The sequence below is a fragment of the Euphorbia lathyris genome, chromosome 8 (assembly GCF_963576675.1).
Source record: "Euphorbia lathyris chromosome 8, ddEupLath1.1, whole genome shotgun sequence".
Classification (NCBI taxonomy): domain Eukaryota; kingdom Viridiplantae; phylum Streptophyta; class Magnoliopsida; order Malpighiales; family Euphorbiaceae; genus Euphorbia; species Euphorbia lathyris.
This window is the reverse complement of record NC_088917.1, coordinates 76,619,181-76,691,269: the sequence shown is the minus strand read 5'-3', so window position 1 is coordinate 76,691,269 and position 72,089 is coordinate 76,619,181. Positions and strand designations below refer to the sequence as shown.

At 36.4% G+C, this 72,089-nt stretch overlaps 4 protein-coding genes across 4 annotated transcripts in view; 2 read left to right on the top strand and 2 right to left on the bottom strand.

The window, feature by feature from the left end:
* The first annotated feature begins 25,842 nt into the window (after positions 1-25,842).
* Positions 25,843-28,918, top strand: LOC136203144 (probable disease resistance protein At4g27220). Its single transcript, XM_065994219.1, has 2 exons — positions 25,843-28,546; positions 28,779-28,918. Exons 1-2 carry the CDS (start codon positions 26,015-26,017, stop codon positions 28,791-28,793), a joined length of 2,547 nt encoding a protein of 848 aa, XP_065850291.1. The 5' UTR covers positions 25,843-26,014; the 3' UTR covers positions 28,794-28,918.
* Positions 28,919-30,026: 1,108 nt separating this feature from the next.
* LOC136203143 (probable disease resistance protein At4g27220) lies at positions 30,027-35,720 on the top strand. Its single transcript, XM_065994217.1, has 6 exons — positions 30,027-31,838; positions 31,926-32,288; positions 32,403-33,005; positions 34,182-34,967; positions 35,068-35,207; positions 35,437-35,720. The coding sequence occupies exons 1-4, from the start codon at positions 30,027-30,029 to the stop codon at positions 34,452-34,454; spliced, it is 3,051 nt and encodes a 1,016-aa protein (XP_065850289.1). The 3' UTR covers positions 34,455-34,967; positions 35,068-35,207; positions 35,437-35,720.
* A 13,909-nt stretch (positions 35,721-49,629) lies between these two features.
* LOC136203721 (cyclin-dependent kinase D-3) lies at positions 49,630-59,070 on the bottom strand. The gene is made up of 7 exons (XM_065994934.1): positions 58,585-59,070; positions 57,620-57,918; positions 57,430-57,538; positions 56,881-57,006; positions 51,571-51,806; positions 51,149-51,469; positions 49,630-49,979 (listed from the first exon to the last, which is right to left on the bottom strand). Exons 1-7 carry the CDS (start codon positions 58,687-58,689, stop codon positions 49,922-49,924), a joined length of 1,254 nt encoding a protein of 417 aa, XP_065851006.1. The 5' UTR covers positions 58,690-59,070; the 3' UTR covers positions 49,630-49,921.
* Positions 59,071-71,801: 12,731 nt separating this feature from the next.
* Positions 71,802-72,089, bottom strand: part of LOC136203809 (small ribosomal subunit protein bS16m/bS16c-like) — a 2,752-nt gene continuing 2,464 nt past the window's right edge. Inside the window, exon 3 of the mRNA XM_065995046.1 lies at positions 71,802-72,089. This exon is cut by the window's right edge and continues 431 nt beyond it. The gene's annotated coding sequence lies outside the window, so the exon portion shown is untranslated.

Genomic DNA, 72,089 nt, shown 5'->3' with positions numbered 1-72,089 from the left:
TTTTGAAAATACAAAGAAGGTAGAGAGGATTTGAGAAAATTCCAATTTCTTGTTTCAAAAAGTGAGGAGGGCAAATATGTCACAAATGGACGGTGGACCGGAATTTGGGGGCGATATATAGCAGCTCATATCTAAAATTTAACGGTCTAGGCGTCTTAAGAGGCCTAATTTTTTAATTATACAATATTTAATTAAAATATTTTTATTATATTTATTACGTCAAAAATCAAGTTAAAGTATTTGGTGTTTCATTTTGTAGAAACATTATTGTTATACAAAAATATTAATTTTTTTAATGAGTAGATCCTTAATTTTTTTATTTAGCACAAGGTTTCAAAAATATTTAAGACGGCCGTATTTGTATAGTCTTTTCTACGGCATAGGACATTATTCCTCTTTTGTCAAATTGTCAAAAGGACCAAAGCAATGCCTAGGGGTGCAAGCGAGCCTTGATAGTTCGCAAACTATTCGAGCTCGGCTCAGTGAAAGCTCGATCAAAGCTCGGCTCGATATGGCTCGACTCGAGTTTGGGATCGGCTCGAGCACTAACGAGCTGAGTCCGAGCTTTCTCAGGTTCGGCTCGAAAGCTCGCGAGCAGGTTCGATTGTTTTTAATTACTATACATATATTTCATTATATATATTTAATATATATTTCATTAGTTATTATTAGTTTTCATCACAATTCACAAATCAAATAAGATTTAACCCATACAAAAAATGACACAAAAAAAGCTTAGACCTTTGAGTCTTTAGCGAGACAATTAGGGTTTGATAAGGAATAAAATACATTACAAAGTTTAATATATATGTCATTGTTTGAAATTTTTCTCCGAGCTTGTGTTTTCCGATCACAAATACCATATACTGTTTTGGAATCTTGACAATAACATGATTGTTTTTCTTTGTAAATATTTTGAATTCATATGGAGTATGTTATAAGGCTTTTCTATTTTTTACGCTACTTATTCTATGCGTATATGATGAATTTGGTTAAAGCTCGTTAGAAGCTCGATAAAAGCTCGGCTCGGTCAAAGCTCGGTCAGATTCGGTCAAAGCTCAGCTCGGTCAAAGCTCGTCAAAGCTCGATTCGAGAGGGCTCGACTCGAAATATTAACGAGCCAATACTGAGCCTACCTAAGGTTCGGCTCGGTTGCACCCCTAGCAATGCCACACACATCTGAAGGAAGGCCGAACAAATCCCTTCAATCCCAACCGAATGCGATGGATGACACCGTTGATCCCTGAGTGGGATTTTTTTTTGCTGGGGCAATAATGGAAATACATATAGAGATCTAGGATTAATTTTTTTTTTTTTTTGAGAAAAATGCTTGTAATTTCATTAGATAAAAAATGAAGGAGTACAACAAGCAAAATGTAAGGAATAAAACCTCACATGATTATAGACTAAAGCAAATACAACATCCACAAAGGGATGAAAATGACTACAAATAGCAAAAAGAGCCCATAAAAGGCACAAAAAACACAAAACAACAATATATTCTTCGTTAATCCAAATCTGTAGAAAGACATCTGCAATCCAAACTCCATCTTTTAGACCATTCCGAATATTCGGATCTGAGTCCTTTTTTTTGTTGCAACCACGTAGATTTATTGATCTACGGATAAGATAAACCATTTCCGCTCTTGCTAAATCCGAAAAAAGTATAAACGACAGAATAATAGAGAGCAGATACAATCAGACGGATAAACAGTTTTGAAAAAATATATGAACACAGACTAAAAAAGCAATAAAAAAATTACAGAAATCTAACCCGGTGTGAGGAGGAAGAAGGAAGATCATTCGTCCTTCTCGAAGTAGATCAACAAAATAGGAAGATTGATAGAAAAAAGGCAATGAGAAAGGATGAAGAAAGAAGTTTTTTTTTTTCAGTTTCTGGAGAGGCTAAGTTCAAAAATGATAATTGTTCAACCATCAATATTAATTCAAGCCCACTAAATGTCGACCAACATTATCTCCTTATGATATTTGAGCCAGATCTAGGATTAATTAGTTAGGGGTTTTCCAATGTATTATGTATTATTTTTTGTAATTTGTAAAACCAGACGAAAATAGTGAAAAAAAAAGTGGGTGATGTGAAAATGATAAGGTGCAAAAATACCTCTAACGTTTATAGTAAAGAGTAATTTTACCTCTAACGTCTAAAATTGTGCAATTTTACTCCTAACGTTGGTAGTCAAGAGCAATTTTACCTCATTACGTTGATAAGTTGAGTCAATTTGAGAAATAATTTATCAAACTGTATTCTCGATCATTAATCTTGTTATCCACACTTCATATATGCGTTATTTTATCACCAATTAGTAATAAATCACAAACATATGATTAGGCGTGGAAAAAAAATTTAAAAAATATACTGTATTTTGTACGAGAATATTAATCTCTAATTCAATTATTAAATGTGAAAAAGTATGAATTTTCTGTTAAACAACGAATATGCAATTGGTATAGAATAAGAAACAAAATATGTGTATTGTATAAGTCTTATTTTCAGGACTTGTTTCAATGCTCTAATTCGTTCTCATTGGAGACTTTGGATAATATAGAATCCATTATTACTGAAGAACAGAATGGTGCGCTTCTTCGCACAGTGACACCGAAGGAGGTTAAGGAGGCGGTTTTTAGTATGCACCCTGACAAAGCTCCAGGGCCCGATGGGATGAATCCGGCTTTTTATCAGACGTTTTGGTCGATTATTGGGGCTGATGTGGTGCAATTTTGTCAAGATTTTATCAGTACGAGTCATTTACCCCCACATGTTAATATGACAAATATTGTTCTTATCCCAAAGAAGCAGCAGCCAGAAACAATGAAGGATTTTCGTCCGATATCATTGTGCAATGTATTGTACAGGATCCTTGCTAAGGTAATTGCCAACCGTTTGCATCCTTTATTGCAGTGTATGACATCTGAAGCGTAGAGTGCGTTTTGTCACGGATAACATCATTATTGCTTTTGAGGCAACACACTATTTGAATAGACAGACACAAGGGCTTGTTGGTATGGATGCGCTAAAAATCGATATGAGTAAGCCTTATGATCGCCTTGAATGGAGTTTCGTCCGGGCAATGCTGGCTCGATTTGGTTTTTCTGACGCATGGATAAACCTTATATTAACATGTGTTGGAACGGTTCAATATAATGTGCTTGCAGGGGGCCAGGAAATTGGGCCGATTCGGCCGTATCAAGGGGTGAGGCAAGGTGACCCCTTATCGCCCTACCTTTTCATCATTTGTGCGGAAGGGTTGAGTGGATTGATTCGGCAAAAGGAGAGTGAAGGGTTGTGGCATGGGTGTCGGATAACTAGACGTGCACCTGTGATTAGCCATCTGTTTTTTGCGGATGATTGCTACCTCTTTTTCAGAGCCTCGGTGGATGAGTGTGACATGGTACAGAATGTGTTGAATGAGTACCAGCTTGCCTCCGGACAGGTTGTCAATTTGAATAAATCGGCCATAATGTTTAGCAGGAATGTCGAGGTGGGGGTGCGTTCTGATATTTGCCATGTTTTGGGGGTTCCAGAGACGTCTAATCAAGGGCGATACTTGGGGCTCCCGTCGATGGTAGGGCGGAATAAATGTGAGGTGCTGTGTATCCAAAAATGGAATAACCAGATGCTATCTCGAGCCGACAAAGAGGTATTATTGAAAACTGTTTTACAGGCTATGCCAAACTATGCTATGAATGTTTTCCTCTTGCCCCTTGGTGCGTGTCGGGAGTTGGAACGAATGTGTAACATGTTTTGGTGGTGCAAAGGGCAATCTGGAATAAGGTGGATGTGCTGGGAGCGGCTTTGTGTCTCTAGAAAGGCGGGGGGGCTTGGGGTTTAAGCGGTTGCGCGAATTTAATTTAGCTATGCTTGGCAAGCAGGCTTGGCGGATTTTGACAAACCCCACTACCCCGGTATCACGTTTGTTGAAGGCGAAATACTTTCCTAATACTAGTTTCTGTCAGGCGCTGAAGGGTAGGAATCCAAGCTTCGTGTGGGGAAGTATTTGGGAGGCGGCTCAAGTGGTGTTCCGTGGATGTAGAAGGAGAGTGGGGAATGGGAATATGTTGATGATAGGAGAGGATGCGTGGATTCCAAAGAACCCGTATGGGCGACCAACGACGGTCTTGCTGGGTGATATTGCTCAAGCACTGGTTTCATCTTTATTTTTGATTAATCGACGTGCTTGGGGATCATGAGGTTATCATGGATATTTTTAATTTACAAGATGCTAATAACATTATTAGTATCCCATTATCCGCTACTAATGCCTCTCAGGATTGGTATTGGAACCAGGAGCCTAGTGGTAAGTTCTCGGTGAAGAGCTGTTACAATATGCTGGTAAATACAGCAAATGAATTTGGGCAGGGTGAGTGGCGGAGGCTATGGAAATTGAAGGTGCCGGCAAAGATGAAGAACTTAATTTGGCGAGCTTGTCGTGATGTTCTGCCTATAGCAGTAAATTTGGCTCGGCGGTACGTGGAGGTGCAACTTCTCTGTCGTTTCTGTGGTTTAGAAGAGGAAACGGGTATTCATATTTTCTGTCGATGCCCCTTTGCTCAAAAGGTGTGGGTGAGTTTTGCATGGGGGCGAGATGTTGGTATTGACAGCACCAATGTGTGGGATTGGATGCAGAGTTTGTTTGTTGTTTTCTTAATGGAAAAGTGTTGTCTATGGGTTGCAGGTGTATGGAGCATTTGGTGTAGTCGGAATCGTTTGATTTGGCAGGATGAAAATCAGGATGCCTTGAAAACTTACCAGATGGCGTGTTCGATGATATCGAATTGGAGGGCAGCTCAGACGCAACTGTCGAATATGTGTAGAGGGGTTGATCAGGGTCGGTGTTATGGAAAATGGACGAAACCACCAGCTAGTATGTCTAAATTGAATGTCGACGCTTCTGTCATCTATGGCTCGGGCATTATGGGTGTGGGGGTGGTCCTCCGGGATAGTTGATGCTCGTAAAATATATAGCATTTAATAGGACAAGTGTATCCTATCGCAACAAGTAATATTGTGCTAAGCACGAGATCGAACCACAAAGACTATTCGTTACAACTAGCAAATCTGCCTAGAATGATCTAATTGTTTATAGGGTTGGATAAAAGTTGGGTTTTTGAATAACTAATTAAAGCAATAAAGATAACAAAATAAAGTGAACAATTGACAGGGTAGAAGGTGAATTCATGGATGACACAACCTAGGCTGAGGAATCCTTTGATTAAATCCTATGTATGGGTTTAGGGAGTTCAGATTTGTGTTTTACCAGTGATTGAAGGTAATTGTCCTAAGTGAAAGACTAATATGATCAGTATTGTCCTTCCTATTCACATGCATTCGGGTGACGGCTTGATTAGGCATATACCCTAGGTCATGCAAAGCATTAGGTTTATTGACAATTAAGGCTAAAGCCGTAGTCCAGCCACAAAGCCTTATTACTAGTGGTCTCTAGCGAAGTCAGATTAATACAAATTCGGTATGGATGATTCCGTGGTCAGGTTCTCATCTATCTATAATCCTATTTAATGTCAGGGTAACAGGCATTAGGCACATTATATACATAAACAGGCTAGTTGATCATTATCAATGTTCATTCATGCATAAATCCTGTTCCTAACAATATCTAGGCATTAAGCATGCATAAACTGATCAATCAAAGGTCCGAGATCCCTAATCATACATATTCATACAACCAATTTCATCCCCATCCCAAATTGGATGGGGATTAACTCATAGACAAATTAATCATAGCAATAGGCATATAAGAATAATGGAAAAGGCTTCAATTAAATATAAAAGGAAAAGATAAGAGGGAGAGATAGAAATCCAAAACCCGCTTTGCTGATTCCAATTACAGAAATAGAAGATGAAGAACTTCTCCCATCAATTGTTCTTGAAAGAAATAACAGAACAGAAATAAACCTAATCTAGAAAGCAAGAAGATAAAACTAAAAATCTACATTACGACGGCTCCCTATTGAATCCGTCCCGAAGAACTGAGAGGAGCTCCCTATTTATAGAGATAGGGCGAAACCCTAGTGTCTCCGGGGGTACAATGGTCATTTTCTATATTAAAGGGGGCTTTTTGGGCATAATAATTCGATATTCCAGCAAGGGAGAGGCGTTTTTGCGCCTCTCCCGCCTCGTCTCGTCGAGACAGGCAGTGTCTCGTCGAGACAGGCCTTGTCTCGCCGAGATGCTTTTGTGTCTCGTCGAGACAAGTGCCAAAATGGGGCAGAACTCTGGTTTTTATCCGTTTTGGTCCTTGGGCTTCCAAAATATGCTCTAATGGTCCATGACGAGTCCCAAAAGTGCTCCGACGGTCCCTGAATTGTCCAGAATTGCTCCAAAAGGCTCGGTCTGGTTCGGGAATGCTCAAATAGTCCTAAAAACACCTGAAAATACAGAAAACGCCATAAATAATGGAAAATACGTAATTCGACTAAAAACTACCAAATTAACATCTAAATTAACTAAAGACTAAGCTAAAACAATCTAAATTAATCCTAAAAACCCTATATAAATGGGAGCTATCAATAGTGCAGGTTGTTTTCAGGGAGGGATAGCGAAGAAGATAAGGGGAAATTTTACACCGATGGAGGCGGAGGCGTTCGGAATTAAGGAAGCTCTGAGCTGGGCGCAGCACATGGGACTGGATCGACTGATTGTGGAAACCGATGCTATGAATGTGGTTGCATATATTGGACAGCCGCGGTTTCGGTCACCCTATGGAAGTATTATTGAGGATTGTAAGAATTTACTTGGTCTGTTTAATGACATAGTTGTCAATTTTATTAATCGTTTTGCGAATGAGGTTGCCAATGCACTTGCTCGTGCAAATCATTCTGTGTCTAAACTAACGGAGTGGGGTCCTGTCCCTCCGGATTATATTGCACATTTGTTGTATGCTGATTCTGTTTAATATATTCACTACTTTTGTTTCAAAAAAATATGTGTATTGTATAATGATGTTTGAAATTGACCCAACTTGGCAACGTTAGGAGTAAAATTGCTCTTGGCTGCAAAAATTAGGGATAAAATTATACTATTTTAGACGTTAGAGGTACAATTGCTTCTCGATGTGCACATTATCCCAAATAAAAGAAAGTTGTTTTAGATTGAATTAGCAAAAGAAATAAAGATGTTAAAACTTTTTTTTATATAATATATATTCAAAACTGTTCTTTTTTTTAAAACAAACTAGGGTAGAATAGGTTTTCAAAAGAAATAAAGATGTTAAAACTTTTTTTTATATAATATAACAGTTTTGATCACATATACCTTAATGAGTAAGTAGAATTTATATAATCAAAATTGTTTTTTTTTTTAAACAAAACTAGGGCAGAATAGGTTTTCAAAAAAAATTGTAATAAATTGTAAAATTATACGCGATTAGAATACAATTTTAGCTTAAAACAAGAGTTTTATTAACTAAATTTAAAGGCGTATAATATATAGAAGTACAAAAATAAATAAATAGCTGAATGTAAATAATTGGGTCGGCTAGAATAATTTCGGCCTATTGGGCTGAGTTAGGCCCGTTTGTCTGGATCCGATTCGAATTTGATGTGGACCCTGACCCTTTTGTATGTAGACTTTGATCTGTTTTTTATATGGTTCTTAATCCAAATTAAAAGGATCAAATACATTAATATCATAAATAACTATAAAATTACAATTAAATCATATTATGCATTATTTTCTATATATTATAAATAAAATATGATTTTACATTCTAATTTAAAAATTCTAGACCCAGTTTAAAAATTTTAAACCATAAAAAATATAACTTAGATATCTAGTTTATAAATTTTAGGAAAAAGTACAAAAATAAACCTTGTGGTTACATCTATTTTCGTTCGCAGTCCTGTGGTTTAAAAATTTACAAAATGATATCTTGGGGTTGATTCCGTTAGCAAACACATACCAAATTGACTAACGGTGTTAAAATTCAAAGGAAAAAGAGTTAATTTGGTCCTTATATTTATTTTATAAATGAACCCTCTTTATTATCTAATAACCACAAATAAACCCTAAAATAAAAATTAAATATCAATTACACCATCTTCTCCATCTCTCTAATTTCTTTTTTTTTTTCTTGTTCTCTTTCTCTCTTCTTTGTTAATTTTCCCCTCTCTAAAATAAAGTTGAAGTTTAAAACCTTATTATGAGTTAGACAATAACATATCAAATCCATTGTGCAATTCAAGATAGTATTTATTAATTCATCCAACTTTCTCAATCCATTGTTGCAGCTTCCAACTACCTGAAACTGGCCCTGTCAAAATCATGCACCATTTTATTCTTCTTGCTCGTCAACATACCAAATGACTCCTTCTGAATTTTCCAGAAACAATGAATTTTCCGGTGAAATTCCCTTTGAATTATCCAAACTCGTAAGACTACGAGTTCTGGATCTGTCTAACAATAAATTCTCAGGAATTTGAGTTTCTTGAAGCAATTCCCCCAATCTCGAACAGCTTTCTCTCGTGAACAATCACATCGTCCCGAAATCGTAGAGAAAAAAGATGGAATTGAGAATCTAGAACTCATTGAAGGGAGGGGTTAATTTTATTTTTTTATTTTGGGGTTTGTTTGTGACAATTAGATAATAAAAGGAGGTTAATTTATAAAATAAAAAATATAAGGATCAAATTAACTTTTTTTCCTTTGACTTTTAACACCGTTAGTCAATTTGGTATATGTGTTTGCTAACGGAATGAACCTCAAGGTACCAGTTTGTAAATTTTTAAACCACAAGGCTGCGAACGAAAACAGGTGTAACCATAAGGTTTATTTTTGTACTTTTCCCTAAATTTTAATCTTTAAAATATATTAAAAATACTGATTTTACTAGTTTGATAGTGTAATTTAAAATTATTATTTAATATAGTTATAAATAATTTTTTAAATATGAATTTATCTGTAAATTTCCCAAATTAAAATGGTTTTGGTTCGTTAGTAATTTGGTTTCGCTTTAGTTAATGGGTTTGATCCAAATTAAAATGATTGCTGACTACGCCCCTGAAAACCTTGAGTATCAGTTTGAAGAAAAAAAACCAAATTTTGCTTTTTTAACATTTCCCTAATAATTTGTTCAAAAAAAAAAAACATTTCCCTAATAATATAATGTGGACTTTGTTTTTTTTTTTTTTTGGTATATATATAAAAATAACTAGTTTTTGGCCCGTGTGATGCACGAATTCATCTTAATATATAAATATTAATAAAAAATACAATCTAATAATTACAATTAATGACATAAAGGTGCTATATAAATTAAATATTATTATTTTATTTTCACATTTACTTTAAATAATCTTTTTATAGATAAATATAATAATAGAAATAAAATTAATATATTATATTTTATATTATATTTTTTATCAGTAAAAAATGAGGAAATGACACCTCAGTTCCATCGTTACTATTTTATATTATATATAGATATGTAGAGAATTAGATATATTTTAGAGATTAATTTAAATTCTGTAGAACTTTTAGATATAGTACGGATAAAATAATCTTTTTATAGATAAATATAATAATATAATTAAAATTAATATATTAAATTTTTTATCACTAAAAAATGAGGAAATGACACGTCAGTTCCATCGTTGTTGTTTTATATTATATAATATATAGATTATGATTTTTTTTAGTCTTAAAGCACTTTTTGACCCTTGATCTATCCAAAATTTATGCATTTAGCTCCTGACCTATTATTTGATCATATTTGGCCCCTAACCTATCAAATTAGATAAAATCCAGCCCATATTAAATGAAAAATTAACTATGTTGGAAAATTAACAGCAGTAACCAATACAAAAATGACATATAACACATAAATAAAATTAATTTTCACTCTATCGGAACACTAGAAAAAGTTTTTAGGATTTTTTTACTGTATAAAATAGTTACCGTTGCCATCTCTAGTTGAAAATTAATTTTATTTATATGTCATGTGTGATTTTTGTATTGGTGACTGCTGTTAATTTTACAAGAAAGTTAATTTTTCATTCAATATGGGCTGAATTTTATCTAATTGGATAGGTTAGAGGCCAAATGTAACCAAATAATAGATCAGGGGCCAAATGCACAAATTTTGGATAGGTCAAGGGCCAAAAAGTGTTTTAAGCTTTTTTTTTATAAAGTAATGTAATGGGTCCCATTTTATATTTTTTAATTATAAACTAAATTTATGGGTAAATTACATTCATGGCCACTGAACTTTACCTATTTTATTGAACTTTACACTTTTTAACAACGGTGGCACCTCAATTTTAACTAACTTCTCAAAATGACCGTTAACGATCGATAACAACCTCAAAATGAAAATATTCAAGAATTAAAGTTGTTCAGAACGACATTTACCATGAAACCACATTTTTTATTTTCGAAAATCACATTTTTTGGAGCTTTCTCTCTCTAAAAATTCACTTTCTCTCTTCTAACCAAACAACACCCAAATGACTTCAAAACGAAAATTTTTCAGAATTAAACTTCCTTAGAATATCATTAACGTTTTGGATTTTTTATTTTTAGCCGTCAAAGCTCGTTTTGAGGCGTTAAGTGGCCACCGGTATTAAAAAGTGTAAAATTCAATAGCCATACCAGAAAGAAATGAAGTTCAGTAGTCATAATGTGAAAATTGATAAAGTTCAATGGCCATGGGTGTAATTTATCCCTAAATTAATATTTTTATAAGTATTTACGTGGGTCCTGATAACCAAATGAATTATGTCACCGTTAGATCTAGTCTGATTAAATATAAGTTTTAGGATGCTTTAAATCTCTATTTAAGTTTTAGGAGGCTTTGAATCTTCATCCCATGTTTTTTATCAGCCTAGATCTAACGGTAAATGACCATAATTTATTTAATCATCAGGGTCCATATGAACACTAATATATATCAACATATAAATGTATTTGATAAAAAGATGTTTTTAATTATCATCGAAACTTAATAATATAATTTTAAATATTTTATTTTATAAAAAATATATACCACATATCTTTATTTATAAATTTTAAACTACCGAACTCTATTTATAAATAGGCCAAATGATATATATATGTATAAGTAAAATTTGAACTATTGTCCAAATAATTCACTTCTTTTACAACATCTGCTGACATGTGCTTTATACCAACTCCATTTTAGTACCGTATAAATTTTTTTTTTTTATTGTAGATTACTAAACCTAACCACCATTTTCCACTTTTAGTCCCATAAAAAGACGAAACTGCTCTTGCAATAAATACTAATCCTCTCAAATTTTTAAATTCTCTCAAATTTCCAAATCCTCTAAAAAACTCAAAACTCTCTAAAATCTAATCCGGACTAATTTGGTAAAAAAAAAACATGGAAAATGACTAATGATACGTAATTTTATTCGAAAATATGTTTTATTTAGGGTTGTTTATAGTAAAATCGAATGATTTTTAAAATATTAATTTTTCGATGTCGGGACATATGAACAATATACTTCCACCACAGGTGGAGGCATATTGTTCATATGTCCCACCTGTGATGGATGTATATTGTTCATATGTCCCGATACCTGTGGTGGGGCATGATGTTCATATGTCCCACATGTGATGGAGGCATATTGTTCACATGTCCACATGTGAATTTTTTTTTCCAATTTCATATTTTAATTATTATTATTCTAAATAATTATATTTTTAAAAAAAAAAATTACGCACAATGCGCTTAGATTAAAGAAGAAAGAAAAATCCTCCCAGACCCGGATGTGATTCGAACCCATGATCTCCCTAATCATAGATAAGCTCTCTAAAAAATTCTAAATATTATAATTATTAACATTATAATTTGAATTACAATTATTATAATTAAATAATATATATGAAGTATCAAATATGTATTAAAATGTGTTAAAAACAATAAGTTCTAAAAAATTCTAAATATTAAAAAATTACAACAAGTCAATTCGTCTGATCCATGGAATACTAATAATTAAAATGTAAATTTGGAAAAAAAAATTCACACGTGAGCATGTGAACAGTCTTTCTTAAATCTATCACACACTGATTCATTGAGGAATGGAACCAGGCGAATTGACTTGTTGTAATTTTTTAATATTTAGAATTCTTTAAAACTTATTGTTTTTAACACATTTTAATACATATTTGATACTTCATGTATATTATTTAATTATAATGTTAATAATTATAATTTTTAGAATAAATATAATATTTATAATTATTTAGAATAATAATAATTAAAATGTAAAATTGAAAAAAAATCACACGTGGGCATGTGAACATCACACCTCACCACGTGGTGAGGCATGTGATAGCCACACGTCCGCGTTCCGTAGAGAGAATTTTTTTTTTTACAAAGACTAAAACAATAATGGCAGTTTCGTCATTTCACGGGGCTAGGGGTGGGAATTGGTGGGTAGGTATAACAACGAGAAATTTTACAGTACTCCTGGAGTAATACTCCCGGCCAATCAAAATCGTTTTTGAATCCCAGCACATGGACATGATTGGTGGAAAGAGAAATATATATACACATGTCATGGAATGATTGGTAGGAAGTATTACTTCAGGAGTACCCTAAAATTTTCCTATAACAACACCCTTTTTATTTGATGAAGTCAGTACGGAGCACAATATTTTATTATTCATTTTACAATATAATATACACGATAAAGCAATAAAAAAAACCTGTTACCCGTTTGACACTATAAAAATAACTAAGAAAATTCTAAGATTAAAGTTGTTCAGTACCACGTTTATTATGAAAGTAAATTTTTTATTTTCTAAAATCAATATTTTTGAAGTTTTGTCTCTCTAAAACATTAACGAACTCTCTCCCCATTAAAAAATACATAAATGAGCTCAAAATTAAAAAGTTGGAGAAGTATTTGAATTTTTCTATTTTGAAGGTCCCAATGTTCATTTTAATTTTGAGGTCATTGTTTTTAGTAAAATGAAAAACCTCAAACATATCCTAGTCGCAAATGAAAACCTCAGTTTCCGTTTGGACAATATTTTTACTTTTGTAAATTACACTCATGACCATTGAATTTTGCTTTTTTTTTTTTAACAGTGTGGCCACTAAACTCCAAAACTTAACATAAAAGTCACTCAATTTTAGGCTTTTTAACATATGTGGCCACTGAACTTTAACCAACTCCTCACAATAACCATTAATAATATTAAAATGAAAATATTCAAGAATCCAAATTCACCATTTTTTGAAGCTTTCTCTGTCTAAAAAATCACTCTCGCTCCTGACCAAACAATACATGAATTGTGTCAAAATGAAAAATTTTCAAGAACCAAAGTTGATTAGAATATCATTAATTCTTAGAATTTTATTTTTTTAAGGCCATCAACAGTTTTTTGAAATGTTAAAAAATATAAAGTTTGAATGATTTTTATATTAAATTTTAAAGTTTAATAACCATACCGTTAAAAAAAAAATCAAAGTTCAGTGGCCATGATGTAATTTACCCCTTCTTTTTTATATATATAAAAGATAAAGATACAATGGGTCCCATTAATCGAAGAAATTTGGATATAAATATCAATCAAATTACATTTTAACATGTCTGGATTCATTTCACATTTCATATTCAAAAGGCTCTATACTTAAAAGATAAAGAAGCATCAAATGTAATGGGTCCCATATATATATTATGGCCACTGAACTTCGTTTCTTTTCAGTATGGCCACTAAACTTTACACTTTTTAATATTAGTGGCCACTTAATTTTAACTAACTTCTCAAAATGAGTGTTACCCATCATTACCGATCTCAAAATGAAAATATTCAAGAATTAAAGTTGTTCATAACGACATTTACTATGAATCCACATTTTTTATTTTCAAAAATCACATTTTTTAGAGCTTTCCCTCTCTAAAAAGTCATTTTCTCTCTCCTAACCAAACAACATCTAAATGACCTCAAAACAAAAAATTTCAAGAATTAAAATTCCTTAGAATATTATTAACGCTTTGGATTTTTTATTTTTAGCCGTCAACGGTCGTTTTGATACGTTAAGTGGCCACCGATGTTAAAAAGTGTAAAGTTCAGTGGCTATAATATGAAAATAGATAAAGTTCAGTGACCATGGGTGTAATTTACCCAAATCACAAATGTAATAATAATCACAACCTAATTCTATTATAAAATTTTATTCTTAATACATCAAAATAATAATTTAATTCACTTCTTCGTCAACAGCTGCTATCGTGTCTTTCTCTGCCAACTCATTTCAGTATCGTATAATCTTTTTAATAAAGTTATTAAATAACACATTATTTATTTGTCCATTTTACAATATAATATACAGAACAAAGCAATAAAAAGATACGTTAACCGTTTAACATAATAAAAATAATCGAGAAAATTCTAAAATTAAAATTGTTTAGTACCATATTTATTATGAAAGTAAATTTTTTATTTTCTAAAATCAATATTTTTAAAGTTTTGACTCTCTAAAAAATTAATTTTCTTTCTCCACTTGAAAATACATAAATAAGCTCAAAATTAAAAAGTTACACAATTAAAATTGTTTAGAACATCATTAAGTATTTGAAAATTTCAATTTTAAAGCCGTCAATGCTAATGTTTTGAGGTCATTGTTTTTAATAAAACAAAAAACCTCAAACATACTCCGTTCCTGTTTGTATAATTTTTTTTACTTTTTTACATTACCCTAATATATAAAGATAAATTACACCCATGACCACTGAATTTTGCTTTTTTAATAGTGAGCCACTAAACTTCAAAACTTAACATAAAAGTCACTTAACTTTAGGTTTTTTAACACATGTGACGACTAAACTTTAACTAACTCATTACAATGTTAACGACCTCAAAATAAAAATATTTAAGGATCCAAATTCGCCATTTTTTGAAGTTTTCTCTCTCTAAAAAATCACTATCTCCTAACCAAATAATATTCAGCCTCAAAATGAAAATTTTCAAGAATTAAAGTTGATTAAAATGCCACTACTTTACTTCTTAGAATTTTTTATTTTGAGACCGTCAACGGTCGTTTTGAGGTGTTGATGGGAACAGGTGTTAAAAATGTAAAGTTAAGTGGCTTTTATATTAAGTTTTGAAGTTCAGTGATCATTACTGTTAGGAAAAAAGAAAAGTTTAGGGGCCATGGTGTAATTCTTTTTGTAATGGATCATTAATTAAAGAAATTTGGATGTGGAAACATCAATCAAATTACTTTTTGACATGTGTGGATTCATTTCACATTTCCAATCTTATATATATATATCTTGTCGGTTTATAATCATAAGGGTCGTCTGTACTTTTTTTACGTAATACACTGTTTAGTTCCTTATTTTGAAAAACACATTATAAGATCCTTATCTTTTATCAATATTAATCCTTTGATCCTTTTATCTTTTTTTTAGATTTTTAACCGAATATATTTTAGCTTTTAGTACAACCATAGTACAATACAAAATGACTATATTACTCTGTTATGTTATATCTATTTTTTTATGCTAAATATAACGGTTAAAAGTCTAAAAAAAGTAGACAAAAAGATCAAAGGGTTAATATTGATAAAAGATAAGGACTTTATAATGTATTTTTTAAAATATAAAGACTAAACCGTATATTAAGTAAAAAGTAGAGGACTAATAAATTATTCATCCTAATCATAATGCCATTTCATGTCATGCGGACGTGTTATGTGAGTCTCCTTTTTTGTATATATAAAAGATAAAGAGCATGAAGTGGAATTCCAAATCACATTTTGATAGACCGTCGTGCATAGGAATAGTAATGGGTATTGTACTTGTGGGTACCTGGCACTAACCGATCCTAATAGAACTATCTGTATTCTGTATAAAAGGGTATGGAACGGGTATGAGATCAAAACATTAATAAGACGGATATAGAAATACCCTCTAAGGGCCCCTTAATATTTTCTTTTTGCCTTCTCTGTTTCTGTCTCGATATCGACAAAATAGAAAGAGGAGAGAAAGAATATTTTTTTCTGCCGTATCTACTCCCTTTGAGAGTTCCTGTCGTGTTCATCACTTCCCCGCCGCCGCCCCCACCTGCTAGGGTTCCGGCATCTCCTCTCGGTCGACAGAAATCGCAATCCACCCGGACTTGGCTATCAGCACTCTGAGTTCGAACTCAACAATCTAAGCCCCTCGGCCTGACCATGGAATCGCAGCTGCAAAAACTCACCATAGTTGACGACGGGTTCGAGTTCGGAACTGAAGGTGAAGGTACGCCGGAAATTGAATATAAATTATGTTTGGTTGGCTCTTTGATCACGGATAGAAACTTCAATTTTGAGATATTTAAGCATCGGATGGATAGCCTGTGGAGACCGGGTAGAGGCCTCACGATCACTGATATTGGTGGTAGACTCATGCTATTTAGATTTTATCACGCATACGATCTGAAGTGGGTGATGGAGAACAGCCCTTGGACCTTTGATAACAATCTATTGATTCTGTATGAACTAAAGGAGGGGGAAATTCTGACCGAAACGTCACTAACTCACTCTTTTTTCTGGGTCCAAGCACATGGGCTCCCTAGGGGGCTCTTTTCTGAGGCAGTTGCGCAGGCACTGGGAAACATCGTGGGTAGCTTCATTGCCTACGATCAGAAGAACAAATGGTCACAAGAACAGAATTACATGAGGCTCAGAGTCTGTATTGACATTCGTCAGCCGCTACAGAGAGAAAAGAAAGTGAGAAGAGCTGGGGGAAGCTGGGAGACTATGAAGTTCAGATATGAAAAGCTTCCTACGTTTTGCTTTATCTGTGGGCTCATAGGGCATCTTGATAGGCACTGTGAGACTTACTTTCAAAGCAAGGAAGACGAGCTGGTCCGTCTTTGGGACGCCACGTTGAGAGCTCCGGCTAGGAGAATGGCTCTGATGGGAGGAGAGAAGTGGCTGAAGGAGACAGAGGTGAAAAATGTAGAAAGCAGCATCCAGACTGTTGAGCCAGTGATCGCCCAGGAAGGGGGCAAGAAGGGATCTGAGGGACAACACCATTCGCTGCGACATCTTGCAAAGAACTTCGGTACTAGTATCTTTGATCAGGGGGGCATGAAGAAGGAAGCAGTAGTGATAAACAACCGGAAGTGGGCCTAGAGGTTCTATCAATTCTTAAAAGGAGACGAGGCAGTGATGCCCCGAAAGCAAGCGGAACTGAGAATCTATTCAGGGAGATAAATGTCCAGGCTATGGAGGTCGACGGGACAGTTAGGTCGACGGAAGAAAAGAGTGGTCAAGCGGGGGCAGACAAGGAGCAGATCAACCCAAACATTCTCCAGGATATTACAACTAAATCCTCTAAATCGGTGGACGGTAGCATCTGCCCGCCAGCATGAAAATCATTAGCTGGAATTGCAGGGGCTTAGGCAACCCCAAGGCAATTCCTATCATGTCTGAGCTAATCAGAGCTCAGAGGCCTGACATTATCTTTCTATTCGAGACATTGGTTTGCCAATCGAGAGTGGAAGTCATCAGAAATAAAATTGGGTTCGAAGGGTGCTTCGCGGTTAATTGCGTGGGTCGGAGTGGTGGGATCTGTGTGTTTTGGAAGAGACAAAGTGACTGTTCTCTTCTCTCATACTCAATTAATCACATTGACCTCACGATTCACGATTTGAAGAAGGGTGAGTGGAGGATGACGGGGTTTTATGGGTGCCCGAAGAGAGCTAGACGAAAGGATTCCTGGAATTTTCTAAGGAACCTTGCTGCCGCCTCTCCTCTCCCATGGGCCATTATGGGAGACTTTAATGATCTGCTGGTGGACAGTGATAAGAAGGGAGTGCTGGGACACCCGGAGTGGTGTTTGAGGGGATTTAGAGACACTCTAACAGATTGTGGCTTGCAGGACATCCCGCTAAGTGGATACCCATTCACATGGATCAGACATAGGGGCAAAACAAATGAGGTGCAAGAGAAACTAGACCGTTGCCTGTGTTCCGAGTCATGGGCTATTTTATTTCCAGATTTCAGCAGTCAAAACACGTCCGCTCCAACATCTGATCACTCGCCTATTGCACTCTGCACGGAGCCAACCACATGCGTGAATAAATACATGTTTAGATTTGAACAGAAGTGGCTGAGGGAACCCGAGCTAAGAGAGGTGGTTGACGCGACGTGGTTTAGCGCTGATCATATTGCTGTTCAAGGAAAACTACAGCAAGTTCAGCGAGCTCTCGGTCAGTGGGATAAGAAGAGGAAAACAGAGAGCATGAGATCTATTAAAGAACTACAAACCCGACTAGAAGAGCTGCACCATGCTGTGGGGGAAAGAGCAGCGGATTTATATGAGGTAACTCGTACTGAACTGATCAGAACCATATTACAAGAGGAGGATCATTGGCGACAGAGGTCAAAGGTTCAGTGGATGCAGAAGGGCGACTGTAATACTCGATTCTACCACTCTTTTGCGAATGGAAGGAGAAAACAGAACCGGATTGTAAGATTGAGGAACCAGTCAGGGGAGTGGGTATATGATATGACAGACTTGGGTAGGCTGGCTCAATCCTATTTTAGCTTGTTGTTCTCTGAGAGCTCCGGAGAGTGGTCTGATGTAGTCCATTGCGTGAATCGGAGAGTGACAGAAAGGGATAACAGTCGGTTACTGAGGCCGTTTGTCAAGGAAGAGTTCAGAAAGGCGTTGTTTAAGATGCATCCGGAAAAGGCTCTAGGGCCGGATGGTTTCAACCCGGGCTTCTATCAACAATTCTGGAACCTGATAGGGGATGAGATATTCAAAGCAGGCTGTGAGTGGCTTGAGAAAGGTATGCTTCCTGACTGAATAAATAATACTATCATTACCTTAATCCCTAAATGTGACAATCCTGCTGATATGACTGAGCTTCGCCCTATAGCCCTGTGCAATGTTTTGTACAAAATTGTTGCCAAAGCTTTGGCAAATAGGCTCAAACCCTGTCTAGAGGCTATCATATCAGAGACGCAGTCTGCCTTTGTCAAGGGGCGGTCTATCCATGATAATATCTTGATTGCCTTTGAGTTAATTCACAGTATTAAATGCAATAGCAGTAAGAAAATGGGAAATGTGGCTTTGAAAGTTGACATGAGCAAGGCCTATGATAGGGTGGATTGGAACTACTTACAGGCTATGATGCTTCAATTGGGATTTGATGACAGATGGGTCAAATGGATTATGATGTGCGTATCCTCTGTCCAGTATATGGTCAGAATAAACGATAACTTGGTCGGCCCGATTAATCCGAAGAGGGGACTCAGACAAGGCGACCCCTTTCTCCTTACTTGTTTCTTATCTGTGCTGAAGGTCTTACGGCCTTACTAAACAATGCAGAAATGGGAGGGATAATCCATGGATGCAAGGTGGTCAAAGGAGCCTCATCAGTTTCTCACTTATTGTTTGCTGATGATGCGCTTCTGTTCTGTCAGGCTTCTATATCGGAAGCTCGTGCCTTAAAAGAGTTACTCCACAGATATGAGAAAGCATCAGGTCAGGCTGTGAACCTCAACAAGTCAGGAATTCTTTTCAGTAAAAATGTGGCGCAGGAACTGGCTACGGGAATTTCGTCCATCCTTGAAGTTGATAACCCCCTAAATACTAGAAGGTATCTCGGCTTACCGTCGCTAGTAGGCAGATCTAAGAAGGCCATTTTCGCTCACTTTAAAGATAGACTTTGGAATCGCCTCCAAAGGTGGTGTGGAAAGGGAATTTCAAAAGCTGGTAAAGCCACCCTAATCAGAGCGGCTAGCCAGGCAATCCCAATCTACTTTATGAGCGTTTTCCTTCTCCCTGTGTCCACGGCGGAGGAATTGCAGAGAATGTTAAACTCTTCCTGGTGGGGTAATAAGAAATCAGGTGAAAGAGGAGTAAACTGGATGGCTTGGGAAAGACTCTGTGCGCCTAAGCTATTTGGAGGCCTTGGCTTCAGAAACTTTACTGCCTTTAATCTTGCTATGCTGGGAAAACAGGGGTGGCGCCTGTACTCCAACTCGACTTCGCTTGTCAGCAGAATCTTCAAAGCTAAATACTATCCTAGAGGGGATTTCCTGGGAGCCAGATTAGGGCACTCACCCAGTTTCATATGGCGAAGCATCTGGAGTTCTCAGCTTGTGATTAAAGAAGGTATAAGATGGGTAATTAGAGATGGGGCTGATGTGCGAGTTTGGGAGGATCGATGGCTTCGTGATGAGGCTAATGGATGCATACAGACACCGAGAATTGAGGGCTTGGAAAACTTGAAGGTATGCGATCTTTTCATCCCTAACTCTACAGATTGGGATTTTGAACTCTTAGATGAACTGTTTACTAACAGAGATATACTAGAGATGAGGAAAATCCTACCAAACATATCAAATACAAAGGACAGAATTATATGGGCGGGACATGTCTCTGGAAAATATACAGTTAAAAGCGCATACAGACTGGCGATGACAATGGAAGGTGGAGAGAGGCATCATGTGGATGGGGCTTGGAATATTTTGTGGGCTACTGATGTACCGTTCAAAATCCGCTACTTTGCTTGGCAACTGGCTAGAGGATGTCTCCCTACTCGTGTTAATCTCCAAAGAAGAGGCATTCAAATACCGGTTAACTGTGTAGTGTGTAATGAGCCGTGGGAAGATGACTGGCACCTCTTTATTGAGTGCAGTATGGCGAGGAAGGTGTGGAACTTAGCGGGCTGGTTGACGCGGTTTAACAGTATGGCGGATGACGCCCTTAACACGGCTGACTGGTTCTGCAGAATTCTGTAGGTGCTAACAAAGGACGAAGTCGAACAGTTCCTAACCCGGTTGTGGAGCATCTGGAGAGCTAGGAACAGCAAATACTGGGATCATAAGACCTCAGAGGCGGACAGGATTGCTGCAGGCGCGGCTGATACACAGAGTGACTGGAAGAAGGCGCAGCAGTTGCGCAAAACAGCAATAGTATCGCCGGCTGCTGCAACTCGAAGGTGCTCGAAGTGGCACAACCCAACAATGGGGCGGGTCTCGTGCTGTTCGGACGCAGCGGTATTTGAATCGCAGGGAACCACAGGACTAGGAGCTGTTATGAGAGACGGTGATGGAAGGATTCTGTGCGGGCGTCAAGAAATCATTCAGGCCCTACCGCCAACTCGAGAAGCAGAGGCCAGAGCTCTAATCGCTGCTATGAAATGGGCGAAGGAAATGCAATTTCGTGAGGTTACATTCGAAACCGATGCTAAAACAGTAGCCGACGCCATCAATATGATCGCAGAGGATGATTCAGAGTTCGGAGACCTTATACGACTTTGCCACGATATTCTATCTCAAAACGACACTTACTCTGTCAAATGGATATACAGACAAGCTAACGGATTGGCTCACGCTATTGCCAGAGCATCTCGTTTCATTACTTGTCCTACTGTCTTTCATTCAATTCCAAGTTTTGTTACGTCTGATTTGTTGAACTATTGCCGATTAATGGCTCATTAATCTATTCATTCATTCTTTGGTTCAAAAAAAAAAAAGAAATACCCTCTAGGGTATCCGGTACTCACTACCTGTTATAACTCTTTTATATATTAAAAAAGATTATTATTTTTTAGACGTAAGATGTGAGATTTGAACTCCAACTTTTTGTTCTTCAATCATTGAATGATACCACTAAATTACTTTTTTTTTTTTTTTTGACAACTACCACTAAGTTACTTTATTCTTATTGATTAAGGTTAAATTTTTTAATTTTTAGATGAATAATTTATTAAATTTATACTATGTTAAATTTGTAATATTTTTTATTTAATTTCGTGATTCTTAACGGGTAAGGGTATCTGCGGGTACCCGTGAATTAAATAGGAAGGGTATGAGATGCAAAAAGAATACCCATTAAGGTAATAGGATGGGTACGGGTAATTTAAAAAATAAAAGGGTAAGGATTTGAAATTGATATTATCCACGAATACCCTACCCATTACCGTCCATAGTGGTACTCAAATCTAAAACATTACCTTTATTCATAACCATCTTGATAGATTTGAAGCTTTAATTTAAAACATTACCTTTATATAATGTGATCCTATTATCTTAGGCCTGTCAAGCCAATGTCTACAACATTACCTTTATATAATGTGATCCTGTTATCTTAGCTCTCCCTCAACCCCGTAAAAAGACGAAACCATCACTTTAGTAAAAATTCAAAATTTTTAAACTCTCTCAAACTCTCGTAAACTCTCCCAAACTCATTTCTTTCCGAAATCAAAGATTACATGTACAATGACGAACAATCCATTATCACATTCTATATCTAAAAAACAATAATATTTTTAATATATAAAAAATTTATGATGGGTAACGGGTACCAGGGGTATTCTCATACCCATCCCATTACCTTAACGGGTAATGGTTTTGATCTCATACCCTTTTATACATGGTACGGGTAGTCTCATTAGGGTCAGGTAGTGTCCGCATGTGGGGGAATGAATCGCGTATGTCTTCAATAACGAGAAGGGTTGAGATTCCTGAAGAGAGAATGATAGAGATCCATGTGGTGATTGTATCACTAATCCCATTATGTGAGGGATTGGTAATCCAGCAGTTGTCATCTTTGTCTCACCACACCAGAGGGACACTCATGCCAAAGCCAATATAGTACTTGTGAATAATCACAGAGAGTGTTTAGGATTTAGATCGTGTATCTTAGATTCCATAGAGTTGGAGTTTTTATACAGATTATTGTAACCTTTCGGCATTTAATGGATGTATAGTTGAACAATCATGCCTTCAATGTTCATTTAATGGCTATTGATTGCCATGTAACGGTTCTCAGCATCAAGGACGTTTGTTCAGTTTAATCCTTTGGTGTTCTTATAACAATCTAGGGATACGATGGCTGATTCTTTGGACGTATCTCCTTTTATGGAGCTTGGCTTATCTCCTACTTTGGTGAATCCTTACTTCACTACACGTGAGTGGTTATGATGCTGGGGGCTCCTTATTTCTTTGTATTATTGCACTTCTACCCCATGACTAATATTAGGATGTTATCAACATTAAATGGACCAGTGTTCTCTCCATCATTGTCTGTCCGAATGCACTTCAACTTTTTACCAGTTTGTCTCTCAACTTGGGCTACAAAATGCGTGAAAACATTTAATACTTGATCTTTTGTTTTTAGAGTACACACTATGTTTTTCTAGAATGGTCATTTATAAAGTTACAAAGTGATGAGCACCACCAAATGATTCAGGAAGCAACCCATATAGTCTAATAATTTTCCACTCTAGAAAGAGAGCAACTCTATTTTTTGGGTAAATTACACCCATGGCTACTAAACTTTACTAAATTTAAAATTGTGGCTATTGAACTTCAATTCTTAATGGTATAACCACTAAACTTTACACTTTTAAACATCGGTGGCCACTCAACTTTAACTAACTCTTCAAAATAACGGTTAACGACCTCAAAATATAAATATTCAAAAATTAAAGTTGTTCAAAATGACATTTACCATGAAGCCACATTTTTTATTTTAAAAATCACATTTTTTGGAGTTTTTTCTCTCTAAAGATTCACTAACTCTCTCTCTCCTAACTAAACAACACATAAATGATCTCAAAACGAAAATTTTCAAGAGTTAAAGTTATTTAGGATATAATTAAATGGGTTGAGTGGCCACCGGTGTTAAAATGGGTAAAGTTTAGTGCCCATGGTGTAATTTACCCTTCATTTTTGCATAAGAAAATATGACCATTATAGTCTTCGGCTGTGGTATGAGTTTATTAGGGATTGATGAAAATATGGTAGTGGATAGGACGGAGTGGAGGGAGAGAATTTATGTCACTGACACGACTTGATTTCACGGTTTTCTATGATGGTTCATGTTAACCGACCCCGAATCATTTCGGAATTAAGGTTTTGTTGTTGTTGATGATGAGAAAATTTGCAATTTCATGGTAAGACAGAGTTTACTAACAACTTTTTTATTTCATTATTATTCAACTCTTTGGATTTTTCTGGATTTAAAAATAGTAAGAAATTGTTCGACAGATAAGGATAAAAAATGAAAAGGATCGAATGAAAAGATTATAGATAGAAATGAAGAGCTAAATTCGGTCAAACTCATAATGACCCATAGCACAAGAATCTGCGAAGTTCGCCAACCAGTCAGCGGCACAGTTACCTTTCCTATACGTGTGAGCAAACTCAATTGACCAGTCTCTATCTCGTAACTCTCGACAGCGAAGAAGCAACCAGCCGTACGGGTGGTGTGATCACTGTGACTAGTCAGAAGCTGAAACACTGCCCTGATACTAGTTGTTGGGGATAAAATGAAATATTTCGTAAAAATATTGACAAGCAAAATAATCAATAAAAATAGTGTCAATAATTTAACGTGGTTCACCTTTAATTTTTGGGCTACGTCCACGACAAATCTCGAGAGTAAAGTTTCCATTATAAAATAAGAGGCGTACGCAAAAGGCGTTATGTAGACAACTTTCTAGAGTTACAACAGAATGAAATAAAACCAAAATAGTAACACTCAGTAGTTTTCCAAAAATACTTCAAAAGGATTATCTTACTATTTTATCACCCACCAAAAAATAATTAGACTACCGATTCTAAAACTCCCTTAATTCCCAATCAATACTTTTTTTTTTTGAAATAATGCCAAATTTTATTAACTTAAATCAGATGAAAGAATATTGTTAGGAAATGGTGGTAGATATGCTCACTGGACCCGAACAGACATATAATTAATCGCTTTTGCTAGATCATGGGCAGTCGAATTTGTTGAACGCTTAATAAAGAAAATAAAGCACAACACTAGATCTCGTCATAAATGAATAATTTTCTATTCAAAACACACTATCAAAAATCCCCTCGATCACTATCACAACTGTTTAATGGGACCAACACATCATATATATTTTATTTTTTTACTTTTAATTCATTAACTTATTTTATAATTTCTATTTTAGCAAATACAAATTCATCAATTTCTCTTTTCTTAGTGGAACCATTTTTATTTCATTATTTTTAAATTTTTTTTAATGCATTTACATTAAACAAACAAAGGAAAATTACATCCATGACCTCTAAAATTGTAGATAAGTCCTCAACCAACATACTAAGAGCTTCACCACTTTTAATTTTTTTTTTTTAATTTCAAACAATGTGAATCTTTGCAACTCTTCTGTTGGAAAAGAAAAAAGAATAATCAGTGCCCACAATTACATCAACTAAATAAAACTAATGTTTTATATTTTTATAAGGATTAAGGTACAAAAATACCCCTAACGTTTTAGGTCAGGAGCAATTTTACCCCTAACGTCTAAAATGGTGCAATTTTACCCCTAACGTTGGAAGCCAATAGCAATTTTACCCCTAACGTTAATAAATTGGGTCATTTTCAGACACTATTATAAAACACAGATATTTTTATTCCTTATTCTGCACCAATTACATAACAATTCGTTCTAAAAAAAAGATTTCATGTTTTTTATAATTTAATAATAGAATTTGAGATTAATATTTATAAATTCGGTAAATTTTTTAATTTTTTTTATCTAATTCGTACAAAAAGACAATATATTTTTTATTTTTTTAATCTTTTTTCACATCCCAACGTATGTTTTTTTATTTGTTTATGATAAAATGACACACGTATGAAGTGTAGATGACAAGATTCATGACCGAGAAGACAGTTTGATGAATTATTTCTCAAATTGATCCAATTAATTAATGTTAGGGATAAAATTGCTCTTGGCTTCCAACGTTAGGGGTAAAATTGCACCATTTTAGACATTAGGGTAAATAACTCGTTTTAAATCAATATTTGCATTGAAATTTTATGAAATAAACAAGAAGAATACATGCCATCAGACTAGGCCCATATGTTGGCCATTAACTTCATTCTTCTTTTCCTTTGATGCGCCTGGAGATGAGATTGCTTCTCATCTTTTGATGCAAGACTCAACAATTTGCTCCAATAATGATTTCAGACTAGAGTTGCTCTTAGTTGCTCCTCAACTCTCTTCTCTTCACCATTGAACATGGAGACGATTGTTTCCAGTTTGGTTGGTTTACTTACAGATCCCATCAAACAATATGTTGTTACACCTATCAAACAACATATCAGCTACTCTTTTACCTGTGACAGTAATGTTCAGAGACTCCACGATGAGGTTGAGCAGTTGAAGAACAAAAGATTCAGGCTGCAGCAGTCCGTTGATGCTGCTACTCGAAAAGGGGACGAGATCTATCCCAATGTTACCGAGTGGCTGAGCACTGCGGCAAAAGACATTGAAGAGGCAGAGGAACTTATCCATGGGAGAGAAGAAGCTAAGAAGAAATGTTTTCTCGGATTTTGCCCTAATTTGAAGACTCGCTATCAGCTGAGTAAGAAAGCATATAAGGAAGCTTCGGTGAAGGGTAAGCTGCTTCAGGATGCTCAAGGATTAGATCCAATTTCATTCTCCCCGTCTCCGCCTCAGATAATTGAGGATAACAAGTACGGTCGTGATGCCTTGCCATCAAGGAGGCTGATCTTGCACCAAATTATGGATGCTCTGAATGATCCAAATCTGAATATCATAGGAGTCTATGGTCTGGGAGGAATTGGCAAAACAACACTTGCAAATGAGATACTTCGCAAAGCTGCAGAACAGAAGTTGTTCGGTACTGTAATACTGGTTGCTGTTTCTCAGACGCCTGACCTGCGAAGAATTCAAGGAGAAATTGCTGATCCCTTAGGCTTGGAATTTCAAGCTAAGGAAGTTCCTGGAAGAGCGAGGGAACTTCAGCAGGCGTTGAACAAAGTCAAAGTGCTCATCATTCTTGATGATCTTTGGCAAAAACTTGATTTGAATGCTGTAGGAATTCCTTCCGGAGATGCATGTGGAGGTTGCAAAATACTGCTAACCTCAAGGAGGAAGCATGTTTTATCAAATGAGATGTGCACACAGAAAGAATTTCCGCTCGCTGTTCTAGAACCAGAAGAAACATGGAGATTGTTTGAAATGTCTGTAAGTAAGGCTAAAGATCCTGAGTTGCGTGCCATAGCAACTGAAATTGCCAAAAAATGTGCAGGGTTGCCCCTTCTAATTCTGATAGTTGCCACAGATCTGCGAAATAAAGGTATACACGCATGGAAAGATAAGCTAATCCAGCTTTCATGCTTAGAAAATAAAGAGATATACGAGCAAGTGAACGAAGTTATTAAGTCAAGCTATGAGAATTTGATTGATGAGGAAGCCAAGTCACTCTTCTTGCTTTGCCCTCAGTTTGGGAATCCGAATATTCGAATTCAAGACTTGCTCGTTTACTGTGCGGGCCTAGGCTTATTTAAGCACATGGATTCCATTGAAGGAGCAAGGAACAGAGTATTAACTTTGATTGATAAACTCAAAGATGAGTGCTTGCTGTTGGATGGTGACAAGGCTGGATTCATCAAAATCCACGACCTTGTTCGTGACATTGCTCTTACAATTGCATCCGATGTGCAACATGCTTTTGTAAGTACAAGTAAGGTTACATCAACAGAGTTGCGAAACAAAGATTGGACCCGAATTTCCCTTCGTTGTTCTGATATAGCTGAGCTTCCGGAAGTCCTCGAATGTCCAAAAGCGGAGCTGTTTTCACTGTTTGCGGAAGATCTTAATCTAGATATCCCTAATTCATTTTTTGCAGAGGTTACACAACTCAAGGTTCTCCATTTTACTGAGGTGAACTTCGTATTCGGATTTCGTTCCTCACTTGGTTTTCTTACAAGCCTTCAAACATTGTCTTTGGAACGTTGTAGATTGGACAACCTAGCTATAATTGCAGAATTGAAGCAGCTGGAGTTGTTGAGTTTGGCTAATTCAAGTATGGAAGAATTGCCTAGAGAAATCAAGGCATTGACTCGACTAAAGCTATTAGATTTGAGAGACTGCTGGAATCTCCAGGTAATCCCGGCAAATGTCTTGTCAAATCTGTGTTTATTAGAAGAGTTGTACATGCTTAACGGTTTTCATGGATGGGAGCTGGAAGGAAATGCGAGTCTTGTGGAATTGAAGAACTTGTCTCACCTGACAACTCTGGAAATAGAAGTTGAAGATGAGAAGTTATTACCAAAGGACTGGTTCTTTAATGGATTGCAAAACTATAAAATATATGTAGGTCATTTTCATTTGTCTTTTGGGTCTGAGGAATATGAATCATCAAGGGTGCTACAGCTAGAGCTGACGAGTATTGGTTTGATGCATAGGATTAAAGAGTTTCTGAAAGGGACTGAAGTTCTACATTTAGATGAAGTGAAGGGGATTGAGAATTTGTTGTTTGATTATGGTCAACTTGAAACAGATTCTCTTGGGAAACTACGATTTTTAGAAATCAGGAATTGCCATTCGTTGAAGAATCTCTTTCCATTTTCATGTCACAAATGTTTGCCGCAGCTTCAAAAAATTGAAGTCGAATCTTGTGATAACATGGAAGCTATTGTTGGTGAAGGGAGTGAAGGTGAAGTGATGGAGTTCCCTCAGTTGACCTCTTTGAAGCTGGAACATCTACCACATCTAATGGGCTTTTGCCAAACAAGTGGAATGGTAAGTCTTGTATTACTTTTGTAGGAAATGTACAAATCATATATAGATCCTATCACACCAGATTGCAGCTGTCAAGTGGGTTCAGTTACAACTGTATTTTACTGCTTTTCTGTTTCATGTATTTTCTATAAATACCAACACCTGTATACTGTCAAATTTACATTGTTTAGATGAAATACAAAATCTAATACATTTTCTTCCTTTCCATCTCTTTCCTGGAAATTGATTACAGATTGTTTTCATTTAAGCTTCTATAAGCTTTATATGGTATCAGAGATTCAGTAATGGCTGGGAAGAAAAAGAAGAATAATCGCAACAAAGAGGTTCGCCATGAAGATGAATTTTATGAAGAAATTTCTTACGAAAGTACAGATGAAGAAGAAACTTCAAGATCGAAATCAAGATTTCTAGGCGGAGGTTCGCATCATCATGATAACCCAGGCATCTCTATTGTCAATATACAATTGACACACAACAATTATCTGTCATGGAGTCAAACGATGATTCGAGCTTTGAAGGTGAAAGAGAAATGCGATTTCATCCTCAAAGATCTGGAAATTCCTCAAGAAGGAACAACTGCTTACCAAAGGTGGTCCAATGCAGATAATCTGGTAACTTCATGGTTACTAAACTCAATGCACAAAGAAATTGCAGATGGGTTTCAATATGCTACAAATGCTAGGGAACTTTGGAAAGATTTGAAGCATAGGTTTGGTGATACAAATGGTCCAATGATTTACAAGATTCGCAGAGAAATTGGCCAATCTACTCAAGGTACTTTTACTATACTCCAGTACTTTAATAAGTTGAAGAAATTGTGGGAAGAATTGAATTTCTTGAGTCCCATTCCACTCTTGTCACTGTGGTATAGCAAGAGATTGTGTTTGTAATGCTTTTAAAAGAATATCTGATGCAATAGAAGAAGAGAGATTGATGCAGTTCTTGCTTGGCTTGAATGAGCAATATGATCATATTAAAGATCAATTGTTACTTATGGATCCATTACCAAATATAAATAAGGCATACTCAATGTTGTTAACAATAGAGAAACAACAAGAAATTTCCATTCACCAATCTGTGGAAATTGCAAATTTTACAAAATATGAAAAGAAGTCACAAGGCGATCACAGATACAAGAAAAATGAAGGAGACAAAGGGAGTAAGCATTGTGACTACTGCAACAAAGGGGGGCACAACAGATCTGGTTGTTTCAGGTTGGTGGGGTATCCTGAATGGTACAAAGGTCCAAGAATAACTGGGAAAGGGGATCAATCTGGCCCAAATTCTAACTCTTCTTTTCGAGCTAATGTTGTTTCTGGTGTTCCAGGAACCTCTGCAGAAAAGGGAAATTCTCATACCAGTAATGTATATCATGATGCTAATGAGTATGAGCCAGAGGATGGACATAAAAGTATGAATTTCATGATCCAGGAAGTTTACAAAATGCTCAAAGGCAAACAAATTCCAGATTCTCCTATCAATGCAAATGATTTTACAGCTTTTGCTGGATGCACAGGCTCTTCTTCTACTGCACTTCTTGGTCAAAAAGATTACTGGATCATTGACAGTGGATCAAGTGGGTTCAGTTACAACTGTATTTTCTAATGCATGTGGAGGTTGCAAAATACTGCTAACCTCAAGGAGGAAGCATGTTTTATCAAATGAGATGTGCACACAGAAAGAATTTCCGCTCGCTGTTCTAGAACCAGAAGAAACATGGAGATTGTTTGAAATGTCTGTAAGTAAGGCTAAAGATCCTGAGTTGCGTGCCATAGCAACTGAAATTGCCAAAAAATGTGCAGGGTTGCCCCTTCTAATTCTGATAGTTGCCACAGATCTGCGAAATAAAGGTATACACGCATGGAAAGATAAGCTAATCCAGCTTTCATGCTTAGAAAATAAAGAGATATACGAGCAAGTGAACGAAGTTATTAAGTCAAGCTATGAGAATTTGATTGATGAGGAAGCCAAGTCACTCTTCTTGCTTTGCCCTCAGTTTGGGAATCCGAATATTCGAATTCAAGACTTGCTCGTTTACTGTGCGGGCCTAGGCTTATTTAAGCACATGGATTCCATTGAAGGAGCAAGGAACAGAGTATTAACTTTGATTGATAAACTCAAAGATGAGTGCTTGCTGTTGGATGGTGACAAGGCTGGATTCATCAAAATCCACGACCTTGTTCGTGACATTGCTCTTACAATTGCATCCGATGTGCAACATGCTTTTGTAAGTACAAGTAAGGTTACATCAACAGAGTTGCGAAACAAAGATTGGACCCGAATTTCCCTTCGTTGTTCTGATATAGCTGAGCTTCCGGAAGTCCTCGAATGTCCAAAAGCGGAGCTGTTTTCACTGTTTGCGGAAGATCTTAATCTAGATATCCCTAATTCATTTTTTGCAGAGGTTACACAACTCAAGGTTCTCCATTTTACTGAGGTGAACTTCGTATCCGGATTTCCTTCCTCACTTGGTTTTCTTACAGGCCTTCAAACATTGTATTTGGAACGTTGTAGATTGGACAACCTAGCTATAATTGCAGAATTGAAGCAGCTGGAGTTGCTCAGTTTGGCTGATTCAAAAATAGCAGAATTGCCAAGAGAAATCAAGGCATTGACTCGACTAAAGCTATTAGATCTGAGAGGCTGCTGGAAACTCCGAGTAATCCCAGCAGATGTCTTGTCAAATCTGTGTTTATTAGAAGAGTTGTACATGCTTAACAGTTTTCATGGATGGGAGCTGGAAGGAAATGCGAGTCTTGTGGAATTGAAGAACTTGTCTCGCCTGACAACTTTGGAAATACAAGTTGAAGATGGCAAGTTGTTACCAAAGGACTGGTTCTTTAATGGATTGCAAAACTATAAAATACATGTAGGTCATTGGCGTTGGTCTAAGGAATATAAATCATCAAGGGTGCTACAGCTAGAGCTGGCAACGAATAGTGGTTTGATGCATAGGATTAAAGAGTTTCTGAAAGGGACCGAAGTTCTATATTTAGGTGAATTGAAGGGGACTGAGAATTTGTTGTTTGATTATGGTCAACTTGAAACAGATTCTTTTGGGAAACTACGATTCTTAGAAATCAGGAATTGCCATTCGTTGAAGAATCTCTTTCCATTTTCATGTCACAAATGTTTGCCGCAGCTTCAAGAAATTGAAGTCAAATCATGTGATAACATGGAAGCTATTGTTGGTGAAGGGAGTGAAGGTGAAGTGATGGAGTTCCCTCAGTTGACCTCTTTGACGCTGGAATATCTACCAAATCTAATAGGCTTTTGCAAAACAAGTGGAATGGTAAGTCTTGTATTACTTTCTTTAGTCGATTTAAATTTTATTTTATGTTTTTCTTATTTTGAAAAAGCATGAATCTTCAATGAGCAGGTTTCTTTCCCTACTTTAACAAGCTTGACGGTGTATCAATGCAATAGTTTGAAGTATGTATTTACAACTTCAATGGTGAAATCTGGTCCGCAACTCAAAAAGCTTGAAATAATTCACTGCGAGTTAATCGAAGAGATAATACTGAGCAACGAAATAGAAGAAGAAAGCATCCATATGATTGTGTTTCCTGAACTTGACTATCTTGAACTCGCACAGCTTGGCAACATGAAAAGGTTCAGCAGCAGATATCCAATTGAATTTCCAAAACTAAGAAACCTGAGGATATCTGGTTGCTATGCATTGAAGAACTTTGTGTCCAAATTTTCAGATACTACTGATGATGAAACTCTCTTCAATGAATTGGTGATATATTTTTCTTTCTATATATTACCTTGATGATTGAAACACTCTTCTTCAATGTTAGATTGATTGATCATGTCAATGGTTAACATCTTGTCTTTTCTTTCCCAATTGCAGGCCACTTTCTCCAGTCTGGAGATAATACATTTTGAATGCATGAATAACTTGAGATATATATGGCACCAGCAACTCGCAGATGATCATTCGTTTTCCAAATTAAAATCATTGAAGATTGTATGTTGCTCAAAGCTATCAGTTGTTTTCCCATCAAATCTGTATAGAAGATTTCAAAGATTAGTGTCACTTGAAATATCTAATTGTGGTGGAGTTCAGGAGATATTCGAATATCAAAGGTTCTGTATCAAAAAGGAAACTAGTTTACAAGCATTTTCGCTACGACAGATATCTATAAGCAATCTACCCTCATTGAAGCATATATTGAGTAAGGACATCGATGAAGCTTTGAGTTTTCCAAATCTGCAATCAGTTGATGTATGTGATTGTAAGGATCTGAAATATGTGTTTCCGGCATCGATAGCGTGTGGTCTTCTCCAACTTCAACACCTCCAAATAACTTGTGGTGTAGAAATGATAATTGCAGAGGCAAAAAATGAAGAATCAGATGGTGCCACTGGTCATGCGCTTGAGTGGCCCAAGTTGAAATATTTGGAAGCACGGGATCTGAATAAGTTGATCAAGTTCGGTTTCAAAATCCCCGAGGTGCGAATACACTTTTTACTCTCTATATAATAATAGATAACTTCATATAAACATGGTATCTGAATTTTACATCTTTCACATTTTAATACTTAGATTTGAAGTCATAACCGTTAAGTCTCGCACAATATAGTATCGATTGATCTGCTACATACAACCAGTTAACCATTAAAAACATATAAATATATTATAACTATGGTATCTGAATTTTAACTTTTTCCTTTTTCACAGTTTAGTACCTAAATTTCATTTTTACATAAGAAAATACGACCGTTGTAGTCTTCGGCTGCGGTTAGGAGTGGATGAGATAGAAATAATAATTCAATTAATCTCAGGATGTAATTAATGAAAAAGCAAATCAATTTCAAGATATTACGTGAAAATTTGCAGTTTCATGGTATGATGAGTTTATTAACAATTTTTTTATTTCATCATTATGCAACTCTTTGGATTTTTCTTTAATTTTTAGGGACTCAAAGTAGTAAGAAATTGTTGGAGAGAGAAGAATAAAAAATGAAAGGGAGAGAATGGAAAAATTATAGATAGAAATGAAGGGCTAAATTGGATCCCATATTTAAGTAAAATACTTGGTCAAATTATGTCTCTCGTGTAAAAAATAAAATTTTAGGTACCAAAATTGGATAAAAGTTAAAGTTCAAGTATCATAATTTATCCATATATTAATAGGTAACTGATTGTAACAGGTCAATAAGTACTATTGTCCAATCATTTTAAATTGGAAATACGAAAATAAACCTTATGGTTTAGCGGTGGTTTAAAAGTTTGCAACCAGGAGTCTGTGTTTTTTTGCAGTTTACAAACTTGGTTATTTCTTCAAAAATTGTTGTCGTAACTATTTACCCTAAAATGGAGTAATTAAAAAGACTGGCTTTGCAAATTATCCAAAATTCGTGGCCTAACTTTGCAAATTAACTAAACTAAAAGTATTGTTTGACCAAATAATTCACTCACATATTCTTTAACTGCAAAATTCATAAAGCACAAATACGCAAACGGGTTTATTTTTTTACTTTTCCCTTTTAAATTCAAGTATATTTTTATGACAAAATAAAACCTAAGTACCAAATTATGAAAGAGTGTAAAGTTCAAATACTATGATTGTAATTTACCCTTGCAAGTGCAAATACTTCAACATCCAACTTTTAAATTTTTGGTTAGGTTATTCCCAATTTGGAGGTCTTGAAATTAGATCACAACAGCTTGAAAGCAATACAAGATGATCATGTCCTTCCAGTGAGTGTGGAAATTGCAACGAGTTACTCTAACACATTTAAAAGAGGAATCTATTCCTTTTCTATTTGGTTTTCTCAGACAAATCTATTCTTTGGAATCTCTCTCCATCGACTGTTGTTCTTTGGGAGAGATATTCTCGGTTGGAGAGGAACAACAATATCATCGTCTAAAATATTTGGAGTTAGAGGATATTCATAATTTGAAGCATATAATAAGGACGAAAGACTCACAACAACTCAATCCCATTCTTCAACATCTTCTAACTCTGAAAGTTAAAGTATGTCATGATTTGATGAATATAGCACCATCATCAGCTTCTTTCCAAAATCTAACAACTCTCAAGGTGAAAGGTTGTCCAAAAATGACAAGCTTGGTTACAGCATCAACGGCAAAAAGTATGATGCAACTCGTGAAATTACGAGTTTCTAGTTGTGAAATGATGAAAGAAATTGTTACAAGCAATGATGATGATGATGTTGCTGCTGATGTGATTATTTTCAAGAAGCTGAAGCATTTGGAACTTACTGATTTAGATATGCTCAACAGTTTTTGCTCTGGTAATTACATATTCGAATTCCCATTGTTAGAACAAGTATTTATTGAAGAATGCGAACAAATGAAGATTTTCTGTGGCGGAGTGTTGAGCACGCCAAAACTAGATTGCCGAGGGAATCTTAATGCCACAATAGCATCTCAATTACAAGAGAAGCGGTAACAACTATTAATGCTTTCTATAATATTTATTCTTTCACTTTATTATTAATATTTATATTGTTAATAATGCTATTAATTTCTTGGGATTGAATTAAAGGTTGGTGCACATTGCGTGGCGTCCAGGAAGAATTGCTACTTCTTCAGCAGGTTGAGCAAGTATTGTGAGAGACTGAGACTCAGAATAGTGATGCATTTTAGGAAATAGCTCAGAACTTTATGAAAAAATGGAAGTTGAACGTAAGTGAATATACCTTTTGGAAAACCAATTTTTAGCTTGCGAGATCTCTAGTTTAAGCGTCTTTATCCTTCGAAGCATGTGAAACAATTTTCATATTAGTAGCATTGGGCATAATCATTTTTTAGGCCTTGGATTGTTGAATCGTGTTTATTATTTAGAACGAATAACTCATGGTTATATTTTCCTTTTTCATGTCCCCTATTTTGAGTAATTTGCTTATTCGTGCAGATCAATTCAAATCCCAGAATGGTGCTAATCCTAAGAATATGAACTGCCAATTTCTAAAGATGGACAAGCTGCTCATATTGCTGATGCCACAAAGAATTTCATACCAGAATGTCTTTTGGGTGAATGGAGGGTTTAAGACGTGTTTATATTAGAGAATATTTTCAGTTACAGATAGATAACCATGTATCCCTATTTTATAGGAGCTTAGTATTTGAATACGATTGTAATCTGTATATATAGACATTGAATTATCAATAATAATCACGCAACATTCCTATTTGTTACATGGTATCAGAGCCTAATTCTTCAATCTAATCCCTCCTCTTTTCCGATCCCGACCATCACCGTGGCCGAAATCACCGCCACTCGCAGCCCTCTCCTCTTTAACCTAAATTCGAACCGAAACCTCCCTCTCATAAACCGATCGCTCCTCATCTCCTCTCCCAAAATCCAAACACAGACCGATCATCCTCTTCTTCACCTAAATTCGAACAGCAAACCTAAATTCGAACAGCAACCTCCCCTTCTTCCGCGATCGCAACATAAACCGATCGCTCCTCATCCCCTCTCCCAAAATCCAAACAAAGACCGCTCATCACCTCTTCTCCCAAAAATCCAAACACCGATCACTCCCACCTACACAGCCATGACCAACACTTCCAACAATTTCAACAATTCCTCCACTGGACCGAACAACACAACCACAGTCAACTCCCACACCAACAACACAGAAACCGCCATCACCACTCATCATTCTCTCACTGTTTCGAACATTTCTACATTCATCAAAATAACCCTAGATATTGAAAAAGGGCACTATCCTACATGGGCTGCTCTCTTCAAACTACACGCCAAAGCCTTCCAAGTCCTTGATCACATCATTCCCCCCACCACTAATACCGCCTTGCAACAATCAAATCCCAATCTCTGGTCCCGTATTGACACAGTGGTCCTGCAATGGATCTACAACACCATCTTAATTGACCTCCTCCACACAATTATTGAAGTTGACTCCACCGCAGCTAGAGCCTGGACCCGCATACAGGAGATTTTCTCTGACAATAAGCATTCGAGGACTCTATTTCTCCAACTGGAATTCTCCAAAATCAAGCTTGACAATTTCTCTGATGTTTCCTCCTATTGTCAACATCTCAAGTCTCTATCTGATCAATTGTCCAATTTGGACTGTCCTGTCACAAATGATCAAATGGTATTACAACTGATTTCTGGATTGACTGATACTTATGACACCGTTGGTACCCAAATTAGACATGGAGATCCTCTCCCCTTACTGCCTCAGACCCTTCCCCATCACAATTTCCACCTGCTCGTCCTGCGCTACACCGCCCTAACGCCTATAATCGCGGCGGCATGCATGGTGGCCGACACCATTACCGCGGCAGACATAACAATAGGGGCGGACAGCGGTATCCTGACCCTTCCCATCGCGGCGGATACAATCAACAGTGGGGTCAATCAACAGTGGGGTTATTCTCTTCTGTGGGCTCCGCAGCAGCCATAGGCGACGCCTCCCTGTCTCTTCCCAACAAATAACTAGGGAAATCAGTACTACACGGGCCGCCAACAGCAACAGCCTGGTATTTTGGGTCCCCGCCCGAACACACAACAAGCTCACCTAAACATGAATCATCCTTGCTATTCACCAACTGACATTGCTGAGGTAATGCACACCATGTCTGTCACTCCGCCTTCACACCAGTGGCACATGGACACAAGAGCCACCTCTCATATGAAGCCCAACACGGTACACTCACTTCTTATTTTAATTCAAGCCTCAATGAGAATATTATTGTCAGTAATGGTCACTGTATACCTGTTTGTGGGTCTGGCACTGCTTGGTTAAATAGTCAATCACAACCTTTAAATTTAACTAATGTGTTGCATGCTCCCAAACTTATCAAAAACCTCATTTCTGTTCGTCAATTTAATAGAGATAATAGTGTTTCTGTGGAATTTGACCCTTTAGGTTTTTCTGTGAAGGATTTACAGATGGGTTGTCTTCTAATGTTTGGCATAGTTGTTTAGGACATCCATGGCCTCCTGTTTTGAATGCCCTGTTAAATAAAAAGTTGATTTTGTGTAATAAAATTCAAGATGTTTCTGTTTGTTCGTCTTGCATTAATGGAAAACAAGTAAAATTACCTTTTCACTCCTCTTTTGAACCTCACCAGTTTTAAGTTCAGACGGTCACCGTTACTATGTTTTATTTCTGGATAATTACACAAACTTCCTCTGGACATTTCCCTTAGCTCAGAAATCACAAGTCTATAATGTCTTTTTTGCATTCCGCTCTCTAATTCGCACTCAATTTGAACGCGAAATTAAAGTTTTTCAGTGTGACAACGGGGTGAATTCAATAACAATTCTTTTCGCCAATTTTGTCACACTAACGGCATACAATTTCGATTCTCATCCCCATACACCTCTCCTCAAAATGGTAAATCTGAACGCACAATTCGCACGATAAATAACATAATACGCACTGTTATGAATCATGCATCAGTCCTGTTTAAATTCTGGCATCATGCCCTTGAACTGGCAACTTACCTGTTAAATATATATCCTCACAAAATCTTAGAATATCACTCCCCAACTAAAATTCTATACCAACAGGACCCCTCTTATTCTCATCTACGTATCTTTGGGTGCCTATGTTTTCCCCATAATCCCTTCCGTGTCCCGTCATAAATTAGAAGCTCGTTCCGACCCGTGTGTATTCCTGGGTTACCGATCCAATCACTGCGGGTACAAATGCTTCGACATGTCCACAAACAAAATTACGATTTCCCGACATGTCATTTTTGACGAGTCTAAATTTCCTTTTGCGTTACACACATCGTCAAATAATTCCAGTTCACAGTCAATTACGATTGCCGAAGGCGGTCTGCTCCCCGCGGATCGCCTCCCACAATCCAGTCCATACTATCTCTTCTCGTGTCGCCCCTTCCCCTTCCCCATCGTCAGAGTCTGCATCTTCCGTCCCATCGTCCGTATCAGTGTCGTCCGCGTCTTCCAAGTCCGCAGCGTCCCCTGCGCATCTATCTTCAAATTCGACCCCTACGTCACCTGCGTCTATGTCCTCAGTGTCGCCCACGTCGTCCGCGGCATCTTCCACATCTCCATCATCAAATTCCCTTTCGAGTCCAGTCCTGCGACAGCGTGCGTCTCCCACTTCACATAATTTGACATCCCCCTCCCCGTCGAATAGCAGTGACACTACACCAGTCCAATCCCAATCATTAATTAACCCTCCATTACCGCATCCCACGACACACAATATGGTAACACGGGCCCAACACGGCATACGCAAACCACGTCGTATGCTGAATCTTTCCACATCCACACAACCCGTCATCTCCCCCATACCAAAGACACCAATGCTTGCATTAAGTGATCTGAACTGGATACAGGCCATGACTGATGAATTTGAGGCTTTAATTCAAAATAAGGCGTGAGTACTCGTACCCCGTCCCAAAAATGCTAATGTTATTCGCAGTTGGTGGATTTTCAGGCACAAAACAAAAGTAATGGCTCCTTTGAACGCTATAAAGCAAGATTAGTTGGCAACGGATCAGGACAATTGGTCGGTGTTGATTATGGTGAAACATTCAGTCATGTGGTTAAACCATCAACAATTAGAGCTGTTCTCAGTATAGCATTGTCCAAGAATTGGAATATTCGGCAATTAGATGTCAAAAATGCATTCCTGCACGGAGATCTTAATGAGACTGTATTCATGCACCAACCACTGGGCTTCCGAGATCCTATGTACCCTGATCATGTTTGTCTGCTTCGCAAATCCTTATACGGCCTTAAACAGGCTCCTCGGGCCTGCTATCAGCGTTTTGCTAATTTTGTAATCAGGGTAGGATTTATCAACAGCATCTCAGACAATTCTCTCTTTGTATACAGACAGGGTGCAGACACAGTTTATCTTCTCCTATACGTCGATGACATTGTTCTCGTCACTTCATCTGACACTCTACAGACAACCATTCTCTCTCAATTGAACTCTGAATTTGCAATGAAGGATTTGGGTCCATTGCACTAATAGTGGGATCAGCACGACTTATTGGCACTTCCATCCCTACTGAAAAAATGTATTTTACTATATTCTTTTTATTTCCAAATAAAATCATAAATCATAAAAAAAATAAATTAAACTATTGATTATGTACCCTTATAAGAGTTGGTGTAGGGGTGGTATCATTTTGGGAGGATTGTACCGCTAAGGAAGGCTACTATGGCTCTCGACCTCGCACAATAATGGTGTTATTTGTTAGTAGGTAGGGTGAATCACAAACTACACATGTCCAAAAGTGCGGACTGCTACAAAAACTCGCAACCAAGCAGCATGGGAGAGGGAGGGGAGAAGTCCATAGGAGCGAGGGTGACCTGTAATGTCAAGACGTAGGAAGTGTCAACCCGCGTAGGTTAGACTAAACAATGAAATCCCTTCCTTGATAAGCGGTCGGAAGAGGCAACAAAGAAGGCATGACTCAACAGTTCAATATTCATAAACTACCTGCTCCACTACCTACTTATGAATAATGGCATATGGGAGCCGAGTAAGCACAAGTCTCGTTTTTCTCGTATCGTATAGATAGAAAGGCCTCATCAATAAGGTCCACTAGTCTCTCATTCATACTAGTTTGTTACGCCCAGCAGGCTACGTTCTGTTCTCAGAGGCTATCCTTTTTGCGTGATTTTCTCCGCCACATTGAAATGAACAACACGCAACCTGTTTCCGCTGTTCAACATGTTAATACTTTTTCTATTTATTTTGGATTTAAAAGATGCCACCTAGCTTAACACGTTAATCATGTATTCCAGTTACAAAATAGTCTGTTATGTAAGCTTGTGAATTGTTTATGGTGACTAGTGAGTATGCACTCGTTGACACGTCTTTTTAGATTGATACATTTGACCTGAATGGCTTTTAGCTGTCTATTTTAGATTTACTGGCTTGGTTCCTAAACAAGCCAAGCTTGAGTAGGCCAAAGCTCTACTCGAAAGCTCGCGAGCAGGCTCGATTAGAACATTTATGAACAAATTTTAGTGTTGTAGAAAATTATATAGTTTTGTGTTAGTTCACAAATATCTAAACTTAATATTATTTCATTTGCTATTAGATGAGTTCATTCACCAACATAATAAATGAGTAATAGACGAACTATTTGTAAGAATCTTGTTTATTTATTCACGAACTTTACTTGTGAGTTTGTTTATGTACACAATTAAAGAGTTATTTGCGAGCAAACTTCACATATATAATTAATGATTTACTCACAAACAATTCATGGTTAGATAATTTTCTTAATGAACCAAGTCCAAAGAAGATATTGGATTCGAAACAAGCTCGGCTCGGAGTGTCTATTTTAGACAGCTCAAAGCCATTCAGGTCAAATGCATCAATCTAAAATGGCCCTTTTTTTTTTTTTTTTTTTTGTAGTTGCAGCATAATATCAAGAAGTGTACCTGTTTGATGTAGGATAATTAGTTTTTAGAAATTTCATGTTAACAATAAAGAAGACTTCATGTGAAGTTAGCCACCCTAATGAATTATTCACCTAAATATCTACTGTTGATTAGGCATCAATGTTAAACAAGAGCCCCTAAGAAATCATCTCCATGGATGCCATTTTTGGCACTTAATCTTTACATATAAATAAGAATAGCTTGGACAGTCTTACATATCGTTTGTGTGGAGGCAAAATGCCTACTCTCATTCTTCAATGAGCAGGGGCATGCGTACATATCTTTATGTATTAATACATCATTTGCCCCCTGAACTCGTTCAAAAAACTTGATTGGTCTACTGAACTTTCAAAGTGTCTTGATAGCCCCCTCAACTTGCATAAAATGTTCAGTTAGCCCCCTGAACTTGCGCAAAATTTAATCAATTGATCACTCGGTTGTAAAAAAGTAAATTAAATACCGAAAATGTATTGCACGCATCTTAAAAAAGTAAAACGACCAAGATCAGGGGTATACGGTTTTAATATTAGCAAATGCCTATCCTTTTAAGATACTTTGAAAGTTGAGGGGCAAATCATGTATTAAGCCTATCTTTATTAATGACAACTTTCAGTTATATGAATGTACATATTTTTTGTTATGTCTGCAATAAAATGGTCTTCTCAGCTGATCAGAGTACATCTTTCTAGGTTCTGCCTTTGGAACAAGAGAGAATAGGAGGATTAAATATACCAGAAAGGTCAATTTACGTGCTGGAAGAAACAAAATTGCATTACTGAGTGTTGCAATGGGATTGCAGGTCAGTTTGCATAACCAACCAGTACTGATCTCTTATTTTGATAATTCAGATGCCATTAAATTTTCAATATCTGACTTGTATATTATGTGTATATGAAGAACATGGCGGACACTTCAAGTCATGGAAAATGGGATCTATCTTGGCAAAAGTGGACATACCAGGTTGGACTGAAAGGGGAAGCTATGGATGTAGTTTCTCCGACTAGCGTTTCATCCGTTGGGTGGACGGAAGCATCGGTAATCGCACAGAGACCACAATCGTTGACATGGCATAAGGTGGGAAATTTTGAGAGTTTCAACTCTGTTTTCTCACTGAAATTAATCAACGGACATGGAGGGATAGGTAAGGGTCAAATATGGATCAACGAACATTTTATCATTGGTCGAGGTTCATACCTGATGTCATATTCTCCCAACTTGAATGCCCATTTTGTAAGCCTTCTAGATGTCTCGATTCTGAGAAACACCTTTCGCAATGGAAAAGTTGTTTTGACCACTATATTGTGTGCTTGAAAGTTTGGCCGCAACCAGACCAAGGTTGTAAGGATAGCTCGAGCTAGCTTTTCTATCTTTGGGTACTAGCGTTCCACTTCTTTTAGAACCTTGCTAGTGCAGTATGCTGAATGTTGTTGGCCATCCACTCCCCTTACCATCAGTGAGCATACTGTTTCGTTAGTAGAGGTATATAGTTTTTCCTTTTTCTGGTCATCTAATGATGTGGTGATGCTACAAATGTCTTAATCTCTTCCAATGCTTATTGGAATTCCTCGGACCATTTGAATTTGTTTCTTTTCTTGATGGCCTTTTTAAAAGGGTAGGCATCTTTTTCGGAGCAAGAGACAAATCTTCTCATCCTTCAGCTTTTTCACCTCCTTGGACATATCTAGCATAGCCCGAACCTTCTCAGGATTCACCTTGATTCCCTTATAGGATATCATGAATCTTATCAAATTTCCAGAGTCTAGGCCAAACTTATATTTCTCGGGATTGAGCTTGAGTCAATGCTTCTTTAAGGTATTGAAGACTTTCTGGATGTCTCTTGCATGACTGGGTTTATCTTTAGTCTTTATGTGTTCATCAATCTACCCTTTAAAGATTGTGTTCACAAGCCTTTTATAGGTAATAAATGAGATATTTTCCTCATCCTCCATCTCCATCTCCACATGAATACAATGATATCAGGATCTAGCATCAAAGTAAGAGTATACATCGTGCCCTATAATAGAATCCATAAGATGATCTATAATTAGAAATTAATACTGATCTTTGGGTCGGGCTTTGTTCAAGTAGGTAAAGTCTACGCACATTTGGTAAGACTCATTGGCATTCTTCAGCAATACCATATTAGCCAACCATTTCAGATAGTACACCTATCAGATAAAGCTTGCCTTGAACAACTGGGTATATTTCTTCATCGATTGCTTCCTATTTATCTGATATCTGATTCTTTTTTTTTTCTTTTTTTTTCTGAAGGACAAGTTTTGATTTCAGTGACTGTTGTAAATGTTTCTATTCTTTCTTTGCCCAGTGAAATTCAATTTTTTGTGGGTTGTTTTATGACCTAATTCTTTTATCTTTTATCTTTTTGTCTCTGTCATATGGGAAGGCAATTATTTATTCTTCAATGTTTTAGTCATTAGACATGGGTATGGCCGGGCTGGGCCGGGCCTGTCGGGCTTTTAATAAAGCTTGACGAGCCCAAACCAGCCCAGTCCGTAAGAAATTTAGTCGGATTCGGGCCTAAGATATAAATCTCAAGCTCATCTGTCTAAACCCATCTATATATTAAAAAAATACAATAAAAATATATTATAATTTATTACAATTAAAGTATATTATAATTTATTGATTAAAAAAAATAGATTATAATTTATTATACTTAAAGCTTGTTGTGCTGTGTTTTCTAACACAACACATCAAACTTTAAGTATAAATAATTTATATTTATAAAAATATATTATAATTATAATTTATATAATATAATTTATAATTTATATAAATATATATAGTATATCGGGCCGGTCCGATGTAAAATTCGTAAAGCTCAAGCTTGTCCAGTTTTTGGCGGGCTTATATGGGCTTGGGCCGGACATGACAACATTTTCATGTGTCCAAATCTGGCTAAATGGGCCTGGGAGGGCTCGTCGGCCCATGTCCAGATCTATTATGCATTAGACATTTATAGTTTAATTATTCTCACAAAATCAAAAAAATATTCAATAAATTTGTTCAAAATACATCAAAGTCGTCGGTAAAACACGATTATATTCGAAGCACAATTAGGACTGCATTTTGTGTTTGCGACTGAATCGTCGTCGGTAAAACACGATTATATTTGAAGCACAATTAGGACTGCATTTTATGTGTTTACGACTGAATCGTCAGACAGTAAATTAACGACGATATTTTAATGTTGGTCCTAAAGTGCACGACCAAAGCCAAAACATTGTCGCTAACTCCAAAAACGCCCTTTACTGTCTGATTGTTTTGCTTTAGCGACGGTTTTAACCACCCTAATAAGGAGTGTTGTTAATGTTGTCATCGCTACATTACGACGATTGTTTTAGAGCGTCGGGTAAGGTTTTTGATAGGGACGCTCTGCTACCCGTGGTTTTAATTGTCGATTTTCAAAAGCACTTATAATGGACGTTACTGACTGAAAAATCCGTCGCTACCTGTGGGTATTTATCGGTATTTTTTGCGTCCAAATTTAAATTTTACTGACGAAACTGGTCTGTAGTTAAATTCCTGATCATTAATGCTATATAATTTTTTTTGGGGATTATAGACTAAATTTAAGGTAGTAAACAAGTTATTAACCGTATACATCATGCCATTCAAACAAAATTACAAACACTATCATCTTGATTTTGGCACCAAATTATAACAAAATCTAGCACACGAACTCAAATCTCTGCATTCTTCAATTCAGCCAAGTTCTAAGATCTCATTCACAGTCTAGTAAGAATTTATCATTTCTGTGTTGGTTTGCCGCAACCAACTTGACACTTAGGAGGACGGAACGTGCCTGCATAGTTGCACCCCTTGCAATCATATGCAATCCAATATCTCCCTATACTCTGTCCGTTGATCCATATTTGACCCTTACCCATCCCTCCATTTCTATTGATCAATTTCAGTGCGAAAACAGAGTTGAAACTCTCAAATTTCCCACCATATGCCATGTCAATGGTTGTGGCCTCTGTGTGATTACAGATCGGAATGGAATCCTTCATGGCAAAGATTTCATTTTTATATCGAGTCTGGACGTGAGTCGGGTATCTCTTTGTCCTTTCGTAGATATCTTAATTTTTGATTTTGTCTCACAAGAATCTAAATTATGGAGGATTCATTTGCAGATATGTTGAAGAAGGTTATGGAAGGAAGACCCAAGCAGATTCTGCTAACCTCGGTGACTCTCAAATCTGTAGTCGGGATGGTGGATCCTTCACCTCGCCTCCCACTCCTGATTCATGCCCCACTTCTCGAGAGAAGTCTTATAATCCATAAGCTGGAACTTCTAAGGCTCTAGGGAAAAGGAAGTTTCACGATGTTACTTTCCTTTTAGCCTTTGCACGATAGGGATTCGTCCACCCTTTAACTTTTGCTTCTTTTTTAAAGAACCTCGAACCCACCGATATCCGGTTTGGGATATGGCGGGATTTGTACAACCCAGATGTAAAGGATCCCCGAGTTCTCTGAGCTCTTTAGAGACTGACCATTTTCCTTAGCGTGGAAAGAAAGCTGAAACAAGCTTTTACTTTAGAGAACTTGATTCGGCTTGTGGGTCACTTGGTCAATGTACCTTTTCTATCCCAGTTTCCTAGCCTTTGTTTGGGAGGAGGTTAATGGGAGTAATGTAAGGTTAAGTATTAAGTTAACCTTGTTTGGGAGTTATTTTTTGAGAGTAAATAAAGGTTAATGGGGTTAAATCTTTACTTCCTCTAACCTCCAAAATTGGGAGTTAATGGGAGTAACTTAAGCTTTTTTAAAATTTCTTGTCCCTGCAGTGTAAATTTAACTTTCCTTCCCCTCCATATTTAAACTCTCAAACAAGGTTAAACATTTAACCTCATTTACATCCTATAAACTCCCAAACAAGGTTAACTTTTAATTTTCCATTCCATCACTTCCCTTCCCTTTCCATTACCTCATTTAACTCTCACCTCCGTTAACCTCCAAACTCCCAAACAAAGGCTTAGTTTGTAGTTCTCTATCTTAACTCTTTCTCCAATAGAGCTCATTTTTGAAGTTATCCTTTAAATAGCAATCAGTGGCGTCCTCTCTTCCACAAAAAAGAATATGTTCCCTCAATGGATGGAAGAACAAGTGTAGCATTACTAAAAAGATGAAAATCAATTACAGAGATCGTGGAATCCATTTTTCATACACACAATTTTGTGCGGACCGTGACAAATTGCACATAAGTATTCAGAATGATGATCTAGCCTTAAAAAACTAGATCTGACGCTATAAGTGGCTTTCTGATAAAATAAGTTAATATTTGAGATTTGATCTTGAGCAGAATTGGATCCTCTGCTCACGCTAGCCGGATATCCCAACCGCGCTTCTAAAAGCTTCTACATCCATTAGATTGGTTTAAGAAGTCCTTCCTTGAATAGAAATCCTTAACACGAAAAGATAACGTCATACTGATAAGGAAGACCGATAATCTTGGCTCCACTTCCTAACCAACCAGAGAGTCAATTTACTCTTATTTAGACCAGGAGTCCTCGTTTTTATATAAAAGGGTCAAACACCATTTGCAAAAGGTATGACATATGACATAAATCTCTCTCTCCCTCTAAGCTTTCCGCTTTCTCTCTCTAATATTAGAACTGAGTTGAGCGTTAGAGCATCCATCGTTGGAGATCCAGCCAAGTGTTTATTTATTTAGCAAAGTTTGCCAGACGCAAGGAAACTTAACATATTGTCCTCTCAGAATTAACAACAAGATCCAACCTTATCATCAACCGAATTCTCAGCTTAATGAAATTTTACACTATGTTACCATTGTGAGATCAATATCTTTTATTACTACAAAAGAACCGTGAAGTTGTGAAAATCCCTTAACACACTTTCACGTGGTGGAACAATAAAGGATTTGGATAAACTGAAATGTATATCATTTTAAGCACGTCCATATGATAATAAATCATTATAAGTAAGTTCACAATATTAATAGATTACTTTAAACAAATTCAGATGGTCAATAGACTACTTTAAACAAGTTCAAAGAGCTAACAAGACACTCTGTAAATTCAAGAGGCCAATCGAATTTTTAAACCTAGTTACAAAATGCCATTAATGTATGAATGAAGAGTCAAAATAGTCCATAAAATTGGTATTCATAATCAATTTAATCCAAATCAAAATTTAAATATCAACTCAACCTTTAAACTGATTAATTTCTAAATACAATCAGTTTTAATACCTTAAATATATGTAAAACTTAAATACTTTGTCAAAATTTAAATTTACCGATATTAAAATTGAGTTGATAGTTAAAACTACATTTGAAGTAAATTGACATTGGTTGCACAATTTAAGGCTTTCTAATGACCCTTAATTCCTTAATTTATTAAGCCTAAGAAGTGGGAAGAAACATCCTGAAGTCCATACACCATGAAACAAGAATATGAAACAAGAATCTTCAAGTACTAAAGTTAAGAAGGAACCTCAAACTATTTCAGCGGAGGCAAAACGTGTTCAGAATCAATAGTTAACCAACCGAATTAATCTTAATGAACTAGTTAACCGACAACATGCACCCCTAGTTTATTTTATTTATAAACTCTACTCGCGAGGAACTTGTTAATTCTATTCATGAACTTTGTTAAAAAAAAACAGCTCATTAATTATATTCATAAGCAGACTCACAAGCAAAACCTATGAACAAATAAATAAGTTGCTCACAATCATTTGACCATGTGGTATCGTTTAGTTTTTCAAATAAACTTAATATGTAGATAAATAAGAAATTAATTTCGTTAAAATTCAAATATAAAGTCTTAACGTAAATAAATAATTAAAACATTTATCATGCATACACATCACATATTAAAAATTGTATCATGAACTAATAAATCAGATAAATTTTCATCCAAAATTGATTAAATGTCACATATATTGGAATACCACACGGGGAAAATATTACCAAATGATATCACAAGAGACAAATGACAAAATATTAGATACCACGGAAGCCAAATAAGCTTTTACACCATTCATCAATTATATCAAATCTTAAACTTTGACGTTTGTCCCTCCATCACTCAAGAACTACTTATATTAAAAAAAAAAAATCGAACCGATTTTGCTCACGAGACTATTCATAAATATTACAATCAAGCTTGTTCATGAACCTATAATTGAACTTGTTCGCGAGCTCAAACTTCGGTTATTTACAAATCAAGCATCAAAATCACACTCAAACTCGGCTCGTTTATAAATCAAGTCAAACATGATTGAGCTTTTATCAAGCCGTATTCCAAGCCGCTCATTTACAACCCTTACCTAGAAGAATTATAGAGAATGTTCTAATAAAAGTATACAAATCCATAACTGTCCCTTGATTTTATAGTAATGGATATGGCTGAGTATATTAAACTACCTATTATTTTATGAATTAAATACCATTCTTAATTTCGGATAGAACTCGGCTTATTAGAATCCTAGGATGAAGATTCAAAATATCCTAAAGCTTAGATTTAATAAGCGTAGATCTAGCGGTGAATGACTAAATTCATTTGGTCATTAAGTTCCATGGGAACACTAGTGCATTGATATTGATATGCATAATGAACAACTCATTTTGAAAATTAATGATAAGTTTTTACAATGCATGAGATAATACAAACCTTCCCCTAGTGATGAAGATTTTATTGCAAGCACCTCCAGTACAAAACACGACACATATCGTTAAAAACAATTAGTGTACGATAGTAATGTTCACCTTAAACCTGAATGACCAAATTCATTTGGTCATTCACCGTTAAATCTAAGCTTATTATAATCCTAAGATGGAGATTCAAAGCATCTTAGGATTTGAATTTAATAAGCTGAAATCTAACGATGAATGACCATGGTCCAAATGAACATCACTGAAGTGCACACGTGACGTGTTTTGTACCGGAGGTCCAAATGAACAAATAGACGACTTAAGTAAGTTGAGAGATTCAATAGGTCAACTTAAGCAAGTTCAAAGAGTAAATAGAACATTTTCAAAATATAGGAGGCAGTTGACTTTTTTTGGACAATTACATTTATTAAGACTTAGTAAGTGTATATTCCTACTTGTGTTTCAACATATTGGTCTTAGTCCCTTTTGTCAATAGTAAGAATGCCAGCGGCCGACACATAAAAGAAGAAATAAAGGCCTATTTGGCCTGCGATATTCAAAACCTTGTCATTTGCTCCATGTGTTATTATTTGGTAATATTTGCCTCCTAAAGTATTCTCATAGGTGACATCTAAATCATTTTGGATAGAAAACTAACTCAGTTATTAGATTTTGACACATGACACAATTTTCGTGTCAAAAATTAACAAATATAGTTAATTTTCCATTCAAAATGGTTAAATGCCACCCATGGAAATACTTCAGGGGGCAAATGTTACCAAATGATACCACAAGGAGCAAATGACAAAATTTTGGATACCATATGGGCCAATTATGGGTTTAATCCCATAAAAGAACAATCTATTGGTATTCCTACTTGTATTTCACAAAAATATTCGTATTGAATAAAAATGAGTCAATTAGATGCAGCAAATAACAGGCATTAGAAGTAAAAACTGAAAATACAAAGCAGTAAAAACATTTACTTTCTTGTCCTGTTTAGCTTAAGCTCATACAGACCAACTCAACAACAACATTCACAAAAAAGATAGCAATAATAGTAAAAAAGATTTACTTTGGAACTTATAAATACAAAAATATTCGGATTGTGTTAAAGTTTCAATTACCATTTTAATAAATGTTTTTTCTGCCACTACTTCAGATATGTGAAAATAGCCAAGAAAGTGTGTTGCTTTGCTTGCCAATATAAGAAATCAGAAATTCTGCCGCATAATTACAACAAACTCAAGAGTAATATATTGATTACCTTGTAATAATGTCTTCAAATGACAGATCCTTGGAAGTAATTGTTAAAATCCCGTAGAAGTTGAAGATTCATAATGGTTCCTATTCTGGATGCTGGAATTCAAGATCTAGTTTTCTCTTTAGATGCGATCTATCGGCACTGCACATTTGAAAAGAAAAAATCAACAATTATATTAATCAAGAGGGAAACAAACGATGAAAGGCAACATCAGGGAAGCAACCTTTCTACAACAGAAAATCATCTAAAATCAAAATTCAAATACTGATTCGCAGCATGTGAATTTACAATTTTTTACATCCTAAATTGGAAGTTCATGAATTAAATCATATATCATTTGATGCCAGCAGGGGTTAATGAACTTCAAAGCAATATTTTTCTAGGTGCCTAACATCATGATAAGATGATACTAAAGTCTGCACTTTGTCTCCTATAGCTGCAAAATGATTATACTAGATTCCATAGTCGTCTCCCCAACAAGAGCATAGCAACATGTTATGAGGAAACTAGCCCCATTTTTAGTTACTAGTCAAGGATTAGAAACTTTAATGTGCTAAATCATTATAACTTAGGTTTTCCAACTGACATCATTAAACTTTTTCCAACACTCCTTTGCCATGAGATAGCTTGTTATAGGAACCAAAATGCTACTACTAATACCAAATCTCAGTAGGTACTCTCTGTAGTTAGGTCAGTAAATGAGCCGAGCCGCTCATGAGCAGCTCGGTGTTCGGCTCGTTTTATAAATGAGCCCAGCTTGAGCACCATTTTGAGGCTCGATTCGTAAACGAACCGAGTTTGAGCTCGGAAACTCGGCTCGAAAGCTTATGAGCAGACTTGGTTATGATAAATAACTTGTCTCATTTAGCACCAATTCCAAAAGACAATTGAATGAGATAATAGCCAAAATTTGAAGTTATTTACTTCTAGTCTTTCAAGCAGAAGGATCTATTTACCTTTACATGCTATTTCAATTTCTTTTATTTTTCTTTTTGGGGGAGTTTTTTGTCTACAGAATAATCAATGATGAAGTCTCTAGCACATATGAAGTATGCAAACTACGGTGCAGCTCACAACCAGTTGCAAACATTTCAGAATTTCTTTTGATCTGAAAACTTAAAGTTTGGTAGCAAAATGGAATTTAGTTGTTAATGCAAAACTATCAATAATTTGATACTAAGAGTGCAAACATAAATACCATCCTCATGCTCAACTACCGATCCCTATGATCACCTTTTTTTTTTTTCAATAAACAAGAGTTCAAAAACCATTATGAGTATGACAAGACTGCATGAATGATTAAGCTTTACCTGTTAATTGTGGGTCTGCTCATAGGTCTTGAGGCGAAGACAGAAAAATCTATTGACATTGGCACCTGCTCATTCTTGCCTGTATAATTCCCAGCTGCCTGTCTGAAATCACTATGTTCATGAATCTTATCAAGTTGATTTGCATTTCCATCAAATCCCTCACGATCAGGCATCACTCTTCTTGTCTTTCTTGGAGGTGACAACACAGTAGGTCCCTCCAGCGGATTAAAATCTGAAGCCCTAGGATTCACAGATTCCCGCTTTGGAGCAGGTCTAGGGAGCTTTGCTGGCTCTGTAGGCAGAGGTGCAGATGTGAAGTACCTATACAAAAAGTGCAGATGTGAAGTACCTATACAAAAAGTGCAGATGAGAGCAAGAAACCAGCAATAATGTGGATTTTCCATTAACAATTTTCTCCATACCTATGCTCCAATGCCTGCTCCACTGTGATTCTAACTTTTGGATCATAAGTGAACATCTTTGCTAAAAGATCTAGTGTATCATCACTAGCCATTGGAAACAATTTACGCAAAGGTTGTGAAGGAACAGTCTGGTATTCTACATAATCAGGGAGGTAAACAAGATCAGGCCACTGAGAAGGCGTAGGAGTCCCAAAAGCTTGAAAAATCTTTCCTAATTGGTCAATGTCACTTGTCCCCTGCAACATCACAAATAAAAAAGGTTAAAAATCACTACACATGGATCGCTAATGCATAATACTAGCATAAGAACACATGAGGATAGATTGTAACTGCGAGATATTCCATAAGGAAACTGATAGAGAACGGGCCACTAATGTTTTAGATCAAGGCCATCAAGGGCCCAAGGAATGGAAGGTCTACACAAGGAGGACTAAAGTACAAAAGTGATTGTCACAGAATTAGTTAGTGAGGTACGGGTGAGCTGGGTAATAAGGGTAGTTAGTTATTTGGAGAATTGAGCTGGAGGGTAAAATGGGGTTTATGTTGGGGTTTAAGAGAAGGCTGTAGATAAGGTTTTCGGGTATTGAAGATTATGATAATATTACTGTTTGCAGAGGCTCTCCCATTAGTTGGGCAGAGAAGGGGATTAAGCGTGGCTTAATCCATTTATCTTTTCATTCCTGTCAAGGACCTATTTCCTTGCTAGTTTTATCAATCAAATACTACTATTTCATTCCTATTTCTTCTTATATTTCATGAGTTTCTTGTTTATACTAACCTGTTGAAGAGTTCTCTGTTCATTTTATATTAGAAACAATTCGTAGATATCAAAATAATTGTTGGATAAAGCAAACAAAAGAAGTGTTGTAGTTTGGTAAATGGTAAGCAGCAAAATCACCTAACACTTATTAGTTATAAATTATACTTTTTATTTTTTGCTAGGCGTGGTAGTGAAAAGATTCAGCAAATAAGAATCTATTCAGAACTTTCAAATCTCTCTAAAAAACCTTGTAGAAAACCTAACTTGAGCTTAAATTTAAATTAATTTGGACAACCTTTCTTGATAAACCTTAAATCAGCCAAATTTGAATCAAACAACCTATTAAAACCTTCTACACTATACCGCTAACCTTCTGAATAAAAGTACATCACAAATAATGCCTAAAAGAATAGAAAAAAAAAATTAATGGAGCCATTTTATGATATAAATACAAATAAAATTGTGTTACAAAGTAGCAACTAATATTAAGATCAAATTCTAATTACGTGGACCTAATTTTTTTGCTTGAAACATAAAGAATTTAAGAAAAATGCTATCACATCAAGAAAACTAACTAACAGAACTCGGAGATGTGAAAAACAAAATGGAGATAATCTTCCGGTATTAGGAAGCAAATTAGACTGGATATTCACATAAGTAAGACGCTACTATCAGAATTTACAATCAACCAAAGAATTGAGAAGCTTAAACTTTAAAATGTTGAATCACGAAAGAGCATTAGCAACAGAGAAGCAAATTAACCTGTGGATATAATTATTCACAATGGATGGGAAAGCAAAAAATGAAGAGGAAAGGTACCCTTCAAAAGGGAGACTTGAGTTATTCATCATAGTAGCTAATGAAAGTGATATAAAAAAAGTAGCATAGACAAGCTCTCAATAATATTTATCATGGTAGATGAAGCAGGGAAGAGTTAAGATGGAGATTCTCTCCGATTCCAATATTTGTCAGCAATAGGTACTTCTTTTTCTTTTATACAACAACAACAACAACAAAGCCTTAGTCCCAAAATGATTCGGGGTCGGCTAACATGAACCATCATATAAAACCGTGAAATCAAGTCGTGTCCGCGACACAAATTCGCTCCCTCCACTCCGTCCTATCCACTACCATATTTTCCTCAATTCCCAGTAAACTCATATCACTCTCGATCACCCTCCTCCAAGTTTGTTTAGGTCTTCCCCTACCCCTCACCACTACATCCCTTTGCCACTCTTCGGTTCTCCTAACCGGCGCATCAAGCGCTCTATGTCTCACATGGCCAAACCACCTTAGTCGGTTTTCTCTCATTTTATTCTCAATAGATGTGACCCCTACTTTTGTCCTAATTATTTCATTACTCACCCGATCCTTTCTCGTATGACCACACATCCATCTCAACATACGCATCTCCGCCACCGACATCTTATGGATGTGGCAGTGTTTCACTGCCCAACACTCCGTACCATATAACAATGCTGGTCTAATTGCCGTCCGGTAGAATTTCCCCTTCAATCTATTAGGCATGCCGGGGTCACAAAGGAAACCCGTAGCACTCTTCCACTTAGACCAACCAGCTTTAATCCTATGAGCAACATCTCCATCTACTTCTCCATCCGTTTGGATAATAGATCCTAAATACCGGAAGCAATCCGAGGCCTGAACAACTCTCCCATCTAGGGTGATTGTCCCTGCCTCCCTACTCCTATGGCCGCTAAACTTACACTCCAAATATTCTGTCTTACTTCGACTCAACTTAAAGCCTCTAGATTCTAGAGTGTCTCCATAGTTCCAACTTCCTCTCCACTCCTTCTTTCGTCTCATCAACCAACACAATATCATCTGCAAACAGCATGCACCATGGTATACCATCTTGAAGTGAACTTGTTAGTTCATCCATAACGATGGCAAAAAGAAATGGGCTTAGTGCGGAACCTTGATGCACTCCAATCGTAATAGGAAACTCTTCAGTCTTCCCAACACTAGTACGTACACTCGTGCATGCTCCCTCATACATGTCCTTTATGATGTCAATATATTTCCGCGAAATGTCTTTCCTTATCAAGGCCCACCAAAGTACTTCCCTTGGTACCTTATCATATGCTTTCTCCAAGTCAATGAAAACCATATGCAAGTCTTTCTTCTTATTTCGATAGTGCTCCATTAATTGTCTCATTAGATGGATGGCTTCCATAGTTGATCTTCCCGGCATAAAGCCAAACTGGTTTTCCGAGATCTTCACCGTCCTCCTTAGTCTTTGTTCGATCACTCGCTCCCAAAATTTCATAGTGTGACTCATTAATTTGATTCCCCGATAGTTGGCACAATCTTGGACATCGCCTTTGTTCTTATACAAAGGGATTAAGATACTTTTCCTCCATTTTGATGGCATCTTATTGTTTCTCCAAATTTTGTTGAAGAATGTCGTCAACCATTCGATTCCTCTTTCTCCCAAACATCTCCAAATCTCAATAGGGATGCCATCAGGTCCTACTGCTTTCTTCAACTTCATCTTACTTAATGCCATTTTGACTTCACCCTTTTGGATTCTCGGCAGGCATTCATGATTTATCATATCGTGATGGATACTTATATCTCCAACATCTTGTCTGCGATCTCCATTAAATAAGTCATCAAAATAGGACCTCCATCGTTCCTTGATATCCTTATCTCCAACTAGGACTTTGTGGTCCACATCCTTCACACATTTAACTTTTCCGAGATCTCGCGTCTTCCTATCTCTCATCCGAGCAATTCTATATATGTCTCTTTCCCCTTCTTTCGTATCCAATCTGGTATACAGATCCCGATTCACCTTTGCTCTAGCATCTCGTATGACCTTTTTTACTTCCCTTTTAGCCTCTTTGTATTTTTCATAGTTCTCGTCACTCCTACATTTCCCCAATATTTTATAGGATTCTCGCTTACTCTTTACTGCTTGTCGTACTTCTTCTGTCCACCAAGATGTGTCCTTACCCGGTGGCATGCTACCTTTAGATTCCCCTAGAACTTCCTTCGCTACTTCCCTTATACTATGCTCCATCTTAGTCCATATTGAATCTATATCTAAATCCATATTACAAGTCCAAACATCTTTTTTGGTCATCTCATCCACAAATTTTTGTTGATTCTCTCCTTGCAATTTCTACTACTTAATCTTAGTCTCTACTTGTGGTGTTTGTTTTCTTATACATTTCCTACTTCGAAAATCAAGCACCACTACTCTATGTTGGGTTGTCATACTGTCACCAGGGATCACCTTACAATCGATATAACTCTTTCTCCAAGCACTCCTTACTAAGAAGAAGTCAATTTGGCTCGCATTACCGCCACTCCGATAAGTCACTAAGTGGGATGTTCTCTTCATAAACCATGTGTTCATGATACTCAAGTCATAGGCTGATGCGAATTCCAAAATATCATTTCCTGCTTCATTCTTATCTCCAAAACCATACCCTCCATGAACACTCTCAAATCCATCTCGCCTAGAACCCACGTGTCCATTGAGATCACCCCCCAGTACCATTTTTTCATCCCTAGGAACCAGTTGCACCACTTCTTCTAAGTCCTCCCAAAAAGCTTGTCTCATAGAGACATCTAATCCTATTTGTGGCGCATATGCACTAATGACATTCACAACCTCATCCCCTATCACTAGCTTGACACTAATAATTCTATCGCTCTTCCTAGACACCGCTACTACATCATCGATATACTCCCTATCAATAAGCATACCTACTCCATTTCTACCCTTATCCTTTCCTGAGTACCAAAGCTTATAACCCCAAGGAGCTATCTCTCTAGCCTTGGCTCCAACCCACTTGGTTTCTTGTAGGCACATTATGTTTATTCTCCTCCTCTTCATAACATCTACAATTTCAGCTAATCTTCCTGTCAAAGAACCTATGTTCCATGTCCCAAAGCGTAACCTACTACCCTTACCCCTACCCCTACCACTACCGTGGACTAGCTTATTTACCCGCAACCCTTGCATATTTGACACCACCCCCGGGTCCTGGGGTGGCGCGCCGCTTCGGGGCGACGACCTAGCAACCCTCGCACATTTATCACTACACCCAGGTCTAAGAAGTGCAACGCGTCGCTGAGTAGAGAACGCCCCAACGGTATTTATAGTATGGTTCATGTCATAAGATGTGGCTAAGTTTTACGCTGGCCGCCACAAACCTACCGCAACCCTCCTCCTTTGTCCGGGCTTGGGACCGGCTGTAAAGGCCATTAAGAGACAAGGAAAACAATTTTCTGCACAACAATGTGCAAACAAATTTTGTTGTATGCAAATCCTGCAGCACTTCCCAACCTAACAACTTATCCATCATTTTTTATAAAAAAAAGTAAAATACGTACGTCCTTAAAAATACCCAAGAGTTCATCTTAGATTGACAAAGAATCACAAAAATAAATGATCTAATATGCATTGCTATCCTAAGGTTCAAAAAAACAACTGAAAATCACACTATGTAATTCTGCAAATGTTGGAAACAACAGATGAAATCCTAAAAAGCTAAAAAGCATGAAAGATAAATCCTCACCTGCAGAAATGGTCGGCGTAGCAATAGTTCAGCAAATATGCAAGCAGCAGCCCAAACATCAACTCCACTACCATATTGCTTGGTGCCAAACAGTAGCTCAGGGGCTCGATACCATCTAGCGAAAACCTATCCAGTAGTACTACAAGATTGTAAGACTGATCTTCTAAATTACAGCATACTCACAAAATTACGGTAAGACAAGTATTAATAAGAATATGCAAGCAGATGTTTATAGGTTGGGACCAACGCAATCTAATCCGTAAGAAACGGTAAACCAACAGAAGTCAACCAGAATATAGAATGAAAAACAAAATTAATGAAGTGGAAGAAGAAGAGAGGACTTGCATTTCTGCTGAGGAAAATTTAGGTTAAAATAGATTAAAGAACAAATTGGGCACTGTCCCGATGTATCCATAAGCAGCATTGATGCGGCGAAAGTGTAAGCATTCACCATTACAAAGAATGTATTTCTTAAGACCTTTCAATTCAAATTGCTTGAGCATTAACGATGAAAGGAAAATCAGAAAATGCACAAGGAGAAAAGCATACTTGGTGAGTAAACTTGCGATCTGGGCTACCAAATATTCGTGCTAAACCAAAATCTCCAAGTTTAAGCTGTCCATTAGAAGATATCAGTAAGTTGTTTGGCTTCATATCCCTGTAAATAAAAGTGCATAAATACCTTATACCACATGCAGGGTTTATTAATCTCCAAATGTATTTGAACACAAACAAATACCTGTGCAAAACCCATTTCCTGTGGCAAAAAGCCAGTCCTTTTAACGTCATTTGGAAGTATGATTTTATATCAGCTGGTGAAAGGAATATGTTTCGATCACGAATAACCGCTTCAAGATCAGTCTCCATGAACTCGAACACAAGATGCAAATTCCCCTTGTGAGGAAATGCATCAACCAACTCAATTATATTTGGATCATGAAGCTCCTTGAGTAATTTGATCTCTCTAAGTGCTGTAAAGTTAACTCCTTCCTTTTGCTTTCCAAGCCGAATTTTCTTGATTGCAACTACCTGTCCAGTCTGTAAGCACCCAATACAGATCAATCAGACCATATTAGGAAGAGTTTAACTTTCATCTTATCGTTATTGATCAAGTTCCGAAAACTATCATCATAATCTATTACAGAAATCCACATGAAGCTTTTGTTTACTCCAATTATAAACGGAAAAAAGAGCACTAAAAGTAACACCAAAAGCAGGACTTAGAAGCTGAAATAGAAGAGCTGTGTAATTATGCAGCTTTGCTATATCATTGGCAAGTCAAAGGTAAAGTAAATTCACAATGGACATTATGACTAGATAGCATAAATGAGTTTCATAAGACAAAAAATAGAGCAACTAAAAATTCTAAATCCTCTCCAAAAAGGGGATAAAAAGACTGACTATTATGAGCTAATTTCCAATCAATTGTGACCCAAAAACATAGTAAAACTTATTTCAATACGGTAAGGTCGGTATCTACCTTCAATACCCAGAAACAAAAACAAACAAATTCTACAGCCAGCAGGCAAATTAAACGTGTAAATGAAACTATTGAAGCAATTTCATTTTCGTGAGTTGCCAAACAAAACAAGCCCCACACCAATCTTTCTTTTCTTTTACACTGGAACAACAAATTCACCAAATTTAACATGAAAATAACTAATACAGCAAAATCGCAAAAACGCATACTATCCTAGGGGTTACCTTAGTATCAATGGCTTTGTAGACAACACCATAGGTACCTTCACCAAGTATTTCACGCTTTAGATATCTATCAGCCACTTTCTTTTCCCCATCATTCTCCGACATTCTCGATATTTCTTCTATCTCCTTTCTCGTTACAAATTATCCTTAAAGTATAAATTACTATTCCAATTTATACTCGAACGACCAAATTTCTACGAATTTTGAAGGGAATCCATGCTATTCACTCGAGAAAGAAGGGTTTGTAAGTGAAACTGAACGGTTAGAAAGGCTAGAAGGAGGATGCCTGATAAAGGAGAAAGAGAAGAGAGCGAGCTCCGATGCGTTGCTAATTAGAGCGTTTGGTTAGTTCGGAAAAGGAAAGAAAACAAAGTAGAAAAGCTCAGGTAGCTGGGGAGAGTTTGAGAGGAAATGAGCAAATTGATGAACAGTTGGGGCTCCAGAAAGTACGACCCGGCCGATATATGATTCGGGTCTGCCTAACAAATTTAGAAACGGATACGCTTATTGTTTTGGACAATTCATGTGAAATGCTCCTTTTTGAGATTTTCGGAGTGTATGTTACGGGTCCAAGGAAATCGAATCTAATTTAGAAAGGCAAAAAGCATATTTAAGCCCTTGAACTTTATCTGTTTTAAGGATCAAGTCCCTGATCAATTATTTTTCCACATTAGGTCTCTGAACATTGATTTTGTTATGGTTTAGGTCCTTATTTAACTTTTCTGTCGAGTTTGGACTGCATACATCGTTAGGGCGATTCGGCTTGTTGACATGGACAAATAAAAAAAAGATTTCTTTGACTAGGAGAGATAAAAATTAAAAATTAAAACGAAATTATAGAAACTAATTTTCAGTATATTCTTCCAAACTCGATTTTCTTCTCTCCCATTTTGTGATTTTCAAGATTAGAATTGCCAAATCGATCTTCTCATCTCCTAAACTCGAAAAAAAAGTTAAATAAGGGCCTAAACCATAACAAAATCAATGTTCAGGGGCTCAATGTGGAAAAATAATTGATCAGGGGCTTGATCCTTAAAACAGATAAAGTTCAGGGGCTTAAATATGTTTTTTTTGCCATTTAGAAATGAATTTTGAGAAAGAAAGAAGGGTAAAAGAAGTAATTTAATAACAAGTGAGTTGTTTTTTTAAAAACATAGGGTATGACATTATGATTGCTGAACTTTAATTTTTAATAGTATGACCATTGAACTTTACACTTTTCAATACTAGTGGCCACTTAACGCCTCAAAACGACCACTGACGCTTTAAAAATAAAAAATTCGAAGAGTTAATTATAGTCTAAGGAACTTTAATTCTTGAAAATTTTCGTTTTGAGATCATTTAGGTGTTGTTTGGTTAGAAGAGAGAAAGTGAATTTTTAGAGAGAGAAAGCTCCAAAAAATGTGATTTTGGAAAATAAATAATGTGGTTTCATGGTAAATGTCGTTCTTAATAAATTTAATTCTTGAATATTTTCATTTTTAGGTCGTTAACGGTCATTTTGAGAACTTGGTTAAAGTTGAGTGGCCATCGATATTAAAAAGTGTATAAGTTTAATGGTCATACCGTTAAGAACTGAAGTTTAGTGGCCACAATATTAAAATGAGTAAAGTTCATTGACCATAGGTGTAATTTACCCAAAAATTAACAAGTGAGTTCATATTTAAAAAAAATTGAAAAATGATGATGTGACCGGTTTTTTTTTGGTAGGGTAGGAAATGATGATGTGACTGTTTGATTTGTGTTAACCAGTTCTTTTTTCCTACATACGTAGGGAGTTCATCTATAAAGTTGTGTATTTTTCTATAAAAAAAAAATGAAAGTTATATACCAAGTAAATATTGTACACTTCGTATGTAATTTACTTGAAAAAGATCATTCTAATGTGATGTTTGATAAAAACTTAAAATTAAACACTAAGAAAATAAATACTGAATTTTAAGTGCTGAATATAATAAATAGGTAAATTACACCCATGGCCACTGAATTATACTCATTTTCATATTGTGGCCACTGAACTTCAATTATTCACGATATGACCACCAGGGGCCACTATCAACGTTGACCAACGTTTTTTATTTGACTCTCCCTTTTTACTTGTTCTCTCTCTCATTCCTTCTTTCCAAATCCTAAAATACCCATTTTATCCTTATTCTCCTCCCCTATCTCTATCTCTCTCTAAAACTAAAACTTTCGTTTCTCTCTCTAAAGGCTTGATAGGATGGGAGGTTTAGATGGGTTAATAAGGGAAGGGTTAGTAAGGGTTGATAGAAACCCTTGTTTAGAAGGGGGAAGGGTTAGTAAGGGTTTTTACAAATCCATGTTTGGAACACAAAAAAAAAAATAGAAAGGTAGAGTAATGAAGGGGTTTTGAAGGGTTTCTTTTAAGAAATTCAATCCAATTTTCAACCCTCCAATTCGGTGGATTTTGAAGGGTTAGAAATTACCTTTCATTCCCCTTCTTTACCTTTTCTTACATTTCCCTTCTCTATCATTCCTTTATTTACCATTCCCTACCCTTTATCCAAAGCCCTAACTCTCTGTTTCATCCTCTCCCTATGTGTTGATTCATCAAAAGAACAAATATTTGAGTAACCTGTTTTTGGGGATGTCAAAGGTGGCGATTTATGCGGCGGCAATGTGCAGGCAGCTGTGTGTGCGACAACGGACCATTGTTTATCGATATCAACATCAACAACCTTTTTAGCACCTCAACAAGTTTGAGAGTGAGATTACATGTGCCTAGTCCAATCTCAAGAAATGTATCAATGGGATTAATTGCTGATTTACACACAATTGCATCAAGAATTAGTGGATTTGTGAGAAGGTGTTGGCATTTGCTTTTGTTCATACATAAATTGTTGCCAGAATCTTTCTCTGTAATTCTGATTTAAAGAAACCTTAGGCATGGATCTAATTAGAAAAAATTGAAGTTTGCAACTGGTGTTTAGAGAGAGAAAATGAGAGTTCTGGTTTCAGAGAGAAATAGAGATGGAGATGGAGGAGGAGGAGATGGCATAATGGATATTTTAGTATTTAGGAGGGAAGGAGAGAGAGAGAAAAGATAAAAATGGAGAGTCAAAGGTAGAAAAACGTTGGTCAACAGTGACAGTGGCTATCCGTGTAACCAAGTGTAAAGTTCAATGGTCATGCTGTGAAGAATTGAAGTTCAGTGGCCACAATGTGAAAATATGGATAGTTCAATGGCCATGGGTGTAATTTACCATATTATTAATGCTTAAAAGTATCAAATGATATAACTGTTTGATAAACATTAAAAATAAGTACTGAATTTAAAAATATTAGTTGATAATGTTCAATTTAAAATTTTAAGTTAAATTTTTTTGACTTACCAGATTAAGTGGTTCTGTGACTTAACTGAATTTTAAGTTGTGTTATCAAATTTAAAACCAATAAACACTTAATGTATTAATTTTAAGTGTTGAAAGTCGTTATCAAACATGACCTAACTCCCTAATTTTGAAATTTTCTCAAGATTAACTACAACTGATCCCTTAACTTCAAAATGTTACATCTAACCCCCCTCAACTTGCTTATCTAGAACAAATAACCTTTGTAACATTTTGAAGTTTCAATCAAGCTTTACCACATGATATTTGAAAGGTTATTTGTTCCAAATAAGCAAGTGGATAGAATTAGTTGTAATATTTTGAAATTTAGGAGTCAATTGCGGTTTTTGGATAACTTGGAGGAGCTGAGGATATATTATACCTTGCCAATTGCTTTCTTATTGAAAATTTGTTACCTATCTCTTTCTAAAATCAAAGATTTTCATCGAAAAAACCTGGGTTTTAGCAAGTTTTTTTTTATCTAAAATTCAAGATTTTAGAACATGCTTTTGGATGTTCTGAATCTAAATTGCTCAGCAAAGAAAAGCTTGATAGTTGTGGTTCCATAGGGCAATAGAATAAGTTTAGGGCAATATGCTTAACACATGCAAGTTCATAGGGTTATGGCAGAAAGAAAGAAGCATGTTTGCTCCTCATAACTAGACTTAGAATTCATAACAAGACTTAGAATCAGTTGCTCGGATACTATACTGGTCTTTGGAAATGGAATCATGGATGGAGAGGGGACATGGGACCTCTTTCTATAGCTTAACGAGACTAATTCACCCTGAGGAATTGGATCGAATCTTCCCGAAACATCATTTTTAGTAGTTTACCCAGGGAAGGGGCACTTGGCTGATCAGCGCAAGCTATTCCGTATTGGAGCACGAACCAAGAACCAACACCTCTCAGATGTTGAAGCGGGCGAACTAGAATATGTTGATAATCACTCCTTCTTCGTCAGATGTCTACAAAGAGTTGCAATCGGGAGGAATCGACTTCCCTACGATTGCTTAGCAAAACTACTATTTAGAAAAATGACTAGGACATATGCAATCCAAACTCAAATCTCTGCATTCTTCAATTCAGCCAAGTTCCAAATAAGCAAGTGGATAGAATTAGTTGTAATATTTTGAAATTTAGGAGTCAATTGCGGTTTTTGGATAACTTGGAGGAGCTGAGGATATATTATACCTTGCCAATTGCTTTCTTATTGAAAATTTGTTACCTATCTCTTTCTAAAATCAAAGATTTTCATCGAAAAAACCTGGGTTTTAGCAAGTTTTTTTTTATCTAAAATTCAAGATTTTAGAACATGCTTTTGGATGTTCTGAATCTAAATTGCTCAGCAAAGAAAAGCTTGATAGTTGTGGTTCCATAGGGCAATAGAATAAGTTTAGGGCAATATGCTTAACACATGCAAGTTCATAGGGTTATGGCAGAAAGAAAGAAGCATGTTTGCTCCTCATAACTAGACTTAGAATTCATAACAAGACTTAGAATCAGTTGCTCGGATACTATACTGGTCTTTGGAAATGGAATCATGGATGGAGAGGGGACATGGGACCTCTTTCTATAGCTTAACGAGACTAATTCACCCTGAGGAATTGGATCGAATCTTCCCGAAACATCATTTTTAGTAGTTTACCCAGGGAAGGGGCACTTGGCTGATCAGCGCAAGCTATTCCGTATTGGAGCACGAACCAAGAACCAACACCTCTCAGATGTTGAAGCGGGCGAACTAGAATATGTTGATAATCACTCCTTCTTCGTCAGATGTCTACAAAGAGTTGCAATCGGGAGGAATCGACTTCCCTACGATTGCTTAGCAAAACTACTATTTAGAAAAATGACTAGGACATATTTTCCTAAAATAAAATACTATTATAACTCTCTAAATAAGATATTACTGCTAAATAAGATAATGCTGCCTAAAATAAATCTACATAAATAATTGAAAAATAATGTTAACTTTCTTTTCATAATATTACTCCCCTCTTGGACTAGAGCTTGCTCGCAAGCTCGAATTGAGGAATGGGTTCATCTTCATCGTCCTCCGAGATCCTTTTCTTCTAGCATATAATACCAGAGTTGTGTCTCTTCTGTCTTATGACATGCAACCAATTGTATCTTGTCTTTTTCTATTGTCTATTGGTTGATGAAAAATTATTCACATATGTGAAACCATCCCAAATAATCCATAATTCCATTGTGGAAGGAAATTCCAACATTTATTTAAGGATGATTGCAGCTCCATTTGTAGTAACTTTAATTTCGGTCCAATGCATAAGCGAGAGTTGGGTCAAGGCTTTGAGGAGGATTGTTCCTGTTAGGCCGCGAGTGGTGAATGGAACATATCAATGTACATTAGTCGACGGCTTCAAGTAGGCGTAAGAAACACTATAGAGGGACAGGGCCACCTGGCATCGGATCTCCTCTAACCCCTGGCCAGTTTTCGGGACTAGTTTAAGGGATCCACCCTAGTAAACTATGGACAAGAAGAGTCGGGCATACAATTTTTGAAAAGGGAGGGGAATATCTCTGTAGGATGGAACTCCTACGGTCACTTTGGGCCCATGAGTTGGCCCATAGTACATAATTTTGGAATGATTTGGCATGGATTGTTAGGTGGTAGTCTATGAGCACACGCTCTTCAAGTCTCTTTTCCAAGTTGTTGTCTTTAGGAATGGTTGCATCTCCCTGTGTCATCGGTAGATGTTCATCGAATGATTATGATTGCACTAGTTTGTGATAGATGTTAATTGCAACTCCTTTGATCTTTTTGTCTATAATGCAAAAGTGTGACTCTATCAAGAGTTGTAATTTCTTAATTTCATCTTTAACCTCAGTTGTCAATTGTTCGATCTCTGATGACGATCAGGTCTGATACCATTTTGTTATGAGTCCGCGAATAGGATCACATCACATGTCTTTTTATAAAAAAATCTTTTATTTCCCTTGCTTTTCCCGTTCTTCGAATCGCATATCCTTAAAGCTCAATTTGGTGATTTGTAATAGATCACCCTAACTTCCTGATTCTGAAAATTTTCAAGATTAACGATTGCTTTCTTATTGAAAAGTTGTTATCTCTTATAGGAGACATAAAGACATTACAATAGAAAATATTTCTTACTTAGAAAAACCATTATTTAGGGAAATGACTAGGACCTTTTCCTAAAATAAAATAATGTTATAAGTGTCTAAACAAGATATTACTTCTAAATAAAATAATGTTGCTTATGTTATTTCCACATGTACGTAACATTTTTTTTAACTTTTTTTACTGTTTATTTTATATGGTCTTTTTTATAACATTTTACATTTTCGCGTGTTTTTTGGAGTTTCTGTTCTTCATTTTCTCTTGTTTTCTTTAGATTTCTCTTCGTTCGTTCATTCATTTTTTTTTATTTTGTGCTTTTCTTTCATTTTTTCTTGTATTATTGATCGAAGTGAAAACATTGATTGTAATCTTCCCATGAATACGGACGAAGCATTGACATCTTCTTCTTTAGAGGGCTATGAATTGTTTTCGCTTTTTTATTTGATGGACCAACTTAATAGTTCTAGCGATCTAGCATGTGTAAGGAAGAGGAAAAGAATTATTAATGGTGTTGGATTTTTGAAAATACAAAATAAATAACTGGGAAAGAATTTCCATATACATGATAAGAAAGTTACTAGTATTAAGAATATTGTTGAGGGTTCTAAGAAGATACGTACCAAATATAATAGAAATGGTGTTGGATCTTTGAAAATGCAAAATAAATAACTGGGAAAGAATTTCCATATACATGATAAGAAAGTTACTGGTATTAAGAATATTGTTGAGGATTCTAAGAAGATACGTACCAAATATAATAGAAATGTTAAAACGATGAAGTTGGGGAAGAAATCACTAAAGAAATCAATCAAGGTGTCTTCTATTAAAAGTGTTAGGAAAGAAATTCCACATACTTAAAATTGCATGTATGTTGTTTTTGTTTGAGTTCTATTTAATTTCAATTGATTTTTAAATGTTATGGAACTGACTTAAGTGTATGTATATGATCTTTACTTTTGTTAAACAAAGTTGAAGTTTTTTTTATGTTTTTTTTTGTTGCGTTTTTATTCAAATTAGTATTTCTTTTAAGAAATTAATTGTCTGAAAGTGGATGAGATGAGATTAGGATAAATTAGGAGATATCATGTAAAAGTGAATGAAAATGTAGTAAAATACGAGACATTTGTTGAAAGTAGTTGGGAATTGCTTCAAATTTGTTTCAATTTCATCTAGTTTTTTTTTTACTTGCATTTGATGTGAATATATTGCTTGTATGCAATTGTTTGAAATTATGTGAAATTAATATTTTTTATTAAACGTTAATTTTTTTTTTCTTTTTAGATGTGGGATCCCATATGATTGATCTAGTGAATATTGGATTGCAAGTGTGGAAATTGATAATAATATTCGTTGTTTAGATATTATAAGAGCACAATTAAGTAAATGACAATTGGACATGTTGAGGAACTCGTATTTCAGTAATTTTCTTATTTTAGGTGATTTCAGTCAATAGAATCAATTAATTCATTGTTTTTTTTATGAAAGAGAGAAAGGAGACATATGATATCAGAAAAATATAAATAGATCCATGTGGCATCATCAGTAAAGCTAGAGCCGTCACCCGAGAACCAAAATACATGTGGCATCATCACAAAAGGCTCCAACGGCTCTATCACACAATCTTGATCTGGAAGATCAATATCTCTCCAGTTAAGATTAACATGTTGTAGCACAATCACACCCTATCTCATCAATCACATACCTAGTGGGCTTGAGAAATACCGAATCTCGTTTGATGGGTACAATGTGCCTTCAATAGGTGACACGTACCAGCAAGCTCCAGGTCTATAATTGTCTTCCTCTATTCGAATTACACTATAAATAGAGTAAAACACCCTCCAAAATACACATTCATTCATTAAGCTTATACTTTATCTTTGATTTACTATTGTGTTTATCTTTATATCATCAAGTAACGGTACTTTGTAAAAAACAAAGTAACCATAGCGGACACCCATTTTTGAAAGCTCACTTAGGCATCAGAGCGAGTTAGCTGAATTCCAACCCCTCCTTTGACCCTGTTTTTGCCTTATTACAGGTCTGCTCAGGGACCTACAAGATTCAACCACATCAAGAGTCATCTTTAGTCAATTATAACTTCTGCGTTTATAGGTCATATTATCATTTATTAGTAACATGACGTATGCGAGCAAAAAAACACATATTGGACAAAAATAAGTAAAAAAAATTAAATACTTTATCGAACTTAAAAGACATTTCATGTCGAAACCTATTCAACAACAACAAAAAAAAGTACAAAATTCTCACTTTTTAAACTAATTGATATATGCCTGATGCAAAACGCATGAATATAACATCTTAGTTTTTCGTAATATCTCAAATTGGATGAGCTTGCCAATGTTAAACCCTCAATCCTCCAATTATAACGTTAGGGATAAACTTGCCATTAACTTACAATTATAGGGGATATTTTTTTTTTGTAACTGACTACAAATAAATTAGTCCAAATTGATTTTTTTTCATATAAATTGGAGATAAGATAAAAAAAAAAGTACTCGTAATGCTGGCAATTAATAAACAATTTTATCTCTAACATCATAAATTATACAACTATACCTTAACATTTACAAATTGAATTGATTTTGCCTTTCATTTCATGTATGAAAATTCCAATTTTCAATCATTGTTAACAGAACACTGCATACAATTAAGAATCTTGTCATCTTCACTCCACATACATCATGTTATCACTCATAAGTAACAGATTAAAAACACATGCACGTGAAAAATATAGTTAAACAAATTATCTCGTATTATACACCATATCAAAGACATTTGTACACACCAAATGTTTTTTTTTAACGTGTATACAATGTTTTTGAACTCCGCCTGTGAGGGTCACTTGGTGGCCTTTACAGCCGGTCCCAAGCCCGGACAAAGGAGGAGGGTTGCGGTAGGTTTGTGGCGGCCAGCGTAAAACTTAGTCACATCTTATGACATGAACCATAATATAAATACCGTTGGGGCGTTCCCTACTCAGCGACGCGCTGCACTTCCTAGACCCGGGTGTAGTGATAAATGTGCAAGGGTTGCTAGGTCGTCGCCCCGAAGCGGCGCGCCACCCCAGGACCCGGGGGTGGTGTCAAATATGCAAGGGTTGCGGGTAAATAAGCTAGTCCACGGTAATGGTAGGGGTAGGGGTAAGGGTAGTAGGTTACGCTTTGGGACATGGAACATAGGTTCTTTGACAGGAAGATTAGCTGAAATTGTAGATGTTATGAAGAGGAGGAGAATAAATATATTATGCCTACAAGAAACCAAGTGGGTTGGAGCTAAGGCTAGAGAGATAGCTCCTTGGGGTTATAAGCTTTGGTACTCAGGAAAGGATAAGGGTAGAAATGGAGTAGGTATTCTTATTGATAGGGAGTATATTGATGAGGTAGTAGCGGTGTCTAGGAAGAGCGATAGAATTATGAGTGTTAAGCTAGTGATAGGGGATGAGGTTGTGAATGTCATTAGTGCATATGCGCCACAAATAGGATTAGATGTGTCTATAAGACAAGCTTTTTGGGATGACTTAGAGGAAGTGGTGCAACAGGTTCCTAGGGATGAAAAAATGGTACTAGGGGGTGATCTCAATGGACACGTGGGTTCTAGGCGAGATGGGTTTGAGAGTGTTCATGGAGGGTATGGTTTTGGAGATAAGAATGAAGCAGGAAATGATATTTTGGAATTCGCATCAGCCTATGACTTGAGTATCATGAACACATGGTTTATGAAGAGAACATCCCACTTAGTGACTTATCGGAGTGGCGGTAATGCGAGCCAAATTGACTTCTTCTTAGTAAGGAGTGCTTGGAGAAAGAGTTATATTGATTGTAAGGTGATCCCTGGTGAGAGTACGACAACCCAACATAGAGTAGTGGTGCTAGATTTTCGAAGTAGGAAATGTATAAGAAAACAAACACCTCAAATAGAGACTAAGATTAAGTGGTGGAAATTGCAAGGGGAGAATCAACAAAAATTTGTGGATGAGATGACCAAAAAAGATATTTGGACTTGCAATATGGAATCAGATATAGATTCGATATGGAATAAGATGGAGCATAGTATAAGGGAAGTAGCGAAGGAAGTTCTAGGGGAATCTAAAGGTAGCATGCCACCGGGTAAGGACACATCTTGGTGGACAGAAGAAGTACGACAAGCAGTAAAGAGTAAGAGAGAATCCTATAAACTATTGGGGAAATGTAGGAGTGACGAGAACTACGAAAAATACAAAGAGGCTAAAAGGGAAGTAAAGAAGGTCATACGAGATGCTAGAGCAAAGGTGAATCGGGATCTGTATACAAGATTGGATACGAAAGAAGGGGAAAGAGACATATATAGAATTGCTCGGATGAGAGATAGGAAGACGCGAGATCTCGGAAAAGTTAAATGTGTGAAGGATGTGGACCAGAAAGTCCTAGTTGGAGATAAGGATATCAAGGAACGATGGAGGTCCTATTTTGATGACTTATTTAATGGAGATCGCCAACAAGATGTTGGAGATATAAGTATCCATCACGATATGATAAATCATGAATGCCTGCGGAGAATTCAAAAGGGTGAAGTCAAAATGGCATTAAGTAAGATGAAGTTGAAGAAAGCAGTAGGACCTGATGGCATCCCTATTGAGATTTGGAGATGTTTGGGAGAAAGAGGAATCGAATGGTTGACGACGTTCTTCAACAAAATTTGGAGAAACAATAAGATGCCATCAGAATGGAGGAAAAGTACCTTAATCCCTTTGTATAAGAACAAAGGCGATGTCCAAGATTGTGCCAACTATCGGGGAATCAAATTAATGAGTCACACTATGAAACTTTGGGAGCGAGTGATTGAACAAAGGCTAAGGAGGACGGTGAAGATCTCGGAAAACCAGTTTGGCTTTATGCCGGGAAGATCAACTATGGAAGCCATCCATCTAATGAGACAATTAATGGAGCACTATCGAAATAAGAAGAAAGACTTGCATATGGTTTTCATTGACTTGGAGAAAGCATATGATAAGGTACCAAGGGAAGTACTTTGGTGGGCCTTGATAAGGAAAGGCATTTCGCGGAAATATATTGACATCATAAAGGACATGTATGAGGGAGTATGCACGAGTGTACGTACTAGTGTTGGGAAGACTGAAGAGTTTCCTATTACGATCGGAGTGCATCAAGGTTCCGCACTAAGCCCATTTCTTTTTGCCATCGTTATGGATGAACTAACAAGTTCACTTCAAGATGGTATACCATGGTGCATGCTGTTTGCAGATGATATTGTGTTGGTTGAGGAGACGAAAGAAGGAGTGGAGATGAAGTTGGAACTATGGAGGCAAACTCTAGAATCTAGAGGCTTTAAGTTGAGTCGAAGTAAGACAGAATATTTGGAGTGTAAGTTTAGCGGCCGTAGGAGTAGGGAGGCAGGGACAATCATCCTAGATGGGAGAGTTGTTCAGGCCTCGGATTGCTTCCGGTATTTAGGATCTATTATCCAAACGGATGGAGAAGTAGATGGAGATGTTGCTCATAGGATTAAAGCTGGTTGGTCGAAGTGGAAGAGTGCTACGGGTTTCCTTTGTGATCCCGGGATGCCTAATAGATTGAAGGGAAAATTCTACCGGACGGCAATTAGACCAGCATTGTTATATGGTACGGAGTGTTGGGCAGTGAAACACTGCCACATCCATAAGATGTCGGTGGCGGAGATGCGTATGTTGAGATGGATGTGTGGTCACACGAGAAAGGACCGGGTGCGTAATGAAATAATTAGGACAAAAGTAGGGGTCACATCTATTGAGAATAAAATGAGAGAAAACCGACTAAGGTGGTTTGGCCATGTGAGACGTAGAGGGCTTGATGCGCCGGTTAGGAGAACCGAAGAGTGGCAAAGGGATGTAGTGGTGAGGGGTAGGGGAAGACCTAAGCAAACTTGGAGGAGGGTGATCGAGAGTGATATGAGTTTATTGGGAATTGAGGAAAATATGGTAGTGGATAGGACGGAGTGGAGGGAGCGAATCTGTGTCGCTGACACGACTTGATTTTCACGGTTTTATATGATGGTTCATGTTAGCCGACCCCGAATCATTTCGGGACTAAGGCTTTGTTGTTGTTGTTGTTGTTGTTGTTGTTGTATACAATGTTTTTGATCTGTTGTTGCTGATGAGCGATAGCATAACATTAAGGTGCAGTAAAAATATAGTTAGGCTTGATACATTATTTGCCCCTAAACTTGTCTAAAAAACTTGATTGACTCTCTGAACTTTCAAAATGTCCTCATAGCTCCCTCAACTTGCACACAATGTTCAGTTAGCTATCTGAACTTGCGTAAATGTGATCAATTGATCACTTGGTTGCAAAAAAGTAATTAAATGCGGAAGAATTATTGCACGTATCTTAAAAAAAAGTAAAACGACCAAGATCGAGATATGTGGTTCTAATATTAGAGAAGACAAGTTTTATAGTTAAGCAAGTAATAACTTCCTTTTTAATCTACTTTTGAATTATGTAATAACATTCTAAGATGCGTGGAATACATCTTTCGCATTTAACTTACTTTTTGGCAACCGAGTGATCAATTGATTACAATTTACGCAAGTTCAGAAAGCTAACTAAACATTTTATGCAAGTTGAGGATGCTACAGGAAACCAATCAAACTTTTTGGACAAGTTCAGAAGGCGATGTATTAAGCCGTATATTAAAAGTAAAATTGGCCCTATCTACAAACATCATGAGTATAATTATACTAAAATCCTTTTCTGCTTATAGCCAACAAGAAATGCAGAAACTATTTCATCATTAAGTGTTTCAATTAATAGAATACACTAGAGCTGAAGTCTACAAGGGCAGCTTGAGCCTACAGAAATGCAAATAGGTTTGTACCTAGTGACAGATTCAAGGGGGAGTTTGAGCACCAATTGATTGCCAAAAAACTCCATGAAAGCTGTGTACGAAGCTTTACTTTTTTTCTGCAAAAACACCTACAAAATATCAATTGAGCGCTCCTAGATCACCAGAGAGCACCCGTAAGCACTGTTGTCAATGAAGTACGGAAGCATTCAAGCATA

Bases quoted from the DNA above. Each gene is read 5' to 3' on its own strand.
- LOC136203144 (XM_065994219.1), top strand. From the start codon at position 26,015: ATGGAGACGATTGTTTCCAGTTTGGTTGGTTTACTTACAGATCCCATC.
- LOC136203143 (XM_065994217.1), top strand. From the start codon at position 30,027: ATGCAAATGATTTTACAGCTTTTGCTGGATGCACAGGCTCTTCTTCTA. The intron at 31,839-31,925 runs GTAAGTCTTGTA...TTCAATGAGCAG, and splicing joins TTTGCAAAACAAGTGGAATG to GTTTCTTTCCCTACTTTAAC. The intron at 32,289-32,402 runs GTGATATATTTT...TCCCAATTGCAG, and splicing joins AAACTCTCTTCAATGAATTG to GCCACTTTCTCCAGTCTGGA.
- LOC136203721 (XM_065994934.1), bottom strand. From the start codon at position 58,689: ATGTCGGAGAATGATGGGGAAAAGAAAGTGGCTGATAGATATCTAAAG. The intron at 57,919-58,584 runs GTAACCCCTAGG...GGGTGCTTACAG, and splicing joins ACAAAGCCATTGATACTAAG to ACTGGACAGGTAGTTGCAAT. The intron at 49,980-51,148 runs GTAAAGCTTAAT...TCAAATGTGCAG, and splicing joins AGCAGACCCACAATTAACAG to TGCCGATAGATCGCATCTAA.